Source organism: Marmota monax, unplaced genomic scaffold (assembly GCF_021218885.2).
Source record: "Marmota monax isolate L192 unplaced genomic scaffold, Marmota_monax_Labrador192_F-V1.1 WCK01_AAM20220418_F8-fsc00081, whole genome shotgun sequence".
Classification (NCBI taxonomy): domain Eukaryota; kingdom Metazoa; phylum Chordata; class Mammalia; order Rodentia; family Sciuridae; genus Marmota; species Marmota monax.
The window spans coordinates 8881270-8953358 of NW_026695234.1; the positions used below are offsets into that span (position 1 = coordinate 8881270).

A 72089-nucleotide genomic window follows, 5' to 3' on the forward strand; every position below is an offset into this window, starting at 1 on the left:
ATGAGCTTCCAGTTGAAGTTACCTAAGACTGATGTTGATTGAAATAACCCTCAGCTTCTCTACTCACTAGTATAAGGATTGATGAAGTAGAAAACACTGTTAAAAGTTTTTTTTTTTTCTGCAAAAACCATAGCTATATTCTTCAAGGGTGATGCTGAATTATATGGGAAGGGAAGTTCTGGAAGCTAAGACTTAAGTCTAAATCAGGTCTAAGCGGTTTCATTGGATGATATCTGCTCTGGAGAGACTAGATCAACACACTCATAGGGATTGACAGTTGCCAATCTCTGTCAGTATCCTGGATCTCAGAACACTCAAGAATTCTACTTGTGGGAGGCAATCTGTAAAATAATATCTCTCCTTGAACATAGCCTTCCAAAGCTTAGTCTCTGAGTATATTCACACCTACCTGTTCAGATTCTCCACCCACTTCAGGTAGTCACATGAGCTGCCAGACCCAAAGGAAAAGTAAATTGGTCTCCCTTTTGTTTTTCTGATATATACCCCTGGGTACAATCTTCTCTGTGCCTGCTTCACTCACATTCTGCTAGGTACACACTAGTGCTTGCTGAGACAGTATGGCATTGTTTGCTCTGAATGTCCACCTCAACAGCTGGAGCTATAGTGTGGCTAGCTCAAGATGGCTCCACCTCAGCTCTCAACAATCAGTTGAGAAACACAGGGCACTTTTCAGACACCAGTTTAAAGTACATCCACAAAATCCGGCTACATTTTTGGTTTCATATTTCTCTATACCAAATCAGTTCATTGTATTTCTCTCCATTATCCCTTTCCTCTGTAGTAAACAAGTATCTCTGTCATGACCAGTTGGCTCCCCTCTTTCTTCTTTGTTCAATGTACCCAAATTTCTGATGCTCTAAGGCACTCTGTATGATATTGATTTTTATCCCTCTTTCACTATCTTGCTGAGAATGCAGTACTTCTACTGCTTGAATTCAAAGCCATGGAACAAGTAGGAGTACAAACTTTCTCTAATCCTATACTTCTTTTAGCCTCAGAATTTAAAATCTGCAAGGCACATTGACACATAAAGATACCCTCCCCCAAGAGAAAATAAAAACTATGGAAATTGCAATTATCATTAGTTAATGTGAGAGTAAAGTCTAGAATTCAGGTGGGAGAATCCTAGTCCAGTTGATCTATTTACTAAGCCAAGAGTGCACCAGCAATAACTCAGAATCAACTAATATATATTTGCCATCCTACCTAGGAAGCCAGCACTACCTGCCCTTCTCTGTTCCAGTGTCCTGCTCCTATCACTAAGGACTACACAGTTGTGATAACTCCATTTTGTCCTTGGAGACATAAGATTTGGTATGTCCTACTTAGCAAGAAAGTTGATCTTCTAAATACAAAAGGAAATTGGTAGGACCCAAGCTCCAAATTTCAAGGAGAATTCCCAACAGAGGGAGAGTTTTAAATCCTGATGTCTATTAAAAGATTCAATTCTTTGGGACCTAAGTTTATTCAATTACAAAATCAAAGGTCTTGTGATGACCTTCAACATCACATTCGCAATGGTGGGTCTCTTAGTTCTACCTTGCATTACCAAGGTAACCACCATCTTCAACTCATCTTGGAAAGTATAGGAGGAAAATATCTCTTGTATGTATTATTAAAGGTTTAATTACCTGGCTAGTGTGTGAATGGGAAGAGAAAACTGAAGTAAGATGGAAGCAGAGTGAAGAAAATAGTTTTGACATTTTCTTCTAAATAACCTTCTAGCATGTCTGTTCTCAAGTCACTGGGTTAAGACTTCAAATTTAGCCCTTTACCTCTAAGGTTGTACAATACCAAGTACTGGTAACCATTTAGTACACATTTTCTACTGGTTTTCTTGATAAAAATCAGCTGGCCTTGATACTCAGAGCAAAGCATAATCAGCATGATGAAAAATGGAAGAATTTCATCTTATTCTATTCTGGTTGTGATTATTTCCAGAAGTGTCAAGGTCAGATAGATTAGTTTCACAAGAAGAGATAGAAACTTTAAGTTTAAGGGCTGATTCTAGAAGAAACCATGTAATCCTGAGCAGGTAATTTCCTATCTTGGTTTTCTTTTCTATGACAAGACAATTAAATGCATAAATAAGTGCCTTTGACATAAGTGGTTGCCTCAGTCCAAATGAAAGCCTTATAAACTGTGAAGGACTTCACAAATAAACAGTAATACTGTTGTTATTATTATAGATAATGTATGCAGTACCTTTCCATTCATATAGAAGAAAACATAGTAGTATAAAATATAATCTCAGAACTTGGGAAACTCACAAAGTAGTTGGGGTATGCCACCCATGAAGCTACTTGAGGGGTCTCTTACTTGGTACTGAGTCATGGGGGACTTAGGTCTTCCCATGGGAACTATCCAGGCATTCATGTGTGTAGACTGCCCTAGGTGCGAGATCTCTGCCCTGGCTCTACCAACAGGACAGCTGTCATAGCTCTGGAGTTGGGTGTAACCTATTGGGAACTAACAGCTCACCCCCTACCTTATCTGGCAAAAGATCATTCCATAGAAAACATTTGAAGTTCCCTTGTATAAGTAAACCAAATGCAGGCGCTCTCTCTCTCTCTCTCTCTCTCTTCCCAGTGTGGAAGCTCAACCCCTAAGGTCAAAGAGCCATCCCATCCCCAATTTCTGAAAGTATTTTCTGTGTAGTATTTGGGCAAGAGGTTTACTTGGGCTTCTAAATGCAAACATTAGTTATCTTTCTCTATCCTCAAATGAGTTTAGCCTACTGTTAACAAATTATACAAAATAATACACACAAAACTGATCACAGAGTCCTTCAGTAAAGTTTTTTCAAAGACTTACCATCACCAGTCCTTTTCAATCTGCATAGTTCTGCAAAAGGGCATACATAATATAGTATAACATTTTTAATTGTTCAAGTAAGTTCAAGAGTGTTACCTCAGTTAAATCTATACTAAATAAGACATTCCTCCTATCTTTATAACTAGTCATTTTTTTAAAAAATGAATGCATCATACTAGTACATAATATTAGGAATTGTTTTGACATAATTATAAAAGCAGAGAATATAATTTGTTGCATTTCAGGACCAAGTACTTCCCTTTCTCTTCCTCCTCCCACCCCTGTTCCATTTCCTCTACTCCACTTATGTTTTTTTTTTCTACTTATATAGGGTTTTTAAAATATTTAACTATGAACATATATAAAGATTAAATTCACTGTAGTACATTCATAGATGTGTATAGGAAAGTTTCATTCCACTATTTAGATTCATTCCACCATTTCTTCCTTTTTCCTTCTCTCATCTCCCTGCCTCAATCCACATCCTTTGCTCCACTTATCTCTCTTCTATTTTGATGGGATTTCTCACCTATTTCCCCTTATTTTGGTCTAGCTTCTTCACATAAAAGAAAACATTCAACCCTTGATTTTCTGAGTCTGGAATATTTCACTTCGCATAATGTTCTCCAGTTCCATTCATTTAGCATGATTTGCCATATTAATAATTTTATTCTCCTTTCATGTTGGGCTTGCCTATTTGTCTTCAGCTCTGGTCTGTGGATCTGCATGGGTCTGAAAAATTTCAACATCAACTTGCTGTGAACTTGGACAGAAATATCAACATCCAATGGCAAAAACATGGTTGCCCCATGGTTGGATCATCTCTCTAACCATTCAGAGATTTAGTATACCACATGAGTCATTAACAGTACTGGAGGAGAAAAAATACTGTTATTGTTATTTCTCTGGGCCAGCATTTAATACCCATTTCCATGGATATTTTCTTCCAAAGGTCCTTCAATACTTTCAGCAACTCCTTTTGTGAAGCCCAGACACCATAGTCAATAACAAGACAGAAAATATCAGGAACACGTAAAATAAAGTGAAAAGATTTAGTGACTTTCATGGTTACATTCAATAACTTGCTGTGACAGACATTTTCCAGGATCTCAATGTGAGCACAATTGATGCCTAGAATATAACAATCACCAATGAAATATGTAGACTCTGATATCATATGGGAAGATAAGCAGAAATCTCAGGGAATATCTCACTAACTTCCAGTTAGCAGGGCCTGTGGAATTACATGACCATCACTAAATCAGGCTTAATTGGCATACCTATCATCTGAAATATTTATCATCTCCCTGTAGTGAAAGCATTAAATATGCTTTTATAGATATTTTTAAATATACATTATTATTGACTACACTCACTGTGCTGTGCTATACAACAACAGCCCTTTCTACTCTGGCCCAATCATCAGACTGAAACTTTGTACTTATAATTACATGATTTTTATTGATTATTCAAATCCATGCCCCAAGATAATAAAAAGCCAGATGACATTGAATAGACGCTAATAGAAACTAAGTGTTTAAGGCAAGGCATAAAACAAGTTTTAAATAGTTTCAAGAGCAAGTAAAGAACTCACAAGATTTTTCCAACTACCCACCTGGGGAGATTACCACAACAGTTGAGTAGGAAAACTAAGGAGAGTCTGTTATTCTCTATCTCTAGTCTTGCCAGTCATCAGAGCATAGGGGAATGAAAAGTATTTAGAAAGACCATGTTGCTGCCAAGGTTCCCTCAAGTAAGAGATAGAAAACAGGGAAAGTTTAGAAGAAAAAGTATGGAAAAGAAAACATGAAGCGACAGCCTGTCCTCCAACAAGAACAGGCTAGTTTTGAATGTGACATGTCTTGAATATGAGGTATTTTCCTAAGAACCAACCAGCAGAAGTACTCAGAATTCTGTATGGAACAAGCATGGAGAGACACTCAACTAACATCTGGTTGAAGACACAGAAAATATGTTAAAAAAAATACCTGCTTACCACTGAAACTCTTTCTTTGCCTTGTGTCATGTGTGACATTGTCTGGGTGTAAAATGTACAAATGTGCCACAGGATTTCAGAATATGGGAGGCATAAAAGTGGTTTAGGATTCTTCTGTAAAGGTTTCTAGAGAGATGGGTTGTAAACTAGGGATAGACTACTGAATTTGGGTTGGTGCAGGGGCAACCCAGCCCAGGTGGGTACCAGAATCTTATAAAGTCTGAAAAGCAAGATCTCTTTGTGTTTTTAAATATGTGTGTATCACTATAGTATGCTTTATACGTATATTTCAATTCACATGGAGAATGTTGTAATAAAGATATTTCATGCTTATTGCTATCTTCCCTCACATACAACAGCACTCAATGTTGTAAGTAAACCCACTGAGGTGCTTCTACTGCTGGGCAGTGTCTTCCAGTGCATGTCCATTGCATTTTTCTCAAAATGATCTAATGCATACTAAAGTCTAGTCATTTTCCTGCAACTACACAAAGATACACAATCAACAGAAATAAAATTTTGTATGTGATTCTGTGTGGATCTGTAACACACTCAAATTGGATTGCTTCAATTAAGACCTAGGGAGACAAATTTAAAGCAAACACAACATAGCCCAACTGCTTTCAAAATGGCCATATTAATTTGTATTCTTAACAACAATGCAACAGAATTGTGTTAAAACTGCTTCCTTCATTAAGACCCAGCTTGATTTTCACCCATCTGTTCACTTTAGAAAATATATTAATGTGGGAGTTCTCAAGATGGCGGGCCAGAGAGAGGCAGTATTCTGTGTTGTTCTGTGATCCAGATCTCACCTAGTCAGAATACTGCATCCCTATACAGCTGCGGTCCACAGAAATCACCAGCGCTATGACACCGTGCAGGGCTCCAGGCCTCAGCAATCGAGTAGGATGCCCTGCATTTGAGCAGGACCCAAAGCCTGAAGTTCTAGCCCACGCAAGGCTCAGTAAGAGCCTTAACACAATCACCTATCAATATATCTGCAGATGGCCAAGACTTTGCTCTACTCCCATGGAGGTCACTCAGGTGCTTCCTACCCACAGCACAATACCATCGCCTGGCTCCCCCCAACTCACCAGATGCCCCAGTGCTGAAAGCAGACTGCTGCCATCTTGGCTCAACATTCTTGACATATTACATGGGGGAAGTTCCCAGGTTGGATCTCCAGCAGCCAGGTACCAGGTTTCCAACTTTCCCCTTCCCCAGAGGTGGTAACCCAACACAGTAGCTGCCCAACACAGGTGTGCAGTGCGACCAGGGAGCCACCAAAGGGAGCCACAGGGTGAAAGCTTCCTCAATTGAGAACTGCTAGAGGAGAAGGTGATGGGGCTAAAGTTTGAAGCCTAACAGAGAGACAAGGAACTAAGAAATCTCCAGGCAAGAGAGGGAGATAATACTGGGCGATCAAGTCATAGGAGTGGTCCCAAAAAGAGACCTGTGAAGTGCAGTCTCCCTGCAGGGACTGACAGGTGTCCTACACCAGGGCCAGTCTTCCCACCTTGGTTACCTTCACCATCCGGAGGGCAGAGACACCACCTAACAACAGATGACCCCACCTATTGGATGAGAAGAGAAGCAGGAAAGATACAGATCTCTAAAGCAAGCTACAACCCTGGTTTCTTCCTTCAAGTTTTTTTTTTTGTTTGTTTGTTTGTTTATTCTCTTCTACCCCTGTATCCTCTAGCCCTCACATCCCCAAAATATGTGAAACCAAGAACTTTGCATGAAATAGGAGTTTGAGGACTGAGTCATCTGAATAATATAATATAGAGGTGTTGTATATGCCCTTTTTTACTTTTCCTTTTTCTTCTTTTTCTTTCCCCCTCAAATTTTACTGTTTTAACATCTCTATTTTTCTAAATACATATGTGTTTGTTTTATGTACTCTACTGTCATCCCACATACTTGCCTATCCTAAATTACTTCCTGTCTATTCTCTTGCTACTAACCCTCTTTTTTAGATTTCTCCTTCACACTACCTAAGATATATTAACTCTATACCCTCACTTTGTATGTCATCCTATGCCCCACCAACAGTTTGTTATCCAAAGTAGAAACTTTAAACCTTTTCATAAAACTACTGATCATATTTTAGATAAAAATAATTGAATCCAGCATTTCTGTACATTTCTCATTTTATTGAGACTAAACTGTAAACATCTTAATAACAACAAGTTGTTTATAGGTGGTATATTGTTGATATTCGGATTTGTTAACATTGTCCTTCCCCCAAATGGAGATGTCTTGGAACCCTACAAGAGCACTACAAGCCTATAGGGTAAAAACAATAACAATCTAGACCTACAGAGCTGGAAAGGAAGACACATGAGCAACATGAAAAGACAAGGGAAGAAAGTGCCCCAAACAAATGAAGATACCATATCATTAGAATCATTGGTAGCCACAGAAGAAGAAATGACAGAGAAGGAGTTTAGGATGTACATGGTTAAAATGTTCTGTGAACTCAAGGAAGATATAAGAGAGCAAATACAGACAGTGAAAGATCACTTCGACAAAGAGCTACATAAACAAAATTTCAGGTTCTCCTTCCAACATGGCGGCGAGAGGGGAGGCAGCGCTTTCAGTACCTCCTCAACAACGGGGTCAGAGAGACGCATGGATACGCTTAGATTCGACCTGCTGAGAAACTCCTAGCAAAATTCCACTAAAGAGAGACCGGCCGGGAATTGGAAGGATTTTTGGAGGTGACAGTCTGCGCTAGACGAGTGAATCTCCGCCACGCAGCGCAGAGGTCCAGACCCGCCAGCCGCTGCCCGCGCGACTCAGCGACTGTCGGCTGCCTGCACGCGGCCCCCGCGTCAGGGCGGATAGCCTCCTAGGCGCAGCACAGCAGGAGCGGTGCAGGGACTCTAGGAAGAGGTCTCTCACCAAGCCTTCATGAAATAGCAAACCGGGAGCTGAAACCAACCAGAGACAGACCATTCCCACCCCTCCCTTCGGACACTCCGGCAAGGAGCCTGGGGCCCGCCATAGCAGAGTGGTGACATCACCAGAGTTCCACCGACAGAATTCCTTCCCAGCAGAATCCACATTAGCAGGTGTGTGACTCCCACCCCCCCCAGATACAAGCAGCCAGGAAACCACCGGGGGCGTGTCTGTAGGGAAGCAGAGGGGATTCCAGATCCCCACCTCCCCTTAACACCAGCGGCGACACCCAAGATCTTAGCCGCCAGTTTCTGGGGGTGTGCCCACCAAAGGGGTCCGGAAAAATTAAACTGTTGGTTCCCAGATCACCCCACCACAGCACTGGGGCTTAATTGAATGACAGAGAGGGTGTTCATCGTTCGGGATATAGGATACGCGGTGGGGCTGCAAGTGTAATCAGATCCTTGGGGAACTGCCTCTGGTGAACAGGACCTGGCTGGCTGGCTGGGAGGAGGAACAGGGGGAGGGGCCAGATAAGTGAAAGGGCTATGGACTAACAGGATTGAGAGACTCCCAGGAGCCACTGTACAGGGATTTCTGTCAGCACATAGAGGGCAGAAGCTCAGCTCAGAGGGCACAGCTCCGCCTATTGGAAGAGAAGAAAATAGGATTCAGCCATAGAACAGGGGATGCCAGCATGGCAGAGATCTGATGTCATCGGAGAGCGGCCAAGGAGAAAACTTCATCGGTGCCAGCGGCGACGGAAACAGTTGGTCCCCTGGTAGGGAGGGTGAGTCACAGATACCTGAGTCTCTCTCGCTTTGTCGTTGAGCCAGAGGGGAGGAGAGGGGCCGCCGCCCGCGCCCGCAGGGTGAGCAGACCTGCGACCAACCTGCAGATCAGGCCCAGGGGTCTGCAGGCGTGGTAGGAGGGGCAGGGCAGAGCCTCCGCCCGCGCCAGCAAGGTAAGCAGACCTGCGACAGACCGGTGGATCAGGCCCAGTGGCCTGCCAGCGTGGTACACACTTCACCCCAACTGGAGTAGGGGCAGAGCAGAGCCTTCGCCCGCGCCCAGGTCAGGCCCAGCAGCCCGCCTGTGTGGTGGTCAAGTGACCCCAATTGGAGTGGGGGCGGAGCAGAACTGACACCCGTGCCCGCAAGGTGGGCAGACCTGCGACCAACCTGCAGATCAGGCCTAGCGGTCCCTGGGCATGGTAGGAGGGGCAGGGCAGAGCCTTCGCCCCTACCTGCAAGGTAGGCAGACCTGCGACAGAACGGCGGATCAGGCCCAGGAGTCCGCAGGCGTGGTAGACACCTCACACCAATTGGAGGAGGGGCAGAGCAGAGCCACCGCCCGCACCTGCAAGGGAGACTTTTCAACTATACAAGAGCAATATAAATATATGGGGGGGGGGAAATTTCAAAAACACAACAGTTTCACCAAGAAGAAAGAAACGCAAGCAGTATGAAAAGACAAGGAAAGAAAGGACTACAAGCAATGCAGGTCAGCTCAACTTTAGAAGAGGTAACAGCTGCAGCAGATGGAATGTCAGATAAAGAATTCAGGATATATATGCTTCAGATGATCTGGAGTATCAAGGAAGAAATTAGACAGCAAAATCAGACAATGAAAGATCACTTCGACAAGGAATTACACAAACAAATCCAGGAAGCAAAGGATCAACTATACAGGGAGATAGAGGTTATAAAAAACAAACAAACAGAAATCCTAGAAATGCAGGAAGCAATAAACCAACTTAAAAACTCAATGGAGAATACTACCAGCAGAGTAGAACACTTAGAAGATAGAACATCAGACAATGAAGACAAAGTATTTCAACTTGAGAAGAACATAGACAGCTCAGCAAGACTGTTAAGAAACCATGAGCAGAACATCCAAGAAATATGGGATAACATTAAGAGACCAAACTTAAGAGTCATTGGGATACAGGAAGGTATAGAGGTCCAAACCAAAGGAAAGAGCAATGTATTCAATGAAATAATACGAGAAAACTTCCCAGACTTGAAGAATGAGACAGAATCCCAAATTCTAGAAGCCTACAGGACGCCAAATGTGCAAAATTATAAGAGATCCACACCTGGACACATTATAATGAAGATGCCCAACATACAGAATAAGGAGAGAATTTTAAAAGCTACAAGAGAAAGGAAGCAGATTACATTTAGGGGCAAGCCAATCAGGATAACAGCTGATCTTTCAACACAGACTCTGAAAGCTAGAAGATCCTGGAATAACATATTTCAAACACTGAAAGAAAATGGGTTCGAACCAAGAATTGTGTATCCAGCGAAATTAAGCTTCAGGATGGAAGATGAAATTAAAACCTTCCACGACAAACAAAAGTTAAAAGAATATGCAGCTAGAAAACCATCTCTTCAAAACATCCTTGGCAAAACATTACAGGAAGAGGAAATGGAAAATAACAATGAAAACCAACAGTGGGAGGTAGGACAGTAAAGGGGGGGGCGGAATAATCAAAGAGGAAAACAAACCATGTTTAGTAACATAAATAAACAAATATGGCTGGAAGAACAACCCATATCTCAATAATAACCCTAAATGTTAATGGCTTAAACTCACCAATCAAGAGACACAGGCTAGTAGAATTGATCTCAAAACAAGACCCAACAATATGCTGCCTACAGGAGACGCATTTGATAGGAAAAGACATACATAGGCTGAAGGTGAAAGGTTGGGAAAAATCATATCACTCATATGGACTTCGGAAACAAGCAGGAGTGTCCATACTCATAACAAACAAAATAGATTTCAAGCCAAAGTTAATCAAAAGGGATAAAGAGGGACACTACATACTGCTTAAGGGAACCATACACCAACAAGACATAACAATTCAAAAATATATATGCCCCAAACAATGGTGCAGCTATGTTCGTCAAACAAACTCTTCTCAAGTTCAAGAGTCTAATAGACCACCATACAATAATCATGGGAGACTTCAACACACCTCTCTCGCCACTGGACAGATCTTCCAAACAAAAGTTGAATAAGGAAACTATAGAACTCAATAACACAATTAATAACCTAGACTTAATTGACATATATAGAATATACCACCCAACATCAAGCAGTTACACTTTTTTCTCAGCAGCACATGGATCCTTCTCAAAAATAGATCATATATTATGTCACAGGGCAACTCTTAGACAATATAAAGGAGTTGAGATAATACCATGCATCCTATCTGATCATAATGGAATGAAACTGAAAATCAATGATAAAAGAAGGAAGGAAAAAGCATACATCACTTGGAGAATGAACAATAGGTTACTGAATGACCAATGGGTTATAGAAGACATCAAGGAGAAAATTAAAAAATTCTTAGAGATTAATGAAAACACAGACACAACATATCGGAATCTATGGGACACATTGAAAGCAGTTCTAAGAGGAAAATTCATTGCTTGGAGTTCATTCCTTAAAAAAAGAAAAAACCAACAAATAAATGATCTCATACTTCATCTCAAAATCCTAGAAAAAGAAGAGCAGAACAACAGCAAAAGAAGTAGAAGGCAAGAAATAATTAAAATCAGAGCTGAAATTAATGAAATCGAAACAAAAGAAACAATTGAAAAAATTGACAAAACTAAAAGTTGGTTCTTTGAAAAAATAAACAAAATCGACAGACCCTTAGCCATGCTAGCGAAGAGAAGAAGAGAGAGAACTCAAATTACTAGCATACGGGATGAAAAAGGCAATATCACAACAGACACTTCAGAAATACAGAAGATAATCAAAAACTATTTTGAATCCTTATACTCCAATAAATTAGAAGATAGTGAAGGCATAGATAAATTTCTTAAGTCATATGATCTGCCCAGATTGAGTCAGGAAGATATAGACAACCTAAACAGACCAATATCAATTGAGGAAATAGAAGAAACCATCAAAAGACTACCAACTAAGAAAAGCCCAGGACCGGATGGGTATACAGCAGAGTTTTACAAAACCTTTAAAGAGGAACTAATACCAATACTTTTCAAGCTACTTCAGGAAATAGAAAAAGAGGGAGAACTTCCAAATTCATTCTACGAGGCCAACATCACCCTGATACCTAAACCAGACAAAGACACTTCAAAGAAAGAAAACTACAGACCAATATCTCTAATGAACCTAGATGCAAAAATCCTCAATAAAATTCTGGCAAATCGGATACAAAAACATATCAAAAAAATTGTGTACCATGATCAAGTAGGATTCATCCCTGGGATGCAGGGCTGGTTCAATATACAGAAATCAATAAATGTTATTCACCACATCAATAGACTTAAAAATAAGAACCATATGATCATCTCGATAGATGCGGAAAAAGCATTCAACAAAGTACAGCATCCCTTTTTGTTCAAAACTCTAGAAAAACTAGGGATAACAGGAACATACCTCAATATTGTAAAAGCAATCTATGCTAAGCCTCAGGCTAACATCATTCTGAATGGAGAAAAATTGAAGGCATTCCCTCTAAAATCTGGAACAAGACAGGGATGCCCTCTCTCACCACTTCTGTTCAACATAGTTCTCGAAACACTGGCCAGAGCAATTAGACAGACGAAAGAAATTAAAGGCATCAAAATAGGAAAAGAAGAACTTAAATTATAACTATTTGCAGATGATATGATTCTATACCTAGCAGACCCAAAAGGGTCTACAAAGAAACTATTAGAGCTAATAAATGAATTAAGCAAAGTGGCAGGATATAAAATCAACACGCATAAATCAAAGGCATTCCTGTATATCAGCGACAAATCCTCTGAAATGGAAATGAGGACAACCACTCCATTCATAATATCCTCAAAAAAAATAAAATACTTGGGAATCAACCTAACAAAAGAGGTGAAAGACTTATACAATGAAAACTACAGAACCCTAAAGAGAGAAATAGAAGAAGATCTTAGAAGATGGAAAAATATACCCTGTTCATGGATAGGCAGAACTAACATCATCAAAATGGCGATATTACCAAAAGTTCTCTATAGGTTTAATGCAATGCCAATCAAAATCCCAATGTCATTTCTTGTAGAAATAGAGAAAGCAATCATGAAATTCATATGGAAAAACAAAAGACCCAGAATAGCAAAAACAATGCTAAGCAGGAAGTGTGAATCAGGCGGTATAGCGATACCAGACTTCAAACTATACTACAGAGCAATAGTAACAAAAACAGCATGGTACTGGTACCAAAACAGGCGGGTGGACCAATGGTACAGAATAGAGGACACAGAAACCAATCCACAAAACTACAACTATCTTATATTTGATAAAGGGGCTAAAAGCATGCAATGGAGGAAGGACAGCATCTTCAACAAATGGTGCTGGGAAAACTGGAAATCCATATGCAACAAAATGAAACTGAATCCCTTTCTCTCGCCATGCACAAAAGTTAATTCAAAATGGATCAAGGAGCTTGATATCAAATCAGAGACACGCCGTCTGATAGAAGAAAAAGTTGGCTACGATCTACATACTGTGGGGTCGGGCTCCAAATTCCTCAATAGGACACCCATAGCACAAAAGTTAATAACTAGAATCAACAAATGGGACTTACTCAAACTAAAAAGTTTTTTCTCAGCAAAAGATACAATAAGAGAGGTAAATAGAGAGCCTACATCCTGGGAACAAATCTTTACTCCTCACACTTCAGATAGAGCCCTAATATCCAGAGTATACAAAGAACTCAAAAAATTAGACAATAAGAGAACAAACAACCCAATCAACAAATGGGCCAAGGACCTGAACAGACACTTCTCAGAGGAGGACATACAATCAATCAACAAGTACATGAAAAAATGCTCACCATCTCTAGCAGTCAGAGAAATGCAAATCAAAACCACCCTAAGATACCATCTCACTCCAGTTAGATTGGCAGCCATTATGAAGTCGAACAACAACAAGTGCTGGCGAGGATGTGGGGAAAAGGGTACACTTGTACATTGCTGGTGGGACTGCAAATTGGTGCAGCCAATTTGGAAAGCAGTATGGAGATTTCTTGGAAAGCTGGGAATGGAGCCACCATTTGACCCAGCTATTCCCCTTCTTGGTCTATTCCCTAAAGACCTAAAAAGAGCATGCTACAGGGACACTGCTACATCGATGTTCATAGCAGCACAATTCACAATAGCTAGACTGTGGAACCAACCTAGATGCCCTTCAATGGATGAATGGATAAAAAAATGTGGCATTTATACACAATGGAGTATTACTCTGCATTAAAAAATGACAAAATCATAGAATTTGCAGGGAAATGGATGGCATTAGAGCAGATTATGCTAAGTGAAGATAGCCAATCCCTAAAAAACAAATGCCAAATGTCTTCTTTGATATAAGGAGAGTAACTAAGAACAGAGTAGGGTCGAAGAGCATGAGAAGAAGATTAACATTAAACAGGGATGAGAGGTGGGAGGGAAAGGGAGAGAGAAGGGAAAATGCATGGAAATGGAAGGAGACCCTCAGAGTTATACAAAAGTACATACAAGAGGAAGTGAGGGGAAGGGGAAAAATAATATAAGGGGGACAAACGAATGTCAGTAGAGGGGGCAGAGAGAGAAGAGGGGAGAAGAGGGGAGGGGAGGGGAGGGGAGGGGAGGGGAGGGGGGATAGTAGAGGATAGGAAAGGCAGCAGAATACAACAGACACTAGTATGGCAATATGTAAATCAATGGATGTGTAACTGATGTGATTCTGCAATCTGTATATGGGGTAAAAATGGGAGCTCATAACCCACTTGAATCAAATTGTGAAATATGATATATCAAGAACTATGTAATGTTTTGAACAGCCAACAATAAAAAATTAAAAAAAAGAAATTATTTTGAAAATTTATAATCCAATAAACTGGAAAATCTAGAAGACACTGATAAATTTCTAGATACATAGGACCTACCCAGGTTGAAACCAGAAGATAGAGAAAATTAAACAGACCAATATCAAGTCATGAAACAAGCAAAAGTTTTCCAACAAAGAAAAGTCCAGGACCCAATGGATTCTCAGCAGAGTTCTACCAGACATTGAAAGAACAGACAACACCAGTCTTTCTCAAATTATACCATAAAATTGAAAGTGATAGAAGAATCCCAAATACATTCTATGAAGCCAGTATACCCCTGATACCAAAACCAAAGACTCATCAAGGAAGGAAAATTACAGACCAGTATCACTGATGAGTGTAGATGAAAAAAAATCCTTAACAAAATATTAGCAAACCACATTGAGAAACACGTCAAAAAGATAATACACCATCATCAAGTGGAATTTATTCCAGGTATGTGAACTTGGTTCAACATACATAAATCAATAAATGTAAAGCACCACCTAAACAGAATTAAACACAAGAGAATCACATGAACATCTCAATAGATGCAAACTTTTCTACATCTATTTGATAAAAAGCATTTGATAAAATTCAGCACCCATTGATGTTAAAAATGCTGGAGAAGCTAGGGATCAAAGGACTTACCTCAACATTATAAAGGCTATCCATGACAAACCAAAATCCAACATTATTCTGAATGAAGAAAAACTGAAAGCATGTCCTCTACAATCAGGACCAAGTCAAGATGTCCACTCTTACCATTTCTATTCAACACACTTCTCAAAACATTAGCCAGAGCAATCAGGCAAGTAAAGAAAATTAATGGAATACAAATAGGAAAAGAAATCAATCATCTCTTTTTGCTGCTGACATAATCCTATATCTAGAAAAATGGAAAGAAACCCACCAGAAGACTTTTAGACCCAATATATGAATTCAGCCAAGTAGTGAAGCAGGCCAAAGACCCTGACCCAAAAGACCCTTGCCATAATTAAGCTTCTTTTGTCAGATCAGCAGGATGTCTTGTGGTTTGAAGCTTCCTATTTCTTGTAAATGCCAGGTTTGCACACAAAAGGTGTGATAGAGTTAGTCTGCAAGCTTGTTGTACAAAAAGATATTATTTCTCTTTTCTTGGCAAAACCTTTTGAAAGCTGTGTCTGGTCTTGAGGATGGAACAGAAAGTACTTATCATATGAATCTCCAAGGACCCTGCCCCTCCAACTGGATATAAAGTTCAAAGAATTTCAAAATCTTTGTTCAGAGAATTTTAGGCGATAGCCCTCTCTGAGCCCTGCAGTCAATAAACCTACTTCCTGAAAATTCCTCAGGTGTCCAGCCTCTTTTGTCCTACTTCAGTAGCCGGGAACTGCTGAAGATTGAAACTCATAAATCAATAGCTTTCCTATACTTCAAGAATGATTCAGCTGAGTTTGAAATCAGGGAAACCATTCCATTCACAATAACCTCAAAAACATAAAATACTTAGCAATTAATCTACTCAAGAAAATGAAAGAGCTCTACAATAAAAATTATAGAAACTGAAGAAAGTAATTAAAGAAGACCTTAAAAGATGAAAAGACAGCCATGATTTTGGATAGGCAGAATTAATATTGTCAAAATGACCACACTACCAAAAGCAATATACAGATTCAAAACAATCTCTATCAAAATACCAATGACATTCTTAACAGAATTGCAGGACGAAAATAGTCCTAAAACTCAATTATCAGAGTAAGAAATCTAGCATAGCCAAAGCAATATTGAGTAAGAAAAGCAATGCAGGAAGCATCACAACACTTGATCTGAAATTATATTATAGAGCTGTGCTAACAAAACAGCATGGCATTTGTGTCAAGACAGACATGAAGTCTAATGAAACAGAATAGAAAACACAGAGACAAACCCATATACTTACAGCAATTTGATACTTAACACAGGTGCCAAATATGTATTTTGGAGAAAAGACAGTCTTTTTAACAAATGGTGTTGAGGAAACTGGACATCCATTTATGCAGAAGAATAAAACTAAAGGGGCTGAGGCTGTAGCTCAGTGATAAAGTGTTTGCCTCACATGTGTGAGCCACTGGGTTCAATCCTGAGTGACCACATAAAAATAAAGATACTGTGTGTTCATCTACAACTAAAGAAATTTAAAAAAAAAAGAATGAAACTAAATACCTCTCTGTCATCCTGCATAAAATCCAGTGTATTAGACAAAGGGGAGTGAAGGTAAGGTAGGGGAGATGGGGCTAGAAAGAACAATAGACTGAGTCAGTCGTAGCTTTCCTATGCTTATATATGAATACACCACCATGAAAGTCAAATCAAAACAGGTCAAGTATTTAAGAATTAAACCAAAAACCTTGAAACAGCTAGGAGAAAATACGGGGCCAATGCTCCATCATACTGGTACATGCACCAACTTCCTTAACAAGATCTGTAAGTCACTAGGAGTAAAACCAAGAATCAATAAGTGGGATGCCATGAAATTAAAAAACTTCTGCACTGCAAAGGAAACAAGAATGTTGGAAAGTAGTATGACGATTTCTCAGAAAACTTGGAATGGAGCCACTATTTAATCAAGTTATTCCACACTTCTCTACATACCCAAAGGATTTAAAATCAACATACTACATGTACAACCACAAAATGGGATCCTAAGTAGAATAAATTACACTATATGCATGTATAACATGTCAAAATACAATGTACTATGTTGTATACATAAAAAGAATAAATAAACAATTCAATGAGGGAAAAATGTGTGAAATAAGAGCTGACAGAATGGAAGAAAATCTTTGCCAGATGCTTCTCTTACAGGGACTGATATTCAGAATATATGAATAACTAAAAATCCTAATACCAGACACACACACACACACACACACACACACACTTAATGGCCAAAAGAATTAAACAGACACTTCTCTCAAGAAGAAACACAAATGAGCAACAAACATGAAAAAATATTCAACATCTCTAGTAATCAGTGAATTGTAAATCAAAACTACACTGAGATTTTATCTAAGTCAGAATGGCAATTATCAGTAACACAAATGATGATGGGGGCGCTGGGGGAAATGTACACTTGTACATCACTGTAGGTACTGCTGACTAGTAAAACCACTCTGGAAAGCAATATGGAGATGTATCAAAATCCTAAAAAAAAGAGCCCCCAGATCCAGTTATAATCCACTCAAATCCTTGACTGAGCCCTGAGCTGCATACGCACAAGGGAGACTCCACAGATCCTAGCAGAAAGCAGCAGCTAGGAAGCCTGAAATGACTGGAGTAGGGCTCTCATCTGTTGCCAAGCAGGGAAACAGTCTGTACTTGGAGGTCCATAGAGTACTTGGTAAAAAACCCAGGCTTCTCAAGACCCACCTTGAAGATCACTGCACTGAGACTTCACATGTTCAAACAGAGAGCTTTAAATCATGTTCACAGTTAGGAATACTCAATATTGTTGGTAGAGCAGTTCTTCCCAAATATATCCACAGATTAAGAGCAAAAAAGTCTATCTGGCTTTTGGTAATTAAACACCTATTTACCATGTGAATCAGTCATTCTACTCTTGGATATTTACCAAAAGGAAATGAAAATCTGTCACAATATATAAAACTGTATGTGAACATTCATAGCACTTCTATTCACAAAAGCCCAAAATGGAAATAAATGTTCATGAAATGATAAAAAGGTACAAATGTGGGCTGTGATTGTGGCTCGGTGGTAGAGCATTTGCCTAGCACAGGATTCAATTCTCAGTACCACATACAAATAAATAAATAGAAAACAAATAATTTCATCAAGTAATAAAAATATTTTTTAAAAGATACAAACATTATGGTACATTCATAAAGTAGAATATTATTCAATAATGAAAATAATCAGAGCACTGATGATTGCACCAACACAGATGAATATTCAAAAATAGACACTGAGTCAAAGAAGACAGATAAAAAAAGTATATTCTTCAAAATTACATGTACATGAAACCCAAGGAAAGCACATGTCATCTGTAGCACTGGAAACCAGGTCTGTGATTGCCAGGGATCAAGAAGCAAAGTAATGGGTAATATTAAACATAGTAACTTTGGGGGTAATGGTAATATTAAACATGGGTAAACATGGGTATGCATGTACGGCTATAGTATGTTCAATTTAATTCTTTAGGATAAATAAAGAGGAGGACGATTGACCCAAAAATGGAACTTTGGGGGTAATGGTAATATTAGGTATATGCATTTTTTAACACTCAATAAATTTTCCACTCAAAATGCATGTATTTGTATGCACACAAACTATACCTCAATGACATTTGTTTTGTCTTGTCTTAACCAAAGCCATTTGTAAACAATATGTGGAAAGCACCTGTACCCAGAAGCAACAGTGATGATAGAAGGGGTTCTCCTAATTGACAACATACTAACTAGGTAGATACAAAGGGATTATACCACTGTGGGAAGGGAAAAGTAAAAGAAATAACAGTGACAACTAAGAAAAAATATAGGTGTTTATTTCTCTCTTCTGTGACTGTCCAGGCAGGTTCATCACATAGAGGTCATCCAGGAAGCCAGGTATTCTGGAAGCTCTTCCATCTTCTTCCTGTGATCTCAACCTGAGGTTCAGGTACCCTGAGATGGGTCCATGGAGGGAATTTAAGAGGTTTGTGATCTCCCTATTGGTCCATACAGGGGAAAGTCATTAGCAGTTTGCTTCCCTTGCTCTGAAGCTTCTCCTTAATAACTGAAGGGAAGGGTCTGTCTTTTTAAGCATCAAGTTAATAAAGCTGGGGCAGTCCATCCTTATACAAAAACGAAAGAGGTTTGTGATCTCAAATGGGAAAAATAATTACATCTTTATTATCACCAGCCTCTACATGAAGTTTATCAATCTCAGTTATGAATACTGACAACAAACTACAGGAGTTTTATAATACCTATGGCATATGACACAACTATTTAAGAATCTTAAAACATCATCCATGCATATCACAGCTTTGGAATTACTGTACATACAGGCCTGCTGCTAAGTTTCATATTTTTGTGTTAATAAAGAATTTTTATATGAACATGTAACAAATGGAGTTACTTAAACTCTTGTTTATTATATTTCTATATTGATAGAAATTGGGTTTGTTATGACTCCATGTTTTATTTTACATATTATAAAATGTTATTTGGAGAAGGTCAAAGGCTTCACAAGATGACCAAGGGTGCCATGTTACAAAGAAGTTTTAGAAGCCCTCTGTTCCAGGGTGTTGTCATTATGCCCACTGTCAACGTGAGGCTGGTGGCATGCCTTGTTTGCAGCAGGCAGGAAGAGGAAGAGCCTTGAGAAAATAAGTCATGTGTTGCCTCTGTTTATAATTCCACTGCAGAGACAGCAATCCCAGGGCCAAACCTGAACACCACGGAACCTGGGAAATCATTAACTGTGTTACCACATGTCCAGCTACAAGTTTCTATTATCAGCAATAGAAGGGTCAACACTCGCCATCTCTGCACGTTTACTTGATAGTATCTGAGGATGGCAGCAGATGAGCAAAGGAGACAAATGAGGAAGAGAGTGCCCAGGTTTCTGAAAGAGATGCCACTCACTAACATGATAGAGGAAGAAGAGAATTTCAGGAGGAGAAATATTCTTTTTTCTCCTTTTAAACAATTTTTGTGCATTATATACATAAAGTATCATTTGTTGTTACATATGTGCACATGCACAAAATAGAAAAATATGATTTGGTTATTCACATTCCCCAGAGCCTCCCCTTGCCCTTCCCTCCTTCCTCCCCTTGGTTCCCTTCCTACACCATACTGATCTCCCTTCTATTTTCATGAGGTTTTCCTCTTTTCCTCTTTTTCTTTTTAGCTTCCACATATGAGAGAAAACATGACCACTGACAGTTTTTATTATTTTACTTTTTCTCATTTGTTCCTTTTAGATATACATGGCAGTAGAGTATATTTGGACATATGAGACATATATGGAGTTTAACTTCTTCTAATCAGGATCCCATTCTTGTGGTTGTACATGATGTGGAGTTACACTGGCTGTGTATTTATATATGACCATAAGAAAGTTGTGTCTGATTAATTCTACTGTCTTTCCTATTCCCATCTTTGTATACATTGACTTTTTGAGTTGGGCTTATTTTGCTTCTAAAGTTCCATCCATTTCCCTGCAAATGATAAAATTTCACTTTTCTTTATGGCTGAATAAAATTCTATTGTGTATATATACCACATATTCTTTACTCATTCATCCATTAATAGACCTGAAGGCTGGTTTCATAATTTGGCTATTGTAAATTGTGCTGCTATAAACCTGGGTGTGCATGTATGGCTATAGTATGTTGCATTTAATTCTTTAGGATAAACACAGAGGAGTGGTAGAGTTGAGTCATGGTGATTTCATTTCTAGTCTTTGAGGACCCTCTATACTGATTTCCATAGTGGTTGTACTGATTTACAATCTCACCAGCTGCATAAAATGTTTCTTTTCCCAAACATCCTCCCCAGCATGTATTATTATTTGTATCTTTATGGCTATCATTCAAACTGGAGTGAGATTAAAATTTCAGGGTAATTTTGATTTGCATTTTCCTAATCGCTAAAGACGTAGAACATTTTTTCATATGTTTGTTGGCCACTTCTATTTCTTCTTTTGAGAAGCATCTGTTTAGTTTATTTGCTCATTTGTTGAATGGGTTTTTTGGGTTTTGGTGGTTTTTACAGTTCTTCATATATTCTGGATATTAACCCACTGTCAGAGAAGTAGCTGGCAAACATTCTCTCCCATTCTATAGGTTCTCTGTTCATCCTCCTAATTGCCTCCTTTGCTGTACAGAAACTCTAATTTAATACCATCCCATCTATTAATTTCCCATCTTGCTACCTTACTAAGAACATTGATTATTTTTTGTTGTTTTTGTTCTAATTAGTTATACATGAGAGTAGAATATATTTTGACATATTATACATATATGGAGTATAACTTCTCATTCTTCTGGTTGTACATGATATATAATTATATTAGTTGTATAATCATATATGCATATAGGATAGTAATGTCTGATTTATTCTACTATCTTTCTAATTCCCATTTCCCCTTCCTTCCTATCATTCCCTTTTGTCTAATTCAATGTACTTCTATTGTTCCACACAGCCCCAACCTTGTTGTGAGTTAACATTCATATATTAGAGAAAACACTTGGCCTTTGCTTTGGGGGGATTGGTTTATTTTATTTAGCATGATAGTCTCCAGTTCCATTCATTTGCCAGCAAATGTCATAATTTTATTCTTCTTCATGGCTGAAAATATTCCACTGTGTAAACATACCATATTTTCTTTATGCATTTATCTGTAGAAGGGCACTTAGGTCATTTCCATAGTTTAGCCATTGTGAATTGAGCTGCTATAAACATTGATGGGGCTACATCACTGTAGTATGCTGATTTTATTGATTCTTAACAGCATATGAGGAAAAGGTACATGGACCTGAAAAATTATAACAACAAAGGAAGGCTTACTTTAGAAGATATCATCTCCAAATGGGCAATAAATATCCCAGAGAGTGGTGGGCATTTCCAGTTGGCAAAACGTGGTATGTTACTCACTGTTTCTCTCTTTGATAAAATGAAGACAATCTGTCTGATGGCCACTGACTATTCCTGTTATTGTCTGGGGGCTTTGCTCACCTTCCAGGACCATTAAGGTCTTTGTTGGTCATTGTTAGGACAAAATGAGGTCTGGCCCAACAGCCATAGAGTGGACCCAGATCTGTGTGGCTCTATTGTCTAAAGCAGTGGTTGATAATAACTATATGAAAAAATGTTCAACGCTTTTAACAATTACAGAAATGCAAATCAAAACTACACTAAAACTTCATCTCACTCCAGTCAGAATGGCAGTTGTTAAGAATACAAATAATGAAAAATGCTGGAGAAGTTTTTGTGAGGAGGAAGGAGCACCTTTAAACTGTTGGTGGGATTGTAAATTAGTAAAACCTCTATGGAAATCAGTAAGGAGCATCCTCAAAAGACTAGGAATGGAATCACCACATGACTCAGCTATGCCACTGCTTGGCATTTATCCTAAAAAATTAAAGTCACATACTAAGCAATATATGCATACCTATGTTCATAGCAGCACAATTCATAATAACCAAATTATGGAAATAGCCTGGGTGTCCACCAACAGGTAAATGGGTAATGTATGGTACATATATACAATGCAATTTTATTCAGCCACAAAGAATAATTAAATCATATCATTTGCAGGAAAATGATTGGGATTGGAGAGCATTATGCTAAATGAAATAAGCCAAACTCAGAAAGTCAAGGCACATATATTTTCTCTCATACGTGGAAGTTAGAAAGAAAAAGAAAGAGAGGTGGGTCTCATAAAAAATGAAGGAAGGCAGAGAGCAAAGATAAAAAGGACTAGGGGGAGGGAAGAGGGGAGGAACAGGAAATGTACTGATGATTGGAATCGACCAAATTATATTGTTATATTACTTGCATGTACTAATATGTAGCAATGAATTCTATAATTATGTATAATTAAAATGCACTAATAAAAAGAACAGAAAATATTGGAAATGAGAAAATAAAAAGAAAAAATTTAAAAATATTCTACTTTGCCTTACAAGTCAATGTTCTTTGAAAATATGATTTTTCATGTTTTCATAGTTGTATAAATTTCAACATATGCTATACTTTAATGTATTCAGTCCTCCATTGTTGGAAATTTTGGACTATTTGCTATTATCTATGGTAAATACTCCATAAATTACAAGTTTGAAAACCAAACCAAACAAAAAACAAATCCCCAACTGCCCTCATAGTTCTCTGGTCGTCACTAACTCTCTTCCCAAGCTATGCCGCTGCCACCCAAATGTGCCATGTCCTCCCTGGACTTTGCCTGGGTGGGACAGGGTTTCATACAGACATCCAGCAGCCAGCAGGATCTGGGCTGTACAGCTGTGGCCATCGGTCATCCAGGTGAGGAGAGGGGAGGTTCGTGGGGCTTCAAGCCCTGGGTCTGGGATCTGCAGGATTGAGACCATGCCTGACCTTCCCAGCCTGTGGTGCAGGGAGCAGCTGGTCTAGCTTTCTCACTGTACCCCTTCTGTTTCATTTTAATATACCAATTTTTATTTTTTATTTATAATTTCATTCTCCTGAAAGATTTATTATCTGCCTCTTTACAGAAAAAGTTTGTCTATCTCTGGATCAGAACATTCATATATCAGGTCACTATTTCTGTCTTTGGATTTAAATCTGCTATCCTGAGAGCTGTTTTCTCCTTCCTCCCTTCCTTCCTTCCTTTCCCTTATGTTGGGTTAATTGAACTTTTAAAAGTTATTTTATTTAATCTCCATTATTATTTTATCATTTATGTCTCTTTTAAGAAAAAATGTTTAGTGGTTGCACCAAGTGTTGCAGTATTTTTTATAAATAGTTTTTATGCTGTACTGTTTTAGGACTAATGATAAAAGTCTGTACATGTCCAGTACATATGCAGTGTCCTGTTTCAAAACTTTTCCATCTTGGTTGGTTGAATTCTCAGTTGCAGAACCAATGAATACAAAAGACTGGCTCTGTTTGACCTAACACAATCTCCTTTTTATCCTAAGGACATCTGCTTTGTTTTTCCAAATTGTTCTAGTTTAATTGCTGAAATGCTAAAGTGTTTTAAGTCTTGGCCTGGAATATCTGGGAGCCATTTCTTTTCAAGCACAGAGTCCTTTTAGAACCTAGCATCACACATGAGGGCTTGACACAGTTTTTAGTCTATACGACTTGGATTCATCTTGAAAGACCAGACTTCAGAATTCCTGTATAGATATCACCCTGGTCTTCCAAATTAGAATTCACAAATGTACTCACTCTGAGATGTCTTGCCTGTATTGTATTTGAGGTACTTTCAGTTCAATTCAGCAAATTTTATTGAACATAAGATAATACCCAACCGGGTCTTCAAAACAAGGCAATGGGGCCTTCATAACAAGGTTCACATGGAAAATAGGAAGTTCAGTTCTCCATGGATGACTGTTTACTCTCAATCACTTGAACTTCTGGCTACATTTCTTTTTGTCTTCTCAGGTATTTATCATGTCCTTACTAGAATTAGACTCCTAAAGTCTTAAGACATTGAAATCATTTCACCTACTTTTCAGAGCATTCATTTCTCTTGCCTGTTCGCCTTGAAGTGATGATTAACCTTTGTGATCCAGGCCCCTCCTTAAGGTGGAGTTGCCTGACAATTTGAAGCTGAATTACACAGAAGGTTGCAAGTCCAAGCAAAAAGTACCCAGGGGCTGGGGATGTGGCTCAGCAGTAGAGCACTCACCTAGCTGGTGTGAGGCACTGAGTTTGATCCTCAGCACCACATAAAAATGAATAAATAAAATAAAGATATTGTGTCCAACTACAACTAAAAAAATATTTTTAAAATAAGTATCCAGTCTACAACTTGTGATTTATTTTGTTACAAAGAAGAGGTGCCTCAGTAACACACTGGGGCTTCAGGAGAAAACCTCCACACCCTGCTCACAGGAGTTCCTAGGTGTAGGATTGAAGAAGTCTTTACAACTAAAGGTAAGAAAACATTTTCTAAGTGGAGCAGGTGAGGGAGAGTGGTGACATTTATTCTTGAGTGCAGAAACTTCTAAAGTCTATGTGTAAACTGAGAGTACAGGGGAGGAGTTGCTTCTAGGAGGGGAAATAAATTTTCAGGGATAAAACATTTTAGAAAGGCATCATTCAAGCAACTGGATTTTATTTATTTACTTATTATGATGTCAAGGATAAAACCCAAGGCCTTGTGCATGTTAGACAGGCACTCTACCACTGAGCGATGCTCTCAGCCCAAGCAATCTGATTTTAAATCACAAGTTGAAATTCCAGATCAAAGATAAATCATATGAATTGAAGAGAAACACTGATAAAGCCTAAAACAATTTTAAAAGGAAGTAATGACCATGAGTTTTAAAATAAATATTTTCAAGGTTAATGGGTGCCAGAAAGTCTCCAAGGAAAACAAGAAAACGGAACAAATTTACAGACAGGGATTGAGGAAGCTGAATGATCAATTTATATAAGAAGGTCACTGAGCTAATATGAATCTCAGGGTCAGTATTTACTCAAGCTTTTGTCTGCTCATGATGTTTAAGGAAGTGAATAGGAGGTACTTGAGATGACAATAAGCTGGAGGCTTCACCTTAACCATGAGCATCCATCCCTGCACCCTGTAGGTGCTTAGCTGCTCAGTTCCTTAGAGTCCATGGGGGCTGCGTGGAATGACTTTCCTGGGCAAAGTACAAGCTGATCACCATGAACAGCTGCTGGGGGACACAAGGGCAGCTGGGGGCGGGGGGGCAAGGTTTACCTCTGGGAGGAACTCATCTGAGGAGGCACAAACACTTCGGGTGTTTCCATGCTTTTCTTTCTGTTTTGTTGCATTGTGTGTGTGTTTTGTTGTCTCTTGTAGGGTCCTGATCATGAAAACAACTGTGACCAATCGGAAGTCACTGTGGCTACTGCTGCTTATATTAGCCTTCTTGATCACTTTTACAGTTCTTCAAAAGTCCACAAAGGTAGGAATTGCTTGCTTTCTGTGTTTGCAAAAGTATATTTTTACTTGATACCTCACCTGTTCTAGGAAAGTCCAAACTTCAAGACCTATAAAATGCAGTAGGGGAGTTTCAAAGGCGTGCACACTTTTTAAGAAGCAGAGTGACTGAAAATCATTAAACAGCATGTGAGAGAGTAACACTGTGTGTGTTTACACACAGACCCTGTTTTTTCACCTTCTTTTACAAAACATCTGAAGAACAAAATATGCTTATTTTCATATAGTAAAATTTATCTGCCTTTTTACTCTGAAGAGAAATATTTCCACACTCCAGCATTAGATTACTTGTCTAAATAATCTACTGAAATTTTAAATGTTGGGCTGGGGATGTGGCCCAAGCGGTAGTGTGCTCGCCTGGCATGTGTGCGGCCTGGATTCGATCCTCAGCACCACATAAACAAAGATGTTGTGTCTGCCGAAAACTGAAAAATAAATATTAAAAAAAATTCTCTCTGTCTCTCTCTCTCTCTCTCTCCTTAAAAAATTTTTAAATGTTGCTTTTGAAAATCTAAAAATCAGCATATTATAGCAATACAGCCACCTCAATGTTTATAGCAGCATTGTTCACAATAGTCAAATTTTGGAATTAACCCAGATGTTCCTCAATAGATGAATGGACTAAGAAAACACGTATATAGACATAATGGAGTCTTACTCAGCCATAAAGAAGAATGGAATAATGGTATTTGCCATTATGTAGTATTGGAACAAGGAAATTGTCAGTACATTGATGAAAATACAGAATGCTAAGTGAAATAGGCCAGACTTAGAAAATCAAGGTGGAATGTTTTCTCTCATATGTGAAAGCTAGAGCAAAGCACAGGAAAGAAGATGGTTTGGGAGGAGATGGGATACCAGAAAGACACAGAGAAAATCAGTGGAGTAGAACAAGGAGGTCAAGAGTGAGGAAAGAAGGGAAAGAGGAAGATAAATGGAATGAATTTAATAAAATCATTTTAGATTCTTATATAGAGGTGCCAAAGGGAAATTCATTTATATGTATATGTAGAAGAAAGGAAATTTAGTTGAGTAAAGGAGGGAGATTAGGGAGAGGGAGGTGGAAGGAAATAGGATGTCTGGGAATTGAAATCAAATTGGTTGCATGTGTGATTTGTCCAAGTGAACCCAACTACTATGTATAATTATGAAGCTCTAATAAAAAATCTTACTTTTGACTTTTAACCTTTCAATGCATGTGCTTTATTTTGTTTTTATTTCCTTCTGTTAATCTTTTACTTCCATATAGATAGCCACCTCCTTTTATTTAATGTAGTCCTTTCTTTCTAGGGCATGCCACCTCATATCTCAAAAGGTCAATCAAGTGAAAGTCCCTTTTGGGGCTCTTGTTCTGTTCCATTGACCACTTTGTCTTCCTTGTGCCAACACTACATTGTTACTAGTGACAGAGCTTCAAAATTAGTCTTCAAAGCTTGCAGGTCACATTGCCATTGTTTGTTTCACTTCAGAAGATTTGGCCCCATCGTAGCTCTTCACTCTTCCTTGCACATTTTGGAGTCAGCCTATCAAATCTGAAGAAAAACCCTGGTTAAGTTCTATAAGCATGACCTCAACTTACATAAGTCCAGTTGGAAAAACTGACGTTTATATTTTTCTGTTGAGCAACATCGGATATCTATTTATTTACATCTTCTTCAAGTCTTTCAGTAAATCTTACAGTTTCTGCCTACAGGTCTTGCACATTTTCCGTTAGATTTATTCCTAGGTACCTTATAATTACATGTTGGTATAATATTTTTTGTTTGTATATGCTGTTCTTTTTAAAATGAGATTTTCTAATTGTTTATTGATGGTGTAGAGGAGGACAATTGACTTTTGCATATTGAACAATAAAATTTTAACTTTCCAGTATCTCTACTTGATTCATTAATGCCACCAGCATCTCTTTAAGGATGGAAAGTATATTTGTATTATGGCTTCCATCTTTTCCAGAACACTTATCTGTGTTTGGAGCTATGATTTTCTTTCTTGATTTAATCTCATCTTGGTTTAATCTCTCATTTTTCTGGAGATTTCCCACTAGTTCTGGTTCAACTAAGGCATTTCTGTTTCCCAGAAATAGATTTGTGAAGTTCTTTTCTGTGTTTTATAGGATTTTTATGGCAAATATTGAGACTCAATATATGCTTAGTCCTTCATCTTAAATCAGACTTTGCTTGTTTTATTTCTTCCAAAAATTATGAGCACAAAAAATGTGGCATATATACACAATGGAATTTTACTCAGCAATAAAAGAGGATAAAATCATGGCTTTTGCAGGTAAATGGATGGTGTTGGGGAAGATAATGGTAAGTGAAGTTAGCCAATCCCCAAAAGACAAATGCCGAATGTTTTCTCTAATATAAGGAGGCTGACTCACAATGTTTTCTCTAATATAAGGTAGGGAGGGGGAGTATGGGAAGAATAGATGAATTCTAGATAGGTAAGAGGGGTGGGAGGGAAAAGGAGGAGGCAGGGAATTAGCAAGGATGGTGGAATGTGATAGACATCATTATCCAAAGTACATGAATGCACACAACCTACTGAGTGTCAACGTACTTTATATACAAACAGAGATATGAAAAATTGTGGTATGTATGTGTAATAAGAATTGTAATAATTGTAATGCAAAAAAACCAAAGTACATGTATAAAGACATGAATTGGCATGAACATACTTTATACAAAGATGAAAAATTGTGCTCTATATGTGTAATAAAAATTGTAATGCATTCTGCTGTTGTGTATTTTAAAAAATAAAATCAATTAAATAAAAAAGAAAATAATTCTATCATCCTAAAAATCAAAGTTCTAATAATATATAAATATCTCATAATGTGGTGTGATGGTTCAAATACATTATTATGAAAACATTATTTAGATCCTCTGGGTCCTTGCCCATTTTAACATATAGTTCATGTAGCAACTACTGAGAGCGTTTATTAAATTTCTAATTTTGATTGTGGATTTTTTCCATTTTCCCCTTTAATTTGTCATTTATAGGTACATGTGTGTACAAGTGTATACACATGTATGATTGCTATGGTTTCTGATAAAATGATTCTTCTGTCATGATGAAATAGTCATCTTTATTTCTAGTGATACTCTTTGTCCCCAAAACTAATAATATTGGGTTTTTGTATACTTATATGGTCTATCACTGTCTGTATGAAATACGACATATTACTTTCAACCTACAGGTATCCTATACATTAGTGGTGTTCCTTGTAGACAGCAAACGTTTGGCTCTTCTTTTTTTGTTTCTGCCTTTTAGTGAGGCAGGCAGTCCACCTACATCCAATAGAATTATTAAAATGAGAGGATTTAGATTGATCACTTTGCTATTTATTTTCTGTTTGGCCCTTCTATTTTTTTTTCTTTTTTGGCCCCTCTTTTCCTTTTCCTGCTATATTTTGGGTCTTTAACTTTAATTTACTAAATAAATATGGGTACTTTAAAGAATAAAAACAGTTTTTTGTATTTATCTGTATATTTCTTTCTTCTGGCGCTGAGGTTTTGAGTTTCCTACAGCCTAAAGAACTTCAGTCAGTACTTAGAATGCAAGTCCTGTACTGCCCATTCTTCCAGGTATCAACTGCCCTCCAATTCCTACCTGCTTGTGTTCATTCTCCACTGCTTTTAGAGAGTTGATTTTTAAAATATATATTTGTTTGGGATTTATTATTAGTGTCTACAGGAGAATTGATCCAGTACAAACTACTCTGCCTTTATTAAAAATCCTGATAAATGATTAATAGTAATTATTCATCCTACTATTTTATTTTACATGTCAAGATATTCTTAACAAAAAAAATCTTTAGTTATCAAATAAGACAGACTATAATAATGCATACTTAGCATGTGCCAGTATCTTTCCTAATGCTTCACATGTTATTTCATCCATCCTCACAGTAACTACATAAGGTGTTTATTTTTTATGACCTAATACTCAAATGATAAAACTGATTCAAGAGAGGTGAACAACTTGACCAAAACTGCATAGCTAGACAGTGGAAAAGCTAAGCTTTCACCAAAGGCAAATGTCTCTAAAAAGGAGCTATCTACTGTTGTGAGCATTCGGTAAGAATAGAATTCTCATGCACTGCTTGTCTGGATGTAAAAATGGAACAATTTTATTTTTAATAATTTCACAGTATGTATCAAATCCTTTAACAATGTTCACCACATTTTACTAATTATTCTATCTCTGAGATTCTTGGTAAATTTTTTGAATTGCAAAGAATGACTTGTAAGAAGAGTCATTCTTTATAGAATTAAATATATGATAAAAAAACTGAAAGCAATAAATATCCAAAAAGACAAGAATGAGTAAATTATTAAGCTATATCTGTAGGCTGGAATAATAAAGGACTTTGACGTAAGGTTGAGAGATTTTGATGTCATTGCTTAAACTCAAAATTTAATGATGAATATTTATTTGGTATCAGGCAGAGTGGTACACAAGAAATAAGAGAAATTCACCAAAATTTTAACAGTAGTATCAATGGTTGGCATGATTATGGGCTGATTTTATTTCTTATGCACTTTTCACATTCTCTTAATTCTTAATAATATATTGTTATTATTTATAATTAGAAAATAAACATTCTATAAATCTGTTTTTCAATATCTCCTGTATTAGAAAAAACAATCTGAAAAAACACTAACTAAAGATAACAGAATCATCAAGCAAAGTATGAAAGATGAAATAAAAATGATATTATACATAAAAGCCCCATGCATGTTAAACATTTTCTTTCTTATTTTCAAATGTATATTCACTTGACAAATGCAAATTATATGTATTGTACATTATTTGAAAAATGAATACATTGTGGAATAACTAAATCAAGCTAATTAACATTAAGATCACATCATTACTTATTAATATTATTATTAGTATTATTTGGTGGTGGTGATATTTCAAATCTACTCTCTAAGCAATTTTTTCTTGTGTTTTGTTTTGTTGGGGCATTTTTGGGGGGGAAGGAGGCATTAGTGGTGCCTGGGAACAAACCAGGGCCTCACACATGGTAGACAAGCACTCTACACCTGAGCTACATCTCCAGCCTCAGCAATTTTTAAGAATGCAAATGCATTATTTATTTGTTGTCACTAAGTTAGACAATATATTTGAACTTATTCTTGAACTTATTTCTCCTAAGTGAAGATTTGTGACCAACATATTTTGCACTCATATCTACAAATCATTCTCCATAGGAGATTTTCTCCTATGTTTTCTTTTAGTAGTTTTTCAGTTTCAGGTGTTACATTTAACTTTTTAATTCATTTTGGGTTGATTTCTATATAAAGTGTGATGTAAGGGTATAAATACATTATTCTGCATGTGGATGTTCAGTTGTCCCAAAGCTATTTTTAAAGAAACTGTTTCTTTTGCTGAGAAGAAACTTTTTAGTTCAAATCCATCCCACTTCTTTTTTGTTTTTTAATATCTATCTATTTTTATGTGGTGCTGAGGATCGAACCTAGTGCCTCGCATGCCAGGCCAGCGTGCTACCATTTGAGCCACATCCCCAGCCCCCATTTCTTGATTTGTGGTTTTAATTCTTGTGCTATAGTAGTCTTGTTAAGGAAGGTGGGGAATAATCCGATATAATGGAGATTTGGGTCTACTTTTTCTTCTAATAGACACAGTGTCTCTGGTTTAATTCCTAGGTCCTTGATCCACTTTGAGTTTTGTGCATGGTGAGAGATAGGGGTTTAATTTCATTTTGTTGCATATGGATTTCCATTTTTCCCAGCACAATTTATTGAAGAGGCTATCTTTTCTCCAATGTATATTTTTGGTGCCTTTGTCAAATATAAGATAACTGTAATTATGTGGGTTAGTCTCTGTGTCCTCTATTCAGTACCATTGGTCTACAGGTCTATTTTGGTGCAAGTACCATGCTGTTTTGTTATGCTCTGTAGTATAGTTTAAGGTCTGGTATAGAGATGCTTCACTCTTCTTGCTAAGAATTGCTTTAGCTATTCTGGGTCTCTTGCTTTTTGAGATGAATTTCATGACTGCTTTTTCTTTCTGTAAGGAATGCCATTGGGATTTTGATTGGAATTGCATTAAATTTGTATAGTGCTTTTGGTAGTATGGTCATTTTGATAATATTAATTTTGCCTATCCAAGAACAAGGTAGATCTTTCCATCTTCTAATGTCTTCTTTAATTTCTTTCTTTAGAATTCGTAGCTTTCATTGTAGAGGTCTTTCACCTCTTTCATTGATTCCCAAGTATTTTTTTGATGCTATTGTAAATGGGGTAGTTTTCCTCGATTACATTTCAGAGAAGTTATCACTGATGTACAAAAATGCCTTGAATTTATGGGTGTTGATTTTGTATCCTGTTCCCTTGCTGAATTCACTTACTAGTTCTAGAAGTTTTCTGGTGGAATTTTTTGGGTCTTCTAGGTATAGAATCATATTGTCAGAAAATAGTGCTAATTTGAGTTCTTCTTTACCTACCCATCCATATCCCTTTAGTTTCTTTCATCTGTCTAATTGCTCTGGCCAGTGTTTCAAAAACTATGATAAATAGAAGTGATGAAAAATGGCACAATGTCTTGTTCAAGTTTTTAGAGGAAATGCTTTTAATTTTCCCTCCATTTAAAATTATGTGGGGGGCTGGGGATGTGGCTCAAGCGGTAGCGTGCTCACCTGGCACGCGTGCGGCCCAGGTTCGATCCTCAGCACTACATACAAACAAAGATGTTGTGTCCGCCAAAAACTAAAAAATAAATATTATAAAAAATCTCTCTCTCTCTCTCTCTCTCTCTCTCTCTCTCTCTCTCTTTAAAAAAATAAATAAAAAATAAAAATAAAATAAAATTATGTGGGCCTGGGGCTTAGCATAGATATCTTTTACAATGTTGAGATATGTTCCTGTTTTCCCTATTTTTTGGAGTGTTTTGAAAATAATGGGTGCTGTATTTTGTCAAATGCTTTTTCTGGATCTATTGAGATAATCATATGGTTCTTATCTTTAAGTCTATTGATGTGATGAATCACATTTATTGATTTCCATGTGTTGAACCAATCTTGCATCCCTGAGATGAAAGCCACTTGATCGTGGTGCACTGTCTTTTTGATATGCTTTTGTATTCAATTTACCAGAATTTTATTGAGAATTCTTGCTTCTATGTTCATTAGAGATATTAGTCTGAAGTTTTCTTTTTTTGATCTGTCTTTGCCTGGTTTTGGAATCAGGGTGATATTGGCCTCATAGAATGGGTTTGGAAGTGCTCCCTCTTTTTCTATTTCCTGAAATAAATTGAAGAGTATTGGTATTAGTTCTTCTTTAAAGGTCTTGTAGAACGCAGCTGTATATCCATCCAGTCCTGGCCTTTTTTTGGTTGGTAGGCTTCTGATGGCATCTCCTATTTCATTGCTTGAAATTGGTCTGTTTAAATTGTGTATATATGCCTGATTCAATTTGGGCAAATTATATGACTCTAGAAATTTGTGGATGCCTTTGATAGTTTCTATTTTATTGGATTACAATTTTCAAAATAATTTCTAATTATCTTCTGTATTTCTGTACTGTTTGTTGTGATATTTCAATTTTCATCACGTATGTTAGTGATTTGAGTTTTCCCTCTCCTTCTCTTCATTAGCATGGCTAAGAGTCTGTCAATTTTATTTATTTTCTCAAAAACCAACTTTTTGTTCTGTCAATTTTTTCAGTTGTTTCTTTTGTTCCAATTTCATTGAGTTCAGCTCTGATTTTAATTATTTCCTGTCTTCTACTGCTTTTGGTGTTGATTTGTTCATCTTTCTCTAGGACTTTGAGATGTAATGTTATGTCACTTATTTGTTGACTTTTTCTTCTTTTAAAGAATGAACTCCATGCAATAAACTTTCCTCTTAGAACTGCTCTCATAGTGTCTCAGGGATTTCAATATGCTGTATCTGTGTTTTCATTCACCTCTAAAAATTTTTTTCAATCTCCTCCTTGATGTCTTCTGTAAACCATTGTTCATTCAATAGCATATTATTTAGTCCCCAGGTGTTGGAGTAGCTTTTACTTCTTATTTTATCATTGATTTCTAATCTCTTTCCACTATGATCTTTTAGAATACAGGATAGTATCTCTACTTTTTTATATTTGCTAAGAGTTACTTTGTGGCATAATATATGGTCCATTTTAGAGAAGGATCCATGTGCTGCTGAGAAGAAAGTGTACTCTCTCATTGAAGGATGAAATATTCTATATATGTCAGTTTCTTCAGATTTTGTTAGAAAGATATATCCAGTGGTGAAAGAGGTGTGTTAAAGTCACCCAAAATTGTTGTGGTTTTGGTACATTTGGGTCTTGAACTTAAGAAGAGTTTGTTCAATGAACATAGATGCTCCATTGTTTGGAGGCAGCATATTATTGGGTCTTTTTTTTGGGGGGGAGTGATTCCATCTGCTAGCTTATGTCTTTTGATTGGTGAGTTTAGGCCATTAACATTCAAGGTTTATTATTGAGACATGATTTGTATTCCCATCCATTTTTGTTTATTTTTGGTATTTAACTTGGTTTCCCCTCTGATTATTTTCTCCTTTAGTGTAATTCCTCCCTGTGCTGATTTTCATCATCGTTTTTCATTTCCTCTTTGTGGAATATTTTGCCAAGGATGTTCTGTAATGCAGGCTTTCTAGTTGTAAATTTTTTAACTTTTGTTTATCATGGAAGGTTTTTATTTCATCATCAAATCTAAAGCTTAGGGGCTGGGGATGTGGCTCAAGCGGTAGCGTGCTCACCTGGCATGCGTGCTGCCCAGGTTTGATCCTCAGTACCACATACAAACAAAGATGTTGTGTCCGCCGAGAAATCTAAAGCTTAGTTTTGCTGGATATAAGATTCTTGGTTGGCATCCATTTTCTTTCAGAGATTGGTATATGTTGTTCCCTGATCTCTTGGCTTTGAGGGTCTGGATTGAAAAATCTGCTTAGATACGAATTGGTTTTCTTCTATATGTGATCTGATTCCTCTCTCTTGAAACTTTTTAAGATTCTGTCTTTATTCTGTATGCTAGGAATTTTCATTATAATGTGACTTGGTGTTGATCTGTTGTATTTTGTGTCCTGTAAGCCTCTTGTATTTGGTTTTCCAATTCATTCTTCATGCTTGGGAAATTTTCTATTATCTCATTGAAAAGATGGTGCATTTCTTTGGTTTGAAACTCTGTGCTTTCTTCTATCCCAATAACTCTTAGATATGGTCTTTTGATGCTGTCCCATAATTCTTGGATGTTCTGTTCATGGTTTCTTACTGTCTTCACTGTGTGATCAACTTTATTTTCTAGATAGTATACTTGTCTTCATTATCTGATGTTCTTTCTTCCTAGTGACCTAGTCTGTTGGTTGTGCTTTCTATTTAGTTTTTTTATTTGGTTTATTGTTTCCTTAATTTCAAGGATTTCTGACTTTTTTTTCAGAGTTTCTATCTCTTTCTTGAAGTAATCTTTTGCTACCTGTATTTGCTCTCTTATCTCTTTGTTGGAGTGATCAATTTGGGGCTGTATTTGCTCATTTGGGTCATTTTTTAATTCACAGATCATTTTAATTATAAACCTTCTGAACTCCTTCTCTGACATTTCATCAACTTCATTGTCCATAGTAGTATCTTGGTTTGTTTGGGGTGCTTTCCTCCCTTGTTTTTTCATGTTGTCTGTGTGTCTTCCTTTCTTGCAGTGTGGATCTGAGATATTATTTTTTCTTCCTTATGTTCTTGTAGTACCCATGCAGATTGTCTGTAGCTCACCTTGATGTTGGGATTTTAGACCCTGCTCGTGGCCCTCAATGTATGCTACTACAACTAAAGGTGGTGGTGGCAATAGCCAAGGTAACTCGAGATAATAGTGGAAATGTCCCAAGATGGATGCAATGTCTTACAGAGATGGGACTGAAAGGGTGGGCTTTGGGATGCCTTCTCTGAGATTCAGCTGCTTCTAGGTCCTATCTGTTGTCAAAAGGCAGGGGCTACTGCATGGGGAAGGCTATGGTGATGTCTGCAGTGTCCCAAGATGGAAGTGGGTTAGGCTTGGGCTCCTAGGTGTGGGGGAATGAACTCAGACCCACACCGGGCCTGGGTCCCATGTATGTAGGTGTGCACAGAGCATCTGGGCCGTACCTGAGCTCCCCTGGTGGTCTGCTGGTTGGAAGAGGCAGTCCTGTGCTGCAGCCTGAGCTCCAGCAGGTGTCTGCAGCTGGTAGGATAGACTGGGGCCTACTGTGTGTAATTTTCTTTATTCTGGTGTCTTTATATGTCTTTGATTTCAGTGTAAGGATGGCCTCATGAAAATAATTTAAAACTATTCTCTCCTCTTCAATTTTTTGGAATACCTTGAGACAGATTGATATTAGTTCTTCTTTAGATGTTTGCTAGAATTTAGCAGTGAAGTCTTCACATCCTAGGCTTTTCTTTGATGTGAGACATTTTAATAGTGATTCAATCTTCTTAGTCATTTTTAGTCCATTTGTATCTTTTATTTCTTCATGATTCAGTCTTGGTAAATATTATGTGTATAGGGACTTATCCATCTCTTCTAGGCTATCCAGTTTGCTGGCATGTAGTTGTTCATGGTGGTCTTTTATGATCTTTGAATTTCTGTGCTATCAGCTGTAATGTATACATTCTCATTTCTGAATTTTTTAATTTGGACCTTCACCCTTATTTTTTCTAGTCTACCTAATAGTTTATATTTAAAAAAAAAATCACATATTTTTAGTGATCATTTCTATTGGCTCTATATTCTCTATTTTATTTTTCTGCTCTGATCTTTATTGTGTCCTTCTTCTTATAACTTTGACTAAATCTGTTCTTCTTTTTCTAGTTCCTTGAAGTACAACATTAGGTTTGTTATTTGATGTGTTTATTGCTATAAAATTCCTGATTAGAATTGTTTTTTTCTGCATCCCTAAGTTTTGATATACTATGGTATGGGTACATTGTGATTTGTCTCAAAATATTTTTTAATTTATTTTTCCCCCTGTGGTGCTAGCGATTGAATCTTGGACCTTGTACATGCTAAGCAGATCCTCTACCACTGAGCCAAGTCCATCCCTTACTCTTTTTTTATTTCTTCTTTGACCCATTGGTTGCTCATGAACATATATTTAATTTTTCTATATTTGTGAATTTCCTGAATTCTTTCTGTTATTGATTTCTAGTTTTATAACATTGTGGTTGAAAAGATACTTGACATAATTTTAATCTTAAGATTTTTTTATGTGGCCTAACATGATCTAGCAGGTAGAATATTCTGAGTGCACCTAAGAGGAGTGTGTATTCTGCTGCAATTGGGTGGATATTTCATATATGTTTATTAATTCCATTTTGTCTGAAGGGCAGTGTTTGGGTTTTGGGTTTGTAGTGCTGAATATGGGACCCCAGGCCTCACACATGCTAGGCAAGTGCCAGCACTTCAACCGTGAGAAACATCCCCAGCCCAGCTAAAATATAATTATGATGTCTCCTTACAGATTTTCTGTCCAGATGATCTATTCATAGCTGAAAATGGGTATTAAAGTGTCCCCTACTATGATTATATTATAGTTTATCTCTTTCAGATCTATCAATATCTGTTTTATATATTGATTTGCTTCAATGTTGGATGGAGATTATATATATATATATATATATATACACACACACACACACACACACACACACACATATACACACACAAACACATACAGACATATCATCTTATTTGACTCCTTTATCATTATATAATGACGTTTTTGTTTGTTTTAAAATTTTTAACTTAAAGTTTGTTTCATCTGATGTAACTATAGCTACTACTGTTATCTTTCTGTTCACTTGAAAGGAATGTATTTTACCATTCTTTCACTTTTAATTGTGTGTGTTCTTACAGGTGAAGTCTCTTGCCAGCAGCATAGAGTTATATCATTTTTATTTTTTTTTCATCTGTTCAATGATGCTATCTCCTTAGGAGAATTTATTATATTATTATAGGTAATTATTGATACATAAAGACCACTTCCATTTTGCTGTCTTCCTATTGTTTTGTGGAGTGTTTATTCTTTCCTCTATGCTCGCTTTCTTCCTTTGTGACTAGTGATTTTTTTCTAGTGGTATGCTTTGAATTCTTACTTTTTATCTTTTATGTACTTGCTACAAATGTATTCTTTGTGGTTACCATAAGACATACAAAAAACTATAATAGTGATAGCACCATATTTAAGCTGGTAACAGCTTAATCTTCATCACATGAATAAAATCTACTTGTATACCACCCACATTTTAAATGTCGGATGTCACAATATATTCTTTTGTATTCTGTTTCCTTCAACAAACTAGTTTAGCCATTATTATTTTAATTCTTTTGCTGTTTAACCTTCATAATGAAGATATAAGTGATTTCTCATCATCATTACACCATTAGAGAATTCTGACTTTGTACATACTTTTACAAATTAGCCTTATGCTTTTCCATATTTTATGTTACTAATGGCATTTTTTTCATTCAGCTTGAACCACTACCACTATCATTTCTTGTAAGAGAGATAGGATAGTGATGAACATATTAGATTTGTTTGTCTGGGATTACATATTTTTTACTAAATTTTAGTTTTTATATAAAAATAATTAAACAAAAGCATTCATTCATTACAGTTAAAAACATTTTTTCATTTGGTCTTTCAGGTTGACCAACAAGGTAGATTTTACAACCACCATTTAAGAAAGAAGATCCTAAGGCTCGTTGGGCTTAAATGGTTCTTCCAAAACTGATGAGCCAACAGAAACTACAGTAATGCTAACAGTACCAAAAGTGTATTGACTATGACACACATGTGTCATTTAATTTTAGTACCTCTCATTATTCCATAAAAGATAAAAGTGATGTTAAAAGGGAACATTTTTGGTGTTCTCTATTCCCTTTCTTGTCATTTCAGATACAGACTGCTCTCAAGTTGCCTATCTCCCTCCATCACTGGAACATGGTCACAGAGTCCTCAAGCCCTGGAGCATCTCTGAATCCAGCAGCTTCACCAACAGAGACTGAGCTGAGAATAAGTGAGATCCGGGAGAAACTAGACCAAATGATACCGCCCAGACCCTTCACCCATGTGAACAGCATCACCAGTGCCACACATAGCACAGTCACCATCCTCAACCCTAGAGACACATACTGCAGGGGGGACCCGCTGGATATTCTGCTGGAGGCCAGGGACCACCTGGGACACAGGAAGGAATATGGAGGGGACTTCCTCAGGGCCAGGATGTCCTCCCCAACCCTGAAAGCAGGAGCCTCAGGAAAGGTGATGGACTTCAACAATGGTACCTACCTTGTCAGCTTCACTCTGTTCTGGGAGGGCCAGGTCTCCCTGTCTCTCCTGCTCATCCACCCCAGTGAAGGGGTGTCAGCTCTCTGGAGGGCAAGGAACCAAGGCTATGACAGGGTGATCTTCACAGGCCAGTTCATCAATGGGTCCACACAGGTCAATACTGATTGTGCCCTGATTTTAAACTCAAGCACTGAACTATGCCAATACCTGGATGCTCAAGACCAAGAAGCCTTCTACTGCATGAGGCCTCAGCATGTTCCCTGTGCTGCAATCATCCAAATGCGTTCCAAGAACAAGGAAGTTTCCTATCTTAGCAAACAAGAAAGGACCATATTTGTAAGGTAAAAAAAAATTATTGGTGGAGATACCAGGGCAATGATTTACTTTATTTTTCCTATATGTTGGTCCAAAGGAAAGTCCTACAAGCAAATCAACATAGGCACCATTTATGAAGATCCATTTAGGAGAGGATCTGTGAATTAATTTGGGGGACAGGGCTCATTCTTCACAAGTTCACAAGCTTTTTTAATCTTTGTCAATGAAATGAGAAATTCAGGCAAAATGGAAACCATAAGAGAATGAGAAATCTGTGTGGGTGCTCTAATATATTTTTTCTGCATCTTGCTAAGTCTTTGCTCTCCTTCTGGGTATCTGGATCTCATGGAATTTCCATTTCTTTAAATGGAAATTTCCTTACTGCCCTGAGTTGAGGAAACCATAATTGGTATTCACTAAAAAATAACTAGATGATCTTAATTATTGAGCTTTTCCTGATTTGAGGCCACCAGCAGGTTCATTTCTATACTTGTCTTTTGAAGGTCAAATGTGGGTGTGGAGATTATGAAAAACTTCAATGTGATTAGTGTCTCCAAATGCAACAGTAAGTGCTCCTGTGTTTGTGGAGGGTGCTTAGTACTAGACATACTTAAAGGCTTTCCTCTTTCTGTTGGACTTGTTCAGTTTTAGTTTCATCAGCTCAATGCTCATTTATCTTGTCTAATATGAGCCAAGATATCATGTACTAAGAGAATGAATTATTGGAATCCCTAGGATATCAAATGCCTCTTTTAGTAACTATATCTCTCATCATTGATGTACTCATCAGATAACAGATCACCTGTCCATCTTACACAATAACCTACAAACTGTGAAACTCTCTTCTAACTCTTTACCAGGCCCCCTTTCCAACACCATCCTTCTCCACACCATCATCATCACCACTTCCTGCATCACTTCTAGTCCAATAATCACCATCTAGAGGTTTCCAATCTGCTACCTAGGAGTCTGGTTACTATCATTATCTCCTCTTGATCTCTCACATTTCAAACAACTTTGATATACAAAGTAGAATTTCCACATTTATTTCCTTTAATTTATTTAACTCAAAACAGCCTAGGAAACCCTATCTAAAATGATTTAAGGCAACATCATTTATGTCTCTGGCAGTTTAGCATTAAAGGTTTGTTAATTGTTAATATACTTGCCCACACTGAAATATAATTATGTACCTTGTTGTAGAAATGGTATTTTTTACCCTGCATATATGAATAAGCCTATACCAGTCATTAAAATACTAAAGTCCTCCAAATAAATGAACAATCAGTGCCCCAGACCTGTCACCTCACTAATATAGCCACCTCAGACCCTTCATTAACCAACTAGGAGGTGAGTACCAGGCCCTTCATGGACCTTCAGGATTCTCTCTAGCCTTCAGACCGCTCAAACAGAATGGATGTTTCCAAACTTATTATTATTTTTTCTAAGATCTTGAATTTAACTCAATGAATTCATAGATTTTTTTGGTTGCTTTTAACCCATTGTGACAGAGTATAAATAACTTAAGGAAAAGGTGACTTAAATGATACTATGCATAATTTTTCATTACTCTACAAAAATGAATGACATTGCTTTTATAGAAAGACTGACAAATACTTAAAGTTTAACAGAGAGTCATTTTGACTTCTGGGAGAAAACATGTGCTATTATAATGAACATTAATGATACACATTTGGAAACTCATATTAGATCTTTTTTTTCCTGAAAAACAGCTATTCCATATGAGGATATTTCTGTAAGTCTTTTCTACTGTGACCACCCTATTAAGAGGACACTTAGAAATGACAGAAAGTTCTTTAGCAATACTGATGGATAATTTGATGTTTTAGAAGGTCCCTTCTTGCTGATTTTTGCAGAAGACCCAGTTCCACTAAAAGAGAAATGCAAGCCTCGCATGACATCCACAATCCCCAGTGGGCATGTCTGGAAAAAAATATGGCATCCTGGGCCCTGCAGTTTGGCTCCAATCAAAATGAATGAGTGCCTGAGAGGAAAATCCATTTACCTATTGGGAGATTCCACCATCCGCCAATGGATTGAATACTTCAAATCCAACATCAACAGTATGATTCAGTCTAAGCTTTATTCATATTCCCTTCAAAATTTTTCCTTACCTTTCAAGGAGAATAAGAAATGTAGGAAATGGCTCATCTTTATCATATTTCTTCATCACAATACACCAAAATTTTTCATAGGACATAGATATCTTTCCTTTACAAGAATACATTGATCTGAAATGAAGGGAGCAAGTGTAGAAAAATGTTTATCACCTCCCTGCCCATGAGAAATTCACACTACAGTATTTAGCCAGAAAGCATAGAAATTACCAAGGGAGCTAAAATGATTTCAGAAATTAAAATGTCCACTTTCTATAGTTAGTGTGAAGATTATGGGTGTGGATTCTAGATCCAGATGTCCTGGGTTCAGAACCTGACTTCAGATCCTATATCAGTGACTTGGACCAATTACATAAATAGTCTGTCCCTTGATTTACTCATCTGTCACCTACAAATGAAAAAAAAAATACCCACCAGATAAAATGAGGTAATACAGATGGTGAATTTTGATCATTATCTTTGAGGAAGTGAGGTTTTATGTAAATTATCATCACTGATAGTATGACAGATACAAGAGGAAGGTAAAACTTATATCACATTGGCACAGTGTTTAAAAGCATGGGATTTAGAGTTTAACAGAACTAGACTGAGTCCATTAGAAAAAATGATCTTTGGCCTGTTATTTATTTTCTCTGCCACATTTTCCTCATACATCCAATAAACATGGTGCTTATGCTGAAGATGAAATCAGGTAAAGGATATAAAGAATTCAACACATGGCAAGGCACATCTGCTCATAGAAAGGGCCCCCCAAAACAACAGAAATTGCCATTATCTGTAGTTAATGTTAGAGTTGGGTTCAGATACAGCTGGAAGAATCCTAGTCCAGTTGCTATATTTACAAAACTAAGAGTACACCAACAGTACCTCAAAATCCACTAACATATCTCAGCAATCTTACCTAGAAAATTGTCACTACCTGCCTATCTATGTCCCTGGGTCTGGTTCCTATTACCTAGGATTATTCAGTCATGGTGGATCCGTCCTGGTCTTCCAGACATGAAGCCACTCAGGATTTACAACTTAGCGAGAAAGATGATTCTCTTAATAAAAGCAAAATCAGTAGGACCTGGATTTCAAGTTTTAAGAATTCCCAATAAAAGGAGGGAGTTTTCAATCCTGACATCTGAGAAATGAAAAAACTCCTTGGGACCTCAATTTGTTCAGCTACAAAAGCAAGGGTCTAGTGATGACCTTCAGCATCATATTCTACAATGGAGGGTCTCTTAGTTCTACAGAGTACTGCAGTACTGAGTTACTTAACCTCTTTAGCTCATTTTGGATGTTGCAGTTGGAAAACATCTCCTGTGTGTTTTGCTTAAAGTTGAACTTTGTAGCCAAGGTCTGCTTTGCAAGAGAAAACTGAAGTAAGTTGGAAGCAGAGTGAAGAAAATCATTCTGCCATTTTCCACCAACCAATCGTCCAGCATGTCTGTTTTCTAGTCACTAGGTTAAGTCTTCAAACATATCTCTTTACTTCTAAGGTAGCACATGTGACAAAGCATTAGTAATCATTTAATACACATTTCCCACTGATATTTTGCTATAAATCAGCTGGCCTTAATATTTAGATAAGGATGTAATTGAGATGCTGAACAATAGTAGGACTTTATCTTATTCTACTTGTGCTGTGTTTATTTCCAGATGTGTCAAGATCAGGTAGGCTAGTTTCATAAGACGGGGATGGAACTTCAAGTTAAAGGCTGACTTTTTACAAACTGTGTAGTCTTCAGCAGGGGATTTTCTCTCTTGAGTTTTTCTTCCTATGATATGACAATTAGACACATAAATGAGGGATGTTGACATGAGTGATTGCCTCAGTTTAAATAAATGTAAACTGTAAATGATTTCACAAACAGTAATACTATTATTATTATAGATGATGTACTCAGTACAATTCCATGCATATGGAAGGAAACACATAAGTTTAGAATATAACCTTAGTCTTCAGGGAGTTTGCGAGTATTTGAAGAAATAGATTTATTTTTGTTTCTTAATACAAATAACATTAGTTAGTATATTTCTGTATCTTCAAATAATTTTAATCTAGAACCAACACGTTTTACAAAAATAATACTTACAAAACTAACCACATCGTCCTCCAGTACAGTTTTTTCAGTGCCTTATCATTCATCCAGTGGCATGGTTCTGCAAGAGGTCATACATAATCTATAATATTTTTAATTATTCGATTAAATTTCAAAAGTGTCCCTTTAGTCAAGCCTATAATAAATCAAACATGATTAGTGTATTTATATATAATCACCAAATATTTTCTCTTGTATTTATGACTTTGTCAGTCAATCATTTTTAGTGCATTATAGTTATACATAACATTGGGTTTGTTTTAACATAATTATACAAGCATGGAATATAATTCGCTCCAGTTCAGTTGCCAGTACTTCTTCTTTCCTTCTCTTCCTTACCCCTGTTCCCTTTCCTCTATTCTACTGATCTTTCTTCTATTTATTTAGTTTTATAAATTAGTGTGTTTTGGATCTATAAAGGTGAAATTCACTGTGGTATATGTTCATAGGAATGTGTGGTAAGATTCATTCCAACATTCTTCCCTTTTCCGGTCTGTCCACCTTTCCACTCAATCACTTACCTCTACTCCACTGACCCCTTTGCTATTTTCATGAGATTTCCTCTTCCCTCCTTTCCCACTTATTTTTTTCTAGCTTTCACAGATGAAGGAAAACATTTGATCCTTGACTGTCTGAGTCTAGCTTATTTCACTTAGCATTAAGTTCTTTATTTTTATCCATTCACCATGACTTGTCAATCTTATAACTTTATTCTCCTCTCATTTTGGGATTGCTTGTTTGTCTCCAGCACTCAAGACAGTGAATCTGCACGAGCATGGAAAAATGCAAAGCGAACTAGTTGTGGACTTGGATAGGAATATCAACATCCAGTGGCAAAAACATGCTTATCCCTTAGTTGGATCATCTACTTATTCAGTCAAAGATATTGAGTACATGGCCCGAGTCATTGACAGAACTGAAGGAGGAAAAAACACTGTCATTGTTATTTGTCTGGGCCAGCATTTCAGACCCTTTCCCATTGATGTTTTCATCCGAAGGGCCCTCAATGTGCACAAAGCTGTTCAGCGACTACTTCTGAGAAGCCCAGACACCACAGTCATTATCAAGAGAGAAAACATCAGGGAGATGCACAATGATGCGGAAAGATTAAGTGATTTTCATGGCTACATTCAAAACCTTGTCATGATGGACATTTTTCAAGATCTCAATGTGAGCATCATTGATGCCTGGGATATCACAATTGCATATGGCACAAATAATGTCCACCCACCTCAATATGTAGTTGGAAATCAAATTAATATATTCTTAAATTATGTTTGCTAGATAGCACGTATCTCTGAAATTCATTCATTTAGGGAAATGATCTATTGAGTGCCTGCTAGCATATTGAGTGTCATTTTTGTCTCAGAACTCCAAGGTAGCTGAGAAGATAATCTGCACTGTGGCTGGTATGGATCCACCAGTTCAGCCAAGTAAACTATTTCTACTGTGGAATTTCATTTACAAATGAAAAGGTCATATCGGCACCAGTCAGAGTCATGCTGCTCTTCACCAATGGGAAGTTAAGACACCTATGAGTAAAAGCTCTTCTCTCTGGTACATGTAATCTATAAGTGATTGTAAAATAAACACTTGGAGAAAGAAGTCTCATTTTATTATGTCTACCACTATAAACAGATGTAAGCTGATTTCCAAATGAGAAGTCTTATGAGGTGATTCTCCCACAGCTCCGGAGGAGAAGCAGAAGGTCTCTGGATCTCAGAAATATCTAACTTTCTCTCCTTATAGAACTCCCACTGAGAAGCTCTAATCAGCATTTAGCATCCATGAATATTAGGATATCACATACGAAAGCACAGTGTGCTAGAATTGGAGGACCTAGGTCTTAGCTATATTATGTACAGTAATTGTAAGACCAAATAAGTCACTTCAGTTCTCTGAGCAACAGTTTCTCAAATGGAGAGATTAGTCTAAACTTTATGATATTAAGACCTTGCTCCATTTGATTCTGGGACAGGAAACAGGAGAGGTGCCTGGTGGGCTGGGTACAGGTTCCACCCACTACAATTCAGCCCTAGTACCAGTCACTCTGACCTATGTGTGTATTGCACTTCTAGGTGAGATTCTGCTTAGGAAAAATGCTCCACTAAAAATGTTTGAAAGCCATTCAATATATAATGAACAATTTTGGTTCCTCTAATGTACACAGGAAGGTTATCATGGTAATCACTCTCATTTGCACTTTAATAGGCCTTCCCATAAAGTGACCAAAAAGGAGTGAATGATATAAGAATGTCAGTTGAATAGGACAATTTAATTATCACAAAATAATTTGACAATACTCTTCCTTAATTTTATACAACAGGGCTCCAACCTACTCTTACTCTATCTGGGGAAAAAGCAGATATAATAAGACATCTTAAGCCTGTTTGTCCAGTTTCCTTTGGGAAGGGGATAATACATTTTATATTCATTTTTCAATGAACCACAGTTTGCAGTTCAATGCCCAGTGTACACTCAGATCATCAGAAATATTTATGGAAACTCTATCAAGTTCCAGATACCATCTAGCTTTGAGCATACAGTGGTCAAGAAGTCACATGAAATAATTGCCATCAAAGACTTTACATTGCTTTAAAGGAAAGATAATACAAATAAAAACAAAGAAAGACATAATTCTATAAAATTATTATGGAATAATTCCAAAATTCATAGTAAAACAGTATGACAAAACAAAGCTTTTGGCAGTATAATGTGATAGGGTTCTGTGTTGTGGTGATGGAGGTGACAAAATAAGTAGAGGTGGAATCAAAATTATGAACAGGCCAGGTGTGGTGGTCTTCAAGAAAGGAAAAAAAATTAGAAGAAAAGCATGGAAAACAAAAGATGAAGTGACAGCCTGTGTTCCTAACAAGAACAGGCTGCTTTTGAATATGACGTGGCTTGAAGATAAAGTGTTTTATGAAGAACCAACCAGCAGAAATACCCAGAGCTCCATGGGGAGCAAGCATAGAGAGTCACTCAGCTAACATCTACTTGGAAAGAGTGAAAATGTGTCAAAAATACCTCTTTACAGCTGATACTATTTCTTTGCCTTGTATCATGTGTGACATTGTCTGGGTAGAAAATGTACAAATGTGCCACAGTTCTAGAGAGATGGATTCTAAAGTGGGGACAGATTATTGAGTTTGGATTGGTGCAGGGGCAAACCGGCCCAGGTGGGCAACAGGATCCCCTAAAGTCTGAAAAGCAATATTCCTATTTGTGTTTTTCAATATGTGTGTTTACCTATAGTATACTTTAGATGTATATTTCAATTCACATGGAGAATGTTGTAATAAAGATTTCTCATGCTTATTGCCTTCTTCCCTTATATACTACAGCACTTCATGTTGTAAGTAAACCCACTGAGGTGCTTCCACTGCTGAGCAGTGTCTCCCTGTGCATATCCACTGCATTCTTCTTCGCCACTTCATACTTATGTATACTGAAGTCTACCAATTCCCTGCAGCTACATGCAGATACACAATCAACAGAAACAGAATTTTCAAGTGATTCTTTATGGATCTGACTGACAAATCCTCTGTAACATACTCAAATCAGATTGCTTCAACTAAGGCCTAAGCAGACAGAACTTATCAAAAAAAAAAATCCAACACAACTGCTTTCAAAATGACTGTATTAATTTGCAATCTTACCGACAATGTAACAGAATTGTGTTTAAACTGTAATCTACATTACTACCCAATTGGATTTCAGCCAGCAGGGGCAGCATTGTTTAGCTTTAGAAAATATATTAATGCAATTTATCACATTTAAAGATATAAGTAAAAGAAATCAGACAACTACCTCAGTGAATCAGGAAAAGATGACTTGACAGTAACCCAATTTCCTTCCATTGATAAGAAAAACACTTTGTGAACTGTTTTTCAGAAGAGAACTTCTTCAATCCAATAAAAGGAACTAAAAAGAAATATCATGCACCACAACGTCACATATTTAATCAAATATCACAAAATACAAAAAAAAGAAAGAAAAAGAAAAACAGTGGAAATAAGACATAGTTGTCTAGAATGGCCACTTCTAATCATCTTTGTTCTGGATGTGCACTGACATGAAAGCTCTGTAAAAATAGAAAATTGGTATTTCTACATATCAGCCACAAGAGTTTATTTAGAAAACTAAATAAAAATGAAATAAAATATAATATCATGAAATAAAAATATTCTATAGGGTGAATACACACATGCATATGTGTAGTATATATTTGTACACACACACATACAAACACACACACACACACACACATAATTTGTTTCCAAAAATAATAGATTGGCTTATAAATGCCTTTTAATAACAACTGGAAAAGCTGAATAATTTTAATTTCAATCTGTTTAAAGCATCACAAACCTACGAAGACAGTAAGGACTTGAGATACTAGAACCCAAGAGAAAGTAAAAGGGGAGCAAAGAGTAATTAGGGAAGTAAGAAGAATATATATAACATTTCAAAGTGCTGATGCTCTCTCCTACCAAAACACAAAGAACAAATAAAAAAGAAACAAGCAAAACACCTAGAAAACAGACTTATACTCAGCAAAAAAAAATATCCTAAAAAATGAAAGCAGTGGCAGAGCGCTTACCTACCATGCATAAGGCACTGGGTTCAATCCTCAGCACAACATAAAAGTAAGCAAATAAAATAAAGGCATTCCGTCCATCTACTAGTTAAAAAAATGAAAGTAAAATAAGAGGGGCAAATATAATTTTGAGAATTTGCCACCAGCAGATTTAGACGTTCAGAATATTAAAAATAGTTCCCCAAACAAGAAAAATGCTCCAAACGATGTTATAGAAAGACGGGGGAAAAAACTAAGTGTACAGATCTAAAAGAATAAAGGTTAGATGAATAATATAATTACATGTTATGTAGTACTAATAACAATTATATCATTTCAGTATTAAAATAACAAAAAAATAGTGTGAGGGAGTTAAACATAGATTGGTTATAGTTTTGTAAGGTCTTTCATTCCTAGGAGTTATTGGAAGTGCAGATTTATGTTAAACAATACAAAGTCAAAGATACATGCTGAAATTTCTAAAATAGAGTAGAAATTACAAAGCTGCTAGTATTTCTGTAAAGGTGACTGCAGACAGCAAAAGAATAATTTAAAATTTTCTGATTAATGCAAAAGAAACAAACAGGGAGACAATGAAATATAGAATAGGCAAATAAAATAAAAGACAAATAGTAAGATAAAACCACATATGTATATCAATGATAGTGTGAAAGCAAAGGACTAGAAAGTTCCAGCACCAAAAAGTGGCAGAGCCACTCCTTTGGGACTAACATCTCCCACATCACATTATTAGCCTCTGGAAAAAAAACTATGCTCATAGATTGAAGACTCAATATTGTTACTAGAGCAGTTCTCCCCAAATATATCTACAGATTAAGAGCAATAAAGTCCAGTTGGTTTTTGTATCAACAGTTAAACATCTACTTTCCATTTGAATCAGTCATTTCACTCTTGGATATTGACCAAAAGAAAGTGAAAATTTTGTATAGAGAACTATATAAGAATATTCACATCAGCTCTATACACAATAGTCCAAACTGAAAATAACTCAAATGATCATACAATGACAAAAGATAATAATGTTATGGTACAGTCACAAAATGGAATATTATTTAATACTGAAAAGAAACAGATCAGTAGTAAGTGCACCAACACATACGAATCCTCAAAAATTAACCCTGATTTAAAGAAGCCAGATTAAAAAGTTCTTTCTACATAATTTCATTTACATGAAACTCAAGGAAAATAAATCTCATCTGTAGCACTGGAAACCAGGTCTGTGATTGCCAAGGACCAAGAAGCAGAGAAGGCTGATAGAGGACAATTAAACTAGAAATGGAACTTTTGGGGGGTAATGGTAATATTAGGTCTGTTGAATGTGGTGGCTGCTCAGGTGGGTGAAATTGTCAACACTCTTTAGATTGTGCCCTCAAAATGCATGTATTTGTATGCATGTAACTATGCCTCAATATAGGTCTTGTTTTGTTTTGTTTTAACCAAAGCAGTTTGTAAGCAATATGTTGGAAATACTTGTACCAGGCAGCAATCGGTGTGATCAAAACAGGAGCACTAATGGGCACATACCAATTAGGCAGATGTAACCAGACTGAACCACTGTGGGGAGAGAAAGAGAAGAAATGCAGTGACAAACATTCTGTCCCTCAGTTTACTTACCCTGTCAACTGTAGATGAGAAGAGCAACTTCCTCCTGGTAAATGAGGCAATAAATATGATGCATTTTGAGTATTGTCTGTTAGAAAATAAGCTTCTTTTAATATAACCTATCATCACTATTATCATTATCTGATAATAAGACAAATTCAGGAGGAAGGTAATAACCTTGCATTATTGGTGTCACAAAGTTTACAACTATGTATTTATAGTCTAGCAGACCTAGACTGCGACACTTACAAACAATGACCACAGGGCTATTATTGATTTTCTCTGTCTCATTTTTCTCATCCTTCAACCAGGAGTGGAATTTGTTTTGAATATGAAATGAGGTACTGGTTGTGAAGTAATTAACACATTGAAGGCTGCACTGGCACATAGAAAGTGCCCAAAAAGCAATAGAAATTGCAATTATTATTAGTTAATGTCAGAGTTGGGGTTAGAATCTAATTGTAAGAATTGAGTACAGCTGCTCTCTAAATCAAGAGTGTGCCAGTAATAAATCAGAATCCATTAAGAGTTCTTAGCAAACTTACCTTGAAAACTATCACTATGTCTGTACCCTCTATGTTCTCGGTCCAGCTCCTGTCACTGAGGACAGTACAGTTTTGGTGGCTCAATCTTGGCCTTACAGATATGATGAGGCCACTCTTGGGATCTCTAAATTAGCAAGAAAGCTGATCCTCTTGATAGAAAGGAAAAATATTTAAGTAGGATCTGAGCTCCAACCTTCCATCAGAGAAGGAGTTTTAATTCCAATATCTAGTAAATGATACAACTCTTTGGGACCTCAGTCTCCTCAATTAAAAAGTAAGGGCATGGTGATGACCTTTAGATTCACATAATTTGTTTTTAGTAAGTGTCTTTATAGAACCTCTACAAAGCTCCTGAAAAGTACTGCATTACTGAGTTACCTACCCTCTTCAGCTCATCTTGGAAGTCACCGTAGGTAAACACCTCTTGTATATTTTGTTAACAATTAAATTCTATAGGTAGAGTAGGTTTTGAAAAAGAAAACTGAAGTAAATTAGAAGAAGAGTGAAGAAAACAGTCTGCCAATCAACCATTCAGCCTTTTATTTTTCAATCATTGACTTAAGACTTCAAATTTAGTCCTTTATCTCCAATGCAGTACATGTTACAAAGCACTAACAATCATTTAATACATATTTCTCACTGACATACTTACTATAAATCAGCTGACCTTGATATTCAGATAAGGTGTAATTGATATGCTAAAAAATACAAGGATATCATCTTACTGTATTTATGATTCTTTGCAGAAGTGTCAAGATCAGGTAGACTAGTTTCATAAGAGGTGGTAAGAACTTCAAGTTAAAGGCTGGTTCTTTTAAAACTCTGTAATCTTGATAGGTGAGTTTTTCTCTTGGGTTTTTTTTTTTTATGACATGGCAATTAAATACATAAATGAGGGACTTTGACATGAGTGACTGCTTCAGTCTAAATGAATGCCTTATAAACTATAAATGACTTCACAAACAAATAGTGATACTATTATTATGTACTCAGTACCATTCCATGCATATGGAATGAAACACAGACATTTAGAATATAGTGTCAGGTTTCAGGGAATTTACCAATTAGTTGGGGAAGTTAGTACATTATTTTTATGTAAATAGCACCTTCCTGTAGCCTTAAATGGCATTAATTCACAGTTAACAAGTTTTATAAATATAATTCTTACAAGCAGACCACATCATCCTTCAATGAAGTTTTTCAGTGCCTTATCATCCCCAGTCCATTTCAATCTGCGTGATTCTACAGAAGGACATACATAATATATTTGCACAACAGTTTTTATTGTTGAAGTAAGTTTCAAAAGTGTCCCCTCAGCTAAACCTATAATAAATCAAATATGATTAGTTTATTAATGTCTAAACATCAATTTTTTTCACCTGTGTTTATGACTAGTCAATCTTCGTAACTTTATTCTCCTTTCATTTTGGGATTGCCTATTTGTCTTTAGCACTGGAGTCAGTGGATCTGCATGAGTATGCAAACTGCAACATCAACTAGCTAAAGTCTTGGATAGGAATTTCAACATGCAGTGGAAAAAAAGAAACACATGGTTACCCCTTGGTTGGATAATCTCCCTATTCAAAGGGATTGAGTATATCGCCTGAGCCATTGATAGGACTGCAAGAGAAAAACATACCATCATTGTTATTTCTCTGGACCAGCATTTCAGACACCACAATCATTATCAAAACAGAAAACATCAGGGAGATGCACAATGATGTGGAAAGATTAAGTGACTCATGGTAATATTCAATACCTTGTGATGATGGATATTTTCCAGGATCTCAATATGGGTGTCATGCCTGGGATACCACAATTGCATATGGCACAGATGATGTCCATTCACTTCAATATGTATTCAAATGTCAAATTAATATATTTATAAACTATATTTACTAAATATCACATATCTCTGAAATTTGTTTATTTAGAGAAATGATCTATTGAGTGTCTGGTAGCATACCAAGTATTGTGTTTGGCTCTAAGCTTCCAGTTAGCTGAGAAGATAATCTGCATTGGCCAATATGAATCCACCAGTTCAGCCAAGTAAATTATTTCTAATCCAAGTTTTCAATCACAAAGGAAACTAAAAATAGTCATGAAAATGTCCCCCCTTCTTTTTTAACATGTTCTTTTTCACATTTTTATTGGTGCATTATAAGTGTACACAATGATAAGATTTGTTGTTATATAGTCATACATGCCCACAATATAACCATATAAGTGGGCCAATATCACTACCCATCTTACCCCTCTTGATTAGAGTCAATAGGAAGTTATATGGGTAAAAGTTCTCCTTTGATGCATGAAAATTCAGAGCTATACAGTCACTGTAAAATAAATGTTTGGAGAATGAAGTCAAGTTTCCTTATTTCTGTTTCTTAAGACAGATGTAAGAAGATTTCCAAATGAAAACTCTTGTGAGGAAATTATTCTACAGTCCTAGGGGAGAAGAAGCATTCTAAGCAATGACCCCCAGATCTTGAAAAATTCTGACTCTTCTCTCCCTGTAGGAACTCTGACTGCTAGGCTCTAATCTGATTCTATAGCATTTAGCATTCACACCTCTAGGGTAACACAGGTGAAAGCACACTGCACTGGAATTCAAGGAGGTGTATTTTTGTACCACTGCTGCCACTAAGTTCAAGACTTTGAATAAAATACTACAGTTTTTTGGGCCCCCATTTCAAAAAACTAAGAGGTTAGTCAAAGATTCATAATCTTAAAACCATGTTCTGTGTAGCTGCTCTGGGTGCCACAGGGCGTCCTTTGGACACAGCCTTGAAGGTCAGGAGTCAAGAGAGATACCTGGTGGACAGGATATAGATTTCAATCTCCACCACTTCAACTCAAGTATCAACCACTCTTACCTATGAGTACATTATACTTAGGGGGTGAGCTTCTGCTATGAAAAAAACTTCACTACTTAAAGCATGATTGAAAGTCCTTCTGTACATAATCAGCAATGTTGACTCCTATAATTTACACAGGTTAACATTTTAACCACTCTCATTAGCATTTTAATGGGTCTTCCCAAAAAGTGACCAAAAAGGAGTGACTGATATAAGAATATCAGTTGAAGAGGACAATCTAACCATCATAAAATAATATAGCACCTTATTCTTCCTTAATTTTATACCACAGAGTTCCAATTTACTCTTACTTTATCTGAGAAAAAGCAGATAAAATAAGACATCTTAAGCCTGTTTATCCACTTTCTTTTGGGAAGGGGATAATGCATTTTATATTCATTTGTCAATGAACCACAGTTTTCAGTTCAGTGCCCAGTGTACAGATCATCATAAATATTTATGGAAACCCTATCAGGTGTCAGATACTATTCTAGTTTGATATTATAGTGGTCAAGAAGTCACATCGAATATCTTCCATTAAAGACTTTACATTCTTTTAAGGGAAATATAATAAACAGAAAAACAAAGAAATATATAATCGTATAATAATTATTATGGAGTAATTCCAAAAACAATATGACAAAATAAAACATTTGGCAGTGTAATGTGATAGGATGCTATACAATGGTGATGGAGATGACAAGACAATTAGAGAAGTATTTGAAGTGTGATCAAAATTATGAACAGGCCAAGTGTGGTGGTACACACCTATAATCTCAGCCAAGATCTTCTCTCAGGTAAGAGAAATAGAAGCAAGGGAGAAATTTTATAAGAAAAGCATGGAAAAGAAAACATGAAGTGACAGCCTGTGTTCCTAACAAGCCTGGTTTTGAGTATGACATTGCTTGAAGATAAAGTGTTTTCCTGAGAACCAACCAGAAGTACCCAGAACTCCATGGGGAGCAAGCATGGAGAGTCACTCCTCTGCACTGCTGCTGCCTGGAGGTCATCTGGAGATCTTCTCTCTGGGTGATGCTACCCCTGAAGCCACATCCGCCACCACTGCCACTGTCCCACTATAGCTGCTGCTAACCTGCTGTGGACTTCTGCTGATTCCCACCACTACCACTGCCACCACTGCCTAGAAGTAAACTGCCAAGAAGACTCCAGGTTTTGTTGCATGTGACTGCATCCATCTTAGAATACCAACCAGGGCCTGGGAATCTTGTTGCCAGCAAGTTTGCTGCCACCACCATCTTGGGGCACAGCTGCCTCTGTCTGGGGACTCTGTCCAGGATCTGGTGGTCCAATGTCATTGTGCCTATGGATTTGGCTGTACCTGGGGTCTTCTTGCTGGGAGTACTGGTGGCCTCCATCTTGCTGCTGCTTCTCAGAGTCTTTCATTTGTGTGAGCATATCCCTGGTGGTCTCTCTGCAAATTGAAGCAACATTGAGATCTTGGGATTGCAATGTGGTGGAGCCTGGGGTATCTGAAGCCCAGATCTATGGGTTAGTTACTGGATCTACAAGGGCCAATCTGGGACTGGCAATCCTATGAGAACTCAGAGAAAGGGCTGAGAAACTTTCAAACACTGACAGACAGTTGTTCAATTTTCCAACAAGACTGATTTTATGTTTCTAGTATGTTTGAAACATGGTATTTTTTATGCATCAAGTTGTTGAGGATGGTGATATATGAATGGTGTTTTATAGTTTCATTGTATTCTTATATTTTTAATTTTTTTTCTTTGTATATATTCTTCCTCTCACTTATGGGTTTTCCTGGATTCTCTTTCTACCTTTTCTCCAACTATCAGCCAACCTGTCAGTTCGTCTTCCACTCTTCCTGTGGATTTTTGCTTCTGGCTCCTCTCTTCCTCCCTCATGAACATCATATCCTGCACTACTTCTGTTCTCTCATTGTCCATCATTTGAAATTGTAAACCCTTTTAGTGAATTTTCTCTTTATATTGTAGACAGTGATTGAACTCATCATTTCTGTTTATTGCAAGAAAGCAGTAGATGCCTTAGCGGGAGCTATTAGGTTTAAGACTTAATATTGTTTACATTTGGTGCTGTTGATATTGGTCTCCCCCTTAGAAGATAAGGTACTAGAAACCATCAGGAACAATAAGAGTCTACAGGGTAGAATCTGTACTGCCTCAGATCCATACCACTATGTAGGAAAATACACAAACAATATTAAAAAAAAAACAAGGGAATAAAGCACCCCAAACAAACCAAGATGCTCCAATAACAGAATCCACTGACAACAAGTGGAAGAAATGTCTGGGAAACAGTTTAGAATGTACATACTTAAACTGATCTGGGAAGTAAAGGATGGTGTAAAGAATGAGATCAAAGAGAAATACAGGAAGTGGAAGATCACTTCAATAAAGAACTATAGATCCCAAAAATAAAAACAAGCAGAAATTCTCAAAATGAAGGAATCAATAAACCAAATTATAAATTCAATAAAAACATCACCAACAGACTTGGAAGACAGAACCTCAGCCAATGAAGACAAAATATATAATCCTGAAAACAAAGTTGACCAAGAAGAGATATGATAAGAAACCATGAAGAGAACTTCCAAGAATTATGGGATAACATGAAAAGACCAAAATTAAGAGTTATCAGGATAGATAAAGGAACGGCGATATGAACCAAAAGAATGTACAATCTCTTCCATGACATGATGTCAGAAAATTTCCAAAAACTAAAGAATGAAATGGAAAATCAAATACAAGAGGCGTTTAGGAACCCAAATGTATAAAATTACAGCAGACCCGTAACAAGACATATTATAATGAGAATGACTAAAATACAGAATAAGTATAAAATAATATTAGATGTCATGAGAGAACAATAACCAAATTATGTGTAGGGGACCCAAATCAGATCTCAGCTGATTTCTCAACCCAGACCCTCAAAGCATGAGGTCCTGGAATAAGTATTTCAAGCTCTAAAAGAAAAAGGATGTCAACCAAGAATACTACACCCATCGAAATTAGTTTTCAGATTTGAAAATGAAATGAAAACCTTCTATGATAAACAAAAGAATTTACAACTAGAAAGCCTGCACTGCAGAACATTATCAACAAAATACTCCATGAGGATGAAGTGAAAAAAAAGTGAAGACCAACAAAGGGAGGTACTATTAAAGGAATAGTCAATCAAAAGAAAAATTCAATCAAATTAAAAATTAGAAATATAAATGACAGGAAATACAAATCGCATCTCAATAATAACCTTAAATGTGAGTGACCTAAACTCATCAATCATACAAAATAAACTCCGGGATTGGATTAAAAAACCAGACCCAACAATATGCTGTCTCCAAGAGAATCACCTCATAGGCAAAGACATCCACAAACTGAAGGTGAAAGGATGGGAAAAACATATTACTCATATGGATTGCATAAACAAACAGGGGTTTTATCCTCATTTCAGATAAAGTGGACTTCAAGTCAAAGGTATTCAGAAGGGACAAAGAAGGACATTTTCATACTACTTAAGGGAATTATATATCACCAAGACATAACAATTGTAAATATGTATGCCCCATTCAATGTACATCAAACAAACCCTTCTCAATTTCAAGAATCGAATAGACCGTACCACAATAATACTGGGTGACTTTAACACACCTCTCTCACTACTAGACATATCTTCAAAACAAAAACTAAACAAAGAAACTATATAATTAAATAATACAATCAATAATTTAGATTTAATAGACATATATAGAATATTTCATCCATCAATGAGGGAATACACTGTATTCTCAGAAGGACATAGATAATTCTCTAAAATAGACTATATCTTATGCCACAAAGCAACTCTTAGTAAATACAAAAAATAATACCCTACATTCTATAAGATCATAATGAAATAAAATTAGAAATCAGTGATAAAGTAAAAATAGAAGCTGCTGTGATATATGGAGATAAAATAATACACTAATAAATGATGAATGGATAGTAGAAGAAATCAAGGATGAAATTTAAAAACAAGGAAATACCAATAAAACATATCAAAATCTCTGGGACACTATGAAGGTAGTACTAAGAGGAAAGTTTATTGCATTGATCTCATTTATTAAAAGAACAAAAAGACAATAAATAAATGACTTAGCATTACATTTCAAAGCCCTAGAAAAATAAGAACAAATGAACACCAAAACAGTAGAAGACAGGAAATAATTAAAATCAGAGCTGAAAACAATTAAACTGAAACAAAAGAAACAAATCAAAAAATTGACAAAAATGTTGGATTTTTGAAAAAATAAATGAAATAGATAAACCCTAGCCACGCTAATGAAGAGAAAAAGAAAGAAAACTCAAATTATTAAAATACATGATGAAAAAGGAAATATCACAACAGACATGACTAAAATACAGAAGACCACTAAAGACTATTTTGAAATTTTTACTCCAAAAAAATAGAAAATATCAAAGACATCAACAAATTTATAAAGACATATTACCTACCCAAACTTAATCAGGAGGTCATACATGATTCAAACGGATCGATTTCAAGTGATGAAATAGAAAACACCATCAAAAGCCTACCAATTAAGAAAAGCCCAGGACCAGACAGAATTCGGCTGAATTCTACAAGATCTTCAAAGAATTGGAGAATTAAAACCAATACTTCTCAAAGTATTCCATGAAATAGAAAAGGAGGGAACCCTTCCAAACTCATTCTATGAGGCTAATATTACCCTGAGACCAAAAACAGACAAAGACACATCAAGGAAAGAAAACTTCAGACCAATATCCCTGACAAATATAGATGTAAAAATTATCAGTAAAATTCTGGCAAATCGAATACAAAAACATATTAAAATGAGTACACCACCATCAAGTAGGTTTTATCCCAGGGATGCAAGGTTGTCCAACATACAGAAACCAATAAATGTAATTCGTCACATCAATAGACTTAAGATAAAAATCATATCATCAGGACTGGGGTTGTGGCTCAGCAGTAGCATGCTTGCTTCACACATGTTAGGCACTGGGTTCTATCCTCAGCACCACATAAAAATAAATAAACAAAACAAAGGTATTGTGACCATCTACAAATAGAAAAATATTTTTAAAAAGAAATTATATTATCATTTCAATAGATGCAGAAAAAGCATTTGACAAAATACAGCACCTTTTCATGTTCAAACCCCTGGAAAAACTAGGAATAGTAGGAACATACCTCAACATTATGAAAGATACACATGCTAAATCCAAGGCCAGAATAATTCAAAATGGAGAAAAATTGAAAGAATTCCCTATAAAAACTAAAACAAGCCAAGGATGCCCTCTTTCAACACTTGTATTCAATGTAGACTTTGAAACTCTAGCCAAAGCAATCAGACAGATGAAAAAATTAAAGGAATATAAATAGAAAAAGAAGAACTCAAAGTATCACTATTTGTGGATGAAATGATTCTATACCTAGAGGACCCAAAAAGTTCCACCAAAAAAAATATAACTAATAAACGAATTCAGCAAAGTAGCAGATTATAAAATCAATACCCAGAAATAAAATGCATTCCTATACATCAGGAATGAATCCTCTGAAAGAGAAATTAGGAAAACAATCACAATAGCCTCAAAAAAAATAAATAAAATTCTTGGAAACCAATTTAAAAAAAGAGGTGAAAGACCTCTACAATGAAAACTATAGAACACTAAAGAAATAAATTAAAGAAGACTTAGAAGATGGAAAGATCTCCCATGCTACTGGATAAGCAGAATTAATATTGTCAAAATGGCCAGACTACCAAAAGCACTATACAGATTTAACAAAATATTATTAAAATCCCAATGTCATTCTGCATAGAATTAGAAAAAGCAATCATGTAATTCATTAGAAATATAAAAGACCCAAAATAAGCAAAGCAATCATTGCAAGAAAAGTGAAGCAGGAGGCTTCACAATACTAGAACTTAAACTGTACTAAAGAGCTATAGCAACAAAATCAGCATTGTATTGGCACCAATACAGACTTGTAGACCAATCGCCCAAAATAGAAGACAAAACAGAGACAAAACCACACAAATAGAGTTATCTAATGCTAGACAAAGGTGCCAAAAACATACATTGGAGAAAAGATGGCCTATTCAACAAATGGTGCTGGCAAAGCTGGAAATCCATATTAGCAAAATGAAATTAAACCTCTATCTCTCACCCTGCACAAAAATCAACTCAAGGTGGATCAAAGACCTAGGCACTAGAATAGAGACTCTGTGCCTAATAGAAGAAAAAATAGGCCCAGATTTTTACCATGTCAGCCTAGGATCTGACTTCCTTACAAGACTCCTAAAGTGCAAGAACTATATTCAAGAATTAATAAATGGGATGGATTTAAATTAAAAGGCTTCTTCTCAGCAAAGGAAACAATAATGGGAGGAAAGAGCCTACAGATTGGGAGAAAATCTTTACCACATGCACCTTTGATAAAGCATTAATCTCTATAATATATAAAGAACTCAAAAAACTTAACACCAAAAAAACAAATAACCTAATTAATAAATTAGGAATTGAATAGACACTTCACAGAAGAAGAAATACAACCAATCAACATATGAAAAAGAGTTCAACATCTCTAGCAATTAGAGAAATGCAAATCAAAACTACTCTAAGATTTCATCTCACTCCAGTCAGAATGATAATCATCAAGAATACAGGCAATAATAAATATTGGTGAGGATGTGGGGGATAAGATACAATTATACATTGCTGGTGGCACTGCAAATTGGTGCAACCATTATTGAAAGCAGTATGGAGATTCCTCAGAAAACTAAGAATGGGACCACCATTTAAACTAGATATTCCACTCCTCAGTCTATACCCAAAGGACTTAAAATCAGCATACTACAGTGACACAGCCCTGTCAATGTTATAGCAGCACAATTCACAATAACCAAGCGAAGGAACCACCTAGGTGACCTTCAATAGGTGAATGGATAAAGAAAATATGAAATATATATTTGATAGAATATTACTCAGCTTTAAAGAAGAATGAAATATGGCATTTGCAGGTAAATGGATGGAGTTGGAGAATATCTTACTAAGCAAAATAAGCCAATCTCAAAAAAATGCTGAATGTTTTCTCTGATATGAATATGCTAATTCACAATAAGAGAGTAGGGCTAGGGAAGAAGAGAGTTACTTTACATTAGGTAGAGGGAAGTTAAGAGAGGGGAGAGGCTATAGGTATAGGAATGATAGTAGAATGAAACAGACATTATTACCTTATATACATATATGACTGCATGACCATTGTGATTCTATATGTACAATGAGAAAAATGATCAATTATACCCCATTTACGTATATCAAAGTGCATAAATGCATTCCACTGACATGCATAATAAGAACAAATAAAAAATTATTTTTAAAAAAAGAAAATAAAAAATAGAGATATTGAAACTGGGTGCAGTAGTTCACGTCTGTAGTCCCAGTAACTTGGGAGGCTGAGGCAGGAGGATCTCGAGTTCAAAGCCAGCCTCAGCAAAAGTTTTTATTTCAGTGAGTTCCTGTCTCTAATAAAATACAAAATAGGGCTGGGGGTATGGCTCAGTGGTCAAATATCCCTGCCCACCCCCACACCAAGAGGGGGAGAGAGGAGAAAATATGAAAGGAAACCAATTAGAACTGTGGAAATAAAAGATACAATTAAAAAAATTAAAAATTCATTTGAAAGCATCAACCACAGATTAGATTTCATAGAAAAGAGAACTTAGGTCTTGAAGCCAAGATATGTGAATACACAGTTTACAATAAAGGGGAAAAAATAAAAGCCAATGATCAGAGCATACAAGAATGCTAGGATAGCATCCAGACAACAAAACTGAGAGTCAGTGGGCTAGAAGAGAACATGGAGATACAGTCTAAAGGCATTAAGAACATGTTCAATGAGATTGTAACAGCAAACATTTTCCCTATTATAAATAATGTAGACATCCTCATATAGGATGCACACAGGACCTCAAATAGACAAATTCAGAACAAAGCCTCTCTGAGACACATCATAATCAAAGGCCTAACAGAGAAAATGAGGAAACATACTAAAATCTATGAGAGAAATACATCAGGTCACATTTAGAGGCAAACCAATAAAGCTGTTTTAGTCATCTTTTTTGCTGCTGTGACTAAAGGATATGACCAGCACCACTGTAGGGCAGGAAAGTTTATTTGAGGGTTTCAGAGGTCTTAGCCCAGAGAAGGCCAGCTCAATACCTCGGGGCTCAAGGTAAGGCAGAACATCATGGAGGAAGAGTGTGGCAGAGAGAAGCAGCTCACATCACAGTGATCATAAAGCAGAGAGAGAAACTCCAGCTCTACATACAAAATGTATACCCCATAGCCACGCCCCCAATTAACAACTTCCTCCAGCCTCATCCATCTGCGTCTAGTTACCACTCAGTTAATCCCATCAGGAATTAATTCACTGATTGGGTTAAGACTCTCACAATCCAATCATTTCTCCTCTGAAACTTCTTGCATTGTCTCATACATGAAGTTTTGGGGGACATCTCATGTCCAAACCATACAATTCCACCTCTGGTCTCCAAAATCTCATTCTCATCTGACAATGCAAAATACATTTAGTCAATTCCCAAGAGTCCCCATAATCTCAACAGTTCTGAAATTGCTCAAAATTTAAAGTTCAAGTTCAAAGTCTTCTCAGAGACTCAAGGTAATCTCACATTGGGAGCTTCTGTAAAATTAAAAGCAATTTACAAATATCCAACATATAAAGGTATGGGGTAAACAAAAGCACACTTGGACTCCTAAACTTAAATCCTAAATTCAAAGAGAGCCAAGGATGAGATATCTCAAGCTCTAAAAGAAAACAACTACCAGTCATTGCTGTATTCAGAAAAATATATATATATTTTTCAAAATCAATGGAGAAATAAGAAATTTCCATTCCAAGAAAAAAACTAAAAAAATTCATGACAACTAAGTCATCCCTACAAAGAAAGTTCATAGATAAACTATAAAAGGAAGAACTCCAAAACTCCAAAATATGTGAAAATCACTTGAAAAGAAACCAATTAAATGAAAATCAAGACAGATATAAATATATCAAACAAGCCAAAACAGAAGAAAACAATAAACACATAGCCATAATAACACTGAATGCATATGGTCTCAACTCCCCAATTAAAAGATATAGATTAGCAGGAATTGATTAAAAAACAAGAACCAAATATATGTTGTTTGCAAGAAACTAATCACAAAGGAAAAGACATTGCCAGGCTGAAAGAAAAATGATGGAAAGAAAATATTCCATGCGAATAGAGTCTGAAAAGAAGGAGCATTTATTCTTATATTTGACAAAACAGACTTGAAGGAAAAAAATTAATCAGAAGAGACAACAAAGGCCATGACACACCAGGAAATGAAACAATCCAACAAGAAGGTATGAGGAGAGTAAATATATATGGCCCAAATGTTATTACACCTAACTACATAAAAAAATAATACTTCTTGACATTAAATCACAATACATCACCATACAATAATACTGGGTGATTTCAACACACCCTTATCAACAATAGATCTTCAAAAAAACAACCAGAGATTCACCCTCACCAGCCTCTGTGGGGCCCAGGTGCATAGCAGGCCTGGCTCACTCCTACCCCATTGGGGCAGACACTCGCCAGAGCCTAGCCTCCAGTGTAGGACCACCCATTCTGACCAGTAGACTACCACAGAAACCAAGATCCAGACCAGACGGCCCACATCAGCCTACGCAAGATCCAGGCTCTCAGTAGGCCAGGTTCCCCCCTGCCCCGCCAGAGCCTAGCCTTTGGTGCAGAACCGCCCCTTCTCACCAGCAGACTACCTCCACAGGAGGTCAAGCCCAGTGGCCCAGATTCACCCACACCCACCTGTGCTGGACCCAGGTGCACAGCAGGCAGGGAAGACACCTGACAGAGTGTCTTCCTGGGAAGACACCTGACAGAGCCTAACCTCTGGTGCAGGACCACCAAACTTTCAAACAGCAGACTACCATGGGAGGTTAAGCCCAGCTTCCCAGATTCACCCACTTCAACTTATGCAGGTCCCAGATCCAGTATGCAGTAGCATTCATTGGGGGACACTAGCAGGATCTGGAAGCCCAACATCAAGGTAAGGTACAGACAATCTATACAGCTACTAAAAGAATATATGGAAGAAACTTAATATCTCAGATTCACACTGCAAGAAAGGAAGACACATAGACAACATGAAAAAAACAAGGGAGGAAAGTGCCCCAACAAACCAGGACACTGTAATAACAGAACCCATGGACAGTGATGTTGATGAAATGTCAGAGAAGGAGTTCAGAAGGTTCATAATTAAAATAATCTGTGAATTAAAGAATGTCATAAATAAGCAAATACAAGCAAAAATTGATCACTCCAACAATGAGACAAGAGAGCAAATACAGGTAGCAAAAGATTACTTCAAGAGAGAGATATAAACTGTGAAAAATAACCAGTCAGAAATCCTTGAAATGAAAGATACAATAAATCAAATTTAAAACTCAATAGAAAGCATAACCAACAGACTAGGTCACTTGGAAGAAAGAATGTCAGATAATGAAGACAAAGTATACAATCTGGAAAATAAAGTTTATCACACAGTGAAGAAAGTTACAAACCACGAAGAGAATATACAAGAATTATGGGACAGCATCTAAAGACCAAATCTAAGAGTTATTGGGATAAAGGAAGGCACAGAGTTGCAAACCAAAGGAATGCACAATCTCTTCAATGAGATAATATCAGAAAATTCCCAAGCATGAAGAATGAATTGGAAAACCAAATACAACAGGCTTACAGGACACCAAATATACAAAATTACAACAGATTTACACCAACACATATCATGATGAAAATGCCTAGTGTACAGAATAAGTATAGAATCTTAAAATCCATAAGACAGAGGAATGAGATCATATATAGGGGGAGACCAATACATTTCTCAGCAGATTTTTCAACCCAGACCCTCAAAGTCAGGAGATCCTTGAACAATATATTGAATCATGATGATATTCATAATTTAAACAGATGAGTTTCAAGTGATGAAATAGCAGATGCCATCAAAAGTCTATCAACCAAGAAAAGTCCAGGACCAGATAGATATATAGCCGAGTTCTACAAGACCTTTAAAGAAAAATGAATACTAATATTCTGCAATTTATTTCGGAAATATAAAAAGAGGCAGCACTTCCAAATTCATTCTATGAGGCCAATATCACACTCATCCCAAAACCAGCAAAGACACATTAAAAAATACAACCTAAAACCAATATGTCAAATGAAGATAGGTGCCAAAATTCTCAATAAACTTCTGGCGAATCAAATACAAAACATATCAGAAAGATCGTGGGATTCATCCCAGAAATACAAGTTTGGTTCAACATATGGAAATCAATAAATGTAATTCATCACATCAATAGACTCAAAGATAAGAATCATATGATCATCTCAATAGTTGCAGAAAAAGCATTTGAAAAAAATACATCCCCTCTTTATGTTGTTCAAAACACTAGAAAAATTAGTGATAACAGGAACATATCTCAACATCATAAAAGTTATCTATGCTAAGCCAACATCATTCCACATGGAGAAAAATGGAAGGCACTCCCTCTAAAACTGGAACAAGACAGGGAGGCCCTCTTTCACCACTTGCATTTAACATAGTCCTTGAAACACTGGTCAGGGCAATTAGACAGACAAAAGAAATTAAAGGGATACACATTGGAAAAGAAGAACTCAAATTGGCACTATTTCTGATGATATGATTCTATACCTGGAAGACCCTAAGAGTTCCACCAGAAAACTTCTATAACTAGTAAATGAATTCATCAAAATAGCAGGATATGAAATCAACACCCATAAATTAAAGGCATTTTTGTACATCAGTGACAAATCCTTAGAAGGGAAATGAGGAAAACTACCGCTTTTCTTTCTTTTATTTTTTTATTGATTTTTGTGAAAAATAAATGACAGTGGAATGCACTACAATTCTTATTATATATATACAGCACAATTTTTCATATCTCTGGTTGTATATAAAGTATGTTGACACCAATTTGTATCTTCATACATGTACTTTGGATGATGATGTCTATCACATTCCACCATCCTTGCTAACCCAATGCCCCTCCCTTTCTCTCCTTCCCCTCATCCCTATCTAGAATTCATCTATTCCTTCCATATTCCCCCTCTCTACCCCACAATTAGTCAGCCTCCTTATATCAGAGAAAACATTCGGCATTTGTTTTTGGTGGATTGGCTAACTTCACTTACCATTATCTTTTCCAGTGCCATCCATTTACCTGCAATTGCCATGATTTTATTTTCTTTTATTGCTGAGTAAAATTCTACTGTGTATATATGCCACATTTTTTTATCCATTCATCCACTGAAGGGCATCTAGGTTGGTTCCACAGTTTAGCTTTTGTGAGTTGTGCTGCTATAAACACTGATATGGCTGTGTCCCTGTAGTATGCTAATTTTAAGTCCTTTAGGTATAGTCCCAGGAGAGGATAGCTGGGTCAAATGGTGGTTCCATTCCAAGATTTCCAAGAAATCTCCATACTGCTTTCCATATTGGCTGCACCAATTTGCAGTTCCACCAGCAATGTATGAATGTGCCTTTTCCTCACATCCTCGCCAACACTTAGTGTTGTTTGTCTTCATAATAGCTGCCATTTTGACTGGAGTGAGATGATATCTTAGAGTAGTTTTGATTTACATTTCTGCTATTGCTAGAGATGATGAGCATTTTTTAATATATCTGTTCATTGATTTGTATATCCTCTTCTGAGAAGTGTCTGTTCAGGTCCTTGGTCCATTTGTTCATTGGGTTATTTGATTTTTCGGTGCTTAGTTTTTTGAGTTCTTTATAAAACCTAGAGAATAGTGCTTTATCTGATGTGTGAGGAATAAAGATTTGCTCCCAGGATGTAGGCTCTCTGTTCACCTCACAGATTGTTTCTTTTGCTGAGAAAAACTTTTTCTTTTGATTCCATCCCATTTATTGATTCTTGGTTTTAATTCTTGTGCTATAGGAGACTTATTAAGGAAGTTGGGGCCTAATCCCAGGAGATGAAGATTAGGGCCTACTTTTTCTTTTATTAGACACAGAGTCTCTGGATTAATTCCTAGGTCTTTTATCCATTTGAATTGAGTTTTGTGCATGATGAGAGATATGGGTTTAATTTCATTTTGTTGCATATGGATTTCCAGTTTTCCCAGCACCATTTTTTGAAGAGGCTATCTTTTCTCCAGCGCATGTTTTTGGCACCTTTGTCTAATATAAGATAATTATAATTTTGTGAGTTAGTCTCTGTGTCCTCTCTTCTGTACCATTGGTCTACCAGCCTGTTCTGGTGCCAATACTATGCTGTTTTTGTTACTATTGCTCTAGTTTTGTTTGTTACTAGTATAGTTTAAGGTCTGCTTCACTCTTCCTGCTAAGGATTACTTTAGGTATTCTGGGTCTCTAATTTTTCCAGATGAATTTCATTATTGCTCTTTCTATTTCTATACATTGGTATTTTGTATTGGTATATACATTGTATTTTGTATTGGTATATACATTGGTATTTTGATCAGAATTGCATTAAATCTGTATAGTGCTTTTGGTAGTCTGGTTGTTTTGATAATATTAATTCTGCCTATCCAAGAGGAAGGTAGATCTTTCCATCTTCTAAGGTCTTCTTTGATTTCTCACTTTGGGGTTCTGTAATTTTCACTGTATACATCTTTCACCTCTTTCGTTAATTTCCAAGTATCTTTTTTTTCAGTGTGAATGGGGTAGTTTTCCTCATTTCCTTCTCAGAAGATTTGTCACTGCTATATACAAATGCCTTTGATTTAAGGCTGTTGGTTTTATATTCTGATCATTTGCTGAATTCATTTACTAGTTCTAGAAGTTTTCTGGTGGAGTCTTTTTTTTTTTGGGGGGGGGGAGTCTTCTAGGTATAGAACCATATCGTCAGCAAATAGAGCTAATTTAAGTTCTTCTTTTCCTATACATATCCCTTTGATTTCTTTCACCTGTCTAATTGCTCTGGCCAGTGTTTCAAGAACTATATTGAATAGAAGTGGTGAAAGAGGGAATCTTTGTCTATTTCCAGTTTTTAGAGGAAATGCCTTCATTTTTCTCCATTTAGAATGATGTTGGCCTGAGGCTTAGGGTAGATAGCCTTTGCAATGTTGAGATATGTTCCTGTTATTCCTAGATTTTCTAGTGTTTTGGACATAAAGGGTGCTGTATTTTGTTAAATGCTTTTTCTGTGTCTATTGAGATAATCATATGGTTCTTATCTTTAAGTCTATTGATGTGAGGAATTACATTTATTGATTTCCATATGTTGAACCAACCTTGCATACCTAGGATGAATCCCACTTCATCATGGTGCAAGACTTTTTTGTTTTTATATACAATATGCCAGAATTTTATTGAGAATTTTGTATCTATGTTCATTAGAGATATTGGTCTAAAGTTTTCTTTTTTAATGTATTTTTGCCTGGTTTTGGAATCACAGTGATATTGGTCTCATAGAGTGAGTTTGGAAGTGCTGCCTCTTTTCCTATTTCCTGAAATAAATTGAAGACTATTGGTATTAGTTCTTCTTTAAAGGTCTTGTAGAACTCATCTGTATATCCATCCAGTCTTGGGCTTTTATTGGTTGGTAGGCTTCTGATGGCTTCTTCTATTTCATCACTTGATTTTGGTCTGCTTAAATTGTGTATATCTTCCTGAGTCAATCTGGGCAAATCATATGATTTAAGAAATTTGTCAATGTCATGTTATCTATTTTATTGGAGTATAAGTTTTCAAAATGATTTCAAATTATCCTCTGTATTTCTGTAGAGTCTGTTGTGCTATTACCTTTTTCATCACATATGCTGGTAATTTGAGTTCTCTCTCTCTCTTTCTCTTCATTAGCATGGCTAAGGGTCTGTCAATTTTATTTATTTTTTTCAATGAACCAACTTTGTGTTTTGTCAATTTTTTCAATTGTTTCTTTTGTTTCAATTTCATTGATTTCACCTCTAATTTTAATTATTTCTTGCTTTCCATTGCTTTTGCTGCTGATTTGTTCTTCTTTTTCTAGGGCTTTGAGATGTAGTGTGAGGTCATTTATTTGTTGACTTTTTCTTTTAAGGAAGGCACTCCATGCAATGAACTTTCCTCTTAGAACTGCTTTCAGAGTGTCTCAGAGATTTTGATTCATTGTATCTTATTCTCATTCACCTCTAAATTTTTTAAAATATCTTCCTTGATGTCTTTGGGACATCCAATAGCATATTATTTAGTCTCCAGGTGTTGTAGTGGATTTGGGTTCTTATTTTAGCTTTGATTTCTAATTTCATTCCATTATGGTCTGATAGAATGCAGGGTAGTATCTCTACTTTTTTATATTTGCTAAGAGTTGCTTTGTGACCTAGTATATTGTCTATTTTAGAGAAGGATCCATGTGCTGCTGAGAAGAAAGTGTATCTGCATGATGCAGGTTGAAATATTCTATATATGTCAGTTACATCTAAGTTATTGATCATACTATTGAGTTCTATAGTTTCTTTATACAACTTTTGTTTGGAAGATCTATCCAGTGGTGAGAGAGGTGTGTTAAAGTCACCCAAGATTATTGTGTTGTGGTCAATTTGACTTTTGAACTTTAGAGTTTGTTTAATGAACATAGCTGCACCATTGTTTGGGGCATATATATTTATGATTGTTATGTATTGTTGGTGCATGGTTCCCTTGAGTAGTATGCAATGTCCATCTTTATCCCTTTTGATTAACTTTGGCTTGAAGTCCACTGTATTTGATACAAGGATGTAAAACCCTTTGCTTCCACAGTCCTTGTGAGTCATATGATTTTCCCCAACCTTTCACTTTTAGTCTCTGTATGTCTTTTCCTATCAGATGAGTCTCCTGGAGGCAGCATATTGTTGGGTCTTTTTTTTTTTATTCCAATCTGCTAGCCTATGTATTTGATTGGTGAGTTTAAGCCATTAACATTCAGGGTTTTTATTGAGACATGCTTCATATTTCCAACCATATTTGTTTATTTTTGTTATTTTACTTGAATTGGTTTTCCTCTTTGATTAGTTTTTAGTGTACTACCTCCCTCTGCTGATTTTAATTGCTGTTTTTTATTTCCTCTTCATTAACTATTTTCCCAATAATGTTTTATCCTGCTGATTTTCTAGCCATAAATTCTTTTAACTTTTTTTATCAAGGAAGATTTTTATTTCATCTTCAAATCAAAAGCTTAATTTTTCTGGATACAAGATTCTTGGTTGGCACCCATTATCTTTCAGAGCTTGATATATGTTGTTCCAGGATCTTCTAGATTTCAGGGTCTGTGTTGAAAAATCTGTTGTTATCCTAATTGGTCTTACCTTGTATATAATCTGATTCATTTCTCTTGTGGCTTTTAAAATTCTCTCCTTATTCTGTTTGTTGTGCATTTTCATTATAATGTGCCTTGGTGTGGGTCTGTTGTGATTTTGCACATTTCGCTTCCTATAAGCTTCTTGAATTTGGATTTCCAATTCATTCTTTTTTTTAAATTTTTTATTGTTGGCTGTTCAAAACATTACATAGTTATTGATATATCATATTTCACACTTTGATTCAAGTGGGTTATGAGCTCCCATTTTTACCCCATATACAGATTGCAGAATTACATCAGTTACACATCCATTGATTTACATATTGCCATACTAGTGTCTGTTGTGTTCTGCTGCCTTTCCTATCCTCTACTACCCCCCCTCCCCTCCCCTCCCCTCCCCTCTTCTCTCTCCAATTCATTCTTCATGTTTCAAAAGTTTTCTGATATTATTTCATCGAATAGATTGTTCATTCCTTTGGTTTGAACATCTATAGCTTCCTCTATCCAAATGACTCTTAAATTTGGTCTTTTTATGCTATCCTATATTTCTTGAATATTTTGCTCATGGTTTCTTAGCATTTTCACTGTGTGGTCTATGTTCTTTTCAAGATTATATATTTTATCTTCATTGTCTGATGTCCTATCTTCCAAGTGGTCTACTCTGTTGGTGATACTTTCATTTGAGCTTTTAATTTAGTTTGTTATTACTTTCATTTCAAGGATTTTTTGTTGTTGTTGTTGTTGTTTAGAACCTCTATCTCCCTGTTGAGGTGATCTTTTCTTCTTGGATTTTTTTATGTAGCTCCTTGTCAAAGTAATCTTTCACTGCTTGAATTTGTTCTCTATGTCTTCTTTGAGTTCACATAACATTTTAACCATATATATTCTGAAATCTTTCTTTGTAATTTTTTCTGCTGTAGTTGCCAATGATCCTAATGATGTGATGTCTTGATTTGTTTGTGATACTTTCTTCCCTTGTCTTTTCATGTTGCTCGTGTCTTCCTTTCCAGCTCTATGGGTCTGGTATTTTATTGTTTTTACCCTATAGATTTATAGTGCTCTTGTAGGGCTCCAAAATCCCTCCTTTGTGGGGAAGGACAATGTTAACAGATCCCAATATCAACAATACATCACCTATGAACAATTTGTTTTTATTAAGATGTTTCCAGTTTAGTCTCAATGTCCAAAAATGTTGGTTTCAATTATTAGTTAAAATATAATCAGTAGTTTCATAAAAAATGTTTACAGTTTCTGGCAGTGGACAATGAACTGGAGGTCAGGTGTAGAATGATATGCTGATGGGGAAAGATGTGAGGGTATAGAGTTAATATATCTCAGGAAATGTGAAAGAGAAATCTAATGAAGAGGGTTAGTATGAGGGGAATAGATAGGAAGTAATTTAGGGTAGACAAGTACACAAGAAGACAATAGAGTACATAAAACCAACACACATATGTATTTAGAAAACTACAGGATGTAAAAATAGTTAAATTTGGAAGGTGAAAGATGAGGAAGGAGAAGAGAAAGAAAGAAGAAAAGGACTTTTGCAACTCCTCTATATTATATTATTCAGATGACTCAGTCCTCAAAGTCCTATTTCATGCACAGTTCTTGGTTTCACATATGTTGGGGATGTGAGGGCCAGAGGATAGAAGGGTAGAAGAGAAAGAAGAAAAAAAAATACTCGAAAGAAGAAATCAGGGTTTTTGCTAGTTTTAAAGATCCAATTCTTTCCTGCTTCTCTTCTCGTCCAGTAGGTGGGGTTGTCTGTTTTAAGCTGGTGTCTCTGCCCTCAGGATGGTGTAGGTAACCAGGGTGAGAAGGCTGGACCTGGTGTAGAGCATCTGGGAGTGGGGAGTGCCACCTACCAGTCCCAGCAGAGAAATTGCACCTCACGGGTCTCTTTTTTGGGACCGCTTGTCTGACTTGAGCCCTTGGTATCATCTCCCTCTCTTGCCTGAAGATTTCCCAGGTCCTGGTCTCTCTGTTATGCTCCAGACTTT

The 72089-nt window shown here is 36.5% G+C and overlaps 1 protein-coding gene across 1 annotated transcript; it reads left to right on the forward strand.

Moving 5' to 3' along the window:
• Positions 1–23460: 23460 nt before the first annotated feature.
• Positions 23461–45349, forward strand: LOC124088830 (NXPE family member 4-like). Its single transcript, XM_046438604.1, has 7 exons — positions 23461–23584; positions 24763–24832; positions 26076–26181; positions 39133–39866; positions 40344–40405; positions 41718–41924; positions 44814–45349. The coding sequence occupies exons 1-7, from the start codon at positions 23461–23463 to the stop codon at positions 45347–45349; spliced, it is 1839 nt and encodes a 612-aa protein (XP_046294560.1).
• The last annotated feature ends 26740 nt before the right edge of the window (positions 45350–72089 follow it).

Bases quoted from the DNA above. Each gene is read 5' to 3' on its own strand.
- LOC124088830 (XM_046438604.1), top strand. From the start codon at position 23,461: ATGCCGCTGCCACCCAAATGTGCCATGTCCTCCCTGGACTTTGCCTGG. The intron at 23,585-24,762 runs GTGAGGAGAGGG...CCTACTTTTCAG, and splicing joins TGTGGCCATCGGTCATCCAG to AGCATTCATTTCTCTTGCCT. The intron at 24,833-26,075 runs GTGGAGTTGCCT...TGTCTCTTGTAG, and splicing joins GATCCAGGCCCCTCCTTAAG to GGTCCTGATCATGAAAACAA.